Here is a 72,089-nt window from a genome sequence, read left to right on the forward strand (position 1 = left end):
GCTGACTGGCTCCCTTCAGCATCCTTGGTACAGGAGGGTTAAAGCTGGATCACCCTGGGGGCGTGTCTGGGACTCAGGAATTCCCGATGCCTAGAAATGCTCAGACCACTAGCTGACAGTACCTCCCCTTTGTCAACAGAATTGGTTTTAGTGAGCTTTAGTTCTGGAAAGCCTCGATTTTCTATTTATAAACACAGCCTCAAGCTGGAATTCTGGCTTGTTAAGAGGACTGATTCAGCCCTTTATTCCAAACTAGGTAAATCTAAGGAAAAATAACTAACCACCAAACAAAACCCAAAGTGGCCTTACGGCTCTTAAGAGAACTTAAAGCTCAAACACACTTTCCCATAAAATCAACTTGTGTCCCACTGTGTCTGCCCACATTTGAGCCTGGGCTTGGGAGCGGGGGGAACACCGAGAGCACGACGCCCCCTGTCCCGGGAGAGCACGGCTGGCCGTCGCCTTGCTTGTCTTCACAAAACAGCGTGTGGGCTGCGGCTGTACCCATTTAACAGGTCGGCCCACTGGGACGTCACAGCAAAGCCAGAACTAAGTTCAAAGCTGCGACTCTACTGGGCTACCGGCCTTCTCAAGAACTACCTCAACTCATTTAGGTCAGCTTCATGCCGAATGCTTAGTAGCTGCTTCATGCATATCCTGGACCAAGGCGTATCGATGTGCTTGTTACAGCCCATCATATTCCCAAAATCTGTGACAATGACTGTAGAGATGCTGTAACAGGATAGGATGGAGACTTAGGGGGCTGAGGGCAAAGGGAAATGAGGAACTAATACAAACACAGGGTTTTATTCCCAGAAAGCAACTCCCCGTTGGTTTGGCCGTGGGATGCGACAGCCTGTGAGGAGGACGAGGCCTTCGTGATGCTCACAGCTCTGTCCTCAGCACCTGGAAGAGTGCCGCCCACAGACGGCACCCACAAATCTTTCAGTGAACAGGTGACCCGTAGGCCTGCTGCAAATCTGGCTCTGAGTTGCCGAGTATTCAAAGCAAAAAGGGGAAAAAAGATCAGTGTCCATTCAAACCAGATCTTCAGGAAAAGCACAGGCTCTTCCAGACATTTCTCGACTGGGTTTTCAGCTCTGCATGAACCAACTGTGTCCGATGGACCAGAAGACCCACTCTTCACCCCAGACTATGACACAATAGTCAGGAGGACCCAGGTCCCGTTCCCCTCGGTGAAGACATTGTGCAAAGTGGGGATTCTCCCCCAGTCTCTGCCGCCTCCACCCTCAACCCTCTCCTGACCCTGCCCTTCCTCCGTCTCCTGAAGAATCATTAACACCTGCAGATAGAGGTCACATGGCACTGGGCTGAGATCAGCACATACTGAGGTTCTCCTGTGGTCCAGGGGCATCTGGGACCCAGAACACACGGTGGTGGTTAGGACACGGTCCTTTCATTCCAGAGGCTCGCAGACATGTGGAGAGGTGGGGCAGTGGTGTGAGATGTGCTGTGAGAAGGGTAGGGGGCTGTGGTGGGGACCTGGGCTGAGGGTGGGCTGGGTATGGGAAGATGTCCCAGGGGGCCAAGGGCCCGGCTCTGTCTGCAAGGAAGGGTCGCACTGGATGAATAAAAAAGGTGGGGAGAGAGCCAGGAGAGCTTTAGGCAGAGTCAACAGCACATTGAAAGGCCTCCCTGAAAGCTGCAGACTTGGGATGATAGGGCAGACAACATCCACTGTCCTGAGATGGCGAAGGCACAGCCCTCAGCAGGAGGCAAAGGTCCTGAACTGTGTCCTGCTCTAGGACTGTCAGGGACCAACCCCTGCACAAGCAAAACTCGTTTTAAAAGAAAACACATCCAACAGGAGCATGACTTCGTGACTGCCAATTGCAAGTCACATGTAGCCTGAAGTGTGTCCTGCTCTAGGACTGTCAGGGACCAACCCCTGCACAAGCAAAACTCGTTTTAACAGAAAACACATCCAACAGGAGCATGACTTCGTGACTGCCAACTGCAAGTCATGTGTAGCCGGGACAACAGGACTTGGACTCACCTATGCCTGGGGAGCCAAAGTGACACAGTGAATAAACCCTTCGGGTCCCTTCCAGTTCATCAGCCGCAAGGGCTGCTTGTCACCTTCATGTGTGACCTTGGGCCCACTGGCTGACCGACCACAGGCTGCTGGGTTCGTGGGCACTGTCAGAGACATGGCTCACCAAATGCCCGCGTGCTTGGCAGGGCATGTCTTCAAGTGTGTTGCTCAGGATGCTGGTACCTAAGATCTACTGTGAAGGTGTCTGTGGTCTAATAAGTTTGGGAAATGCAGCCCTCTCTCAGGCCCAAGGCACTTCAGCATAATAAAGGACCTGAGAAGCCCTGCAAAGAATCCTGTTCAACTATGTTTAACCCATAAATGCCCAAACTTAGCGAGAACCATGGAACTTGTTTTTGCCATATCACATCTATGAGCATCCCTGGAATCTACTCAAGTCTCCATCTCAAAGGCAGATTCAGGCTCTGATAGGAAAGTGGGGGTGGGTAGGAAGTGTTACGAATGAGAGGCAAGGTTCAGAACAAAAACCCAGGAACACTCAGCACTGGTAAGAGGCTCATCAAAAATTACTCTCTAAAAATGTTAGAAAAAAATTTCAAGACACCAATAGCACTCTGGTGCTGCTTCATCCCCTGATAACTTCCTAGTTATAGATTCGAGGCTGTGCATACACCAACCACCACACCCGGTCCCCCAACCACGGAAAACTGGGAGGAGGTCACCAAGATCAGGGAACATCCCCTTCACCTTGCACGGCATAAACGCCATCATGGGCCACACTTCTGTTGCAAGGCTGTGTGTGTGTGTGCACGTGTGTGTACGCGTGCACGCAAAGCACACACACTTCGGACTGCAGCCCAACTTCACTCACTCATTTTGGTTCTGTTCTAATGGCACCTTACAGCGTAACGGGAGTGGCTTTACTGAGGTAAAAGGGCTTTCCTTTCTTTTCAAAATACAGTGAATGCAAAAGCAGAAGGGAAAAAAGCAGAGAGGTTAAAATAAACGCTTATTTCTTGTTGGACCAGGAAGAGTGTTATTTAAAACGGGGAACCAACGGCTTCTCTTACCAAGACCACTGGCCTCATGCACAGCCCTTAAACAGCCGCTGGGCACATCCCTAGTTTTTCAGACTAATGTGAGTTGGGTAACAGAGTAATGGTAGGTTTTAGCTCAGGCTCTCTAACAAAGACCATGAATCTTCTCCTCAGGAGCTACTAGGGTTACATACAAAACAAAGAAACAAATCCCACAACTGCCGCCCATGTTCCTTATGAGTCACCATCTGGTTTTCTTCTCAACGTGAAAAATCTATGACACACATAACACATACATTGACATGTTTTAATTTCACCTTTATCTTAAAGGAGCCACATAAATTAGGGAATTGCTGAGTGACGGTTAAACGCTCATTTTGATTTAGGTAGATGGGTGTTCAAGGGCCAGCCCTGACTTGCTGTGACCTCAGACAAGTTACTTCCCTTCTCTATGCCTCGTTTTTCCCATCTGTAAAATGGGGATTATAGTAACAATGAGTGTTCATTATGGGCTTAGGATGTGTGGGGCCCTGAGCCCAGCGTTTTACATGAACCCTCACTGAAGCCAAATGACTCTCCCTCGTTGTAAAGGCAAGGACGTGGGGCTAAGGGTGGCTTAACAACTTGCCTGAAGTTGCACAGTGAGTGCCGGAAGCCGGACATCGTGGCCCCAGTTCTCAGTGTGAGGCACTAATGCTGTACTTCCCTCCAAAGGCTGCCATTTCTGTAATCGTGGTGAGGAGTAAATGGCATAAAATGTGTAAAACATTTAGGACAGACCAGGCACCTCGTACGTGTTCAATGAATCTTAGTTATTATAGGTCCGGGAGCCCTTATCTGAAATCCTTGAAGCCAACGTGTCTTGCAATTCAGAATTTTTCAAGACAGAATTTTCAAGGGAGTAAAAAGGCAACCCACAGAATGGAAAAATGTATTTGTAAATCACGAACTTGATAAAGGTTTAATATCCAAAATACATAAAGAACTCCTTAAAACCCAACAACAAAAAACAACCCAATTCAAAAATGGGCAAAGGACTTGAAGAGATATTTTTACAAAGATGTACACATGGCCAACAAGCACAAAACTACAATAAGATACCAGCTCACACCCACTGGGATAGCTATTATTAAAAATAAAAATAAAGAGCTGGTGAGGATGTGAAGAAATTGGGAGCCTTGTGCACTGGTGGCGAGAATGTAAAATGGTGCAACGCTGTGAAAACAGTACGGAAGCTTCTCAAAAAATCAAACAGAGAATTTACCGTGTGATCTAGCAATTCCATTCCTGGATACATACGCCGAAGAACTGAAAGCAGGGATTCAAACAGGTAAATGTACACCAATGTTCACGGCAGCCATATTCACAACAGCCAAAAAGTGGAAGCGTGAAAGCAACCCAACGCCCATCAGCAAATGAATGGATAAACAAAATGTGGTCTATATATTATATATACAACGAAATGTTACTCAGCCCTAAAGAGGAAGGAAATTCTGACACATGCTACAACACGGCTGGACCCTAACAAACAAGCCAGACGCCAAAGGACAAATACTGTCTGATTCCACTTATCTGTAAGTACCTAAAATAGTCAAATTCAGAGACAGAAAGCAGAATGGTGGATACCAGGACTGGGGGACGGAGCAGATGGGAGTTAGTGTTTAACGGGCACAGGGTTTCAGTTTGGGATGAAGAAAAGTTCTGGAACTAGATGGTGGTGATGGTTGCAGAACAATGTGCATGTACTTAAATGCCATTAAGCTCTACAATTAAAAATGGCTCTGTGGTTGAGTTTTATGTATAATTTACCACAAAAAGAAAAAAGAGAAATAAAAAAGATCTACGAGTTGTTCCCACGTTGCCTTGCACACAGGTCTGGAATGCTCCTGGCCGCGCGTCTACCGTGAGGGCACTACCTTGCTCCTGGTGTCTCTGCGGGGATCACAACTCAGTCCACGCCTAAGCGGGCTGCAACCAGCACCCACCATTCCATCCAATACCTACATTATACACTTACGGATCCACAAAAAGAAAAAAGCTCACTTCCATCTGGATTCTTTTCATGCACATCACAACCTGCAAGCTGATCTGCCTGGCCTGGCCTGGCTGTGTTCCCTGTTCCAGCCACAGGAACGGAGGGCGAGGTGGCGGGAAAGGGCTGTGGCTCTCAGGCTTGGCCTGAACCACGCAGTGAATTCTGGGCAGTAACACTAACGAACGCAAGTACGTAGAACTCAACCAAATTCCTCAGGATTAAAATACGTATACTTTTCTCTCCTTCAGTTTAGAGAAGTCAGAGTGAGGGGAAAGGAAGAGATTAATTTAAACTCTTATAAAGGAAAACTGAATTTTTTTTTCTCATTCTAAGAAACTTATACTTACCTTCTTGTTCCTACGGCAAAGGCATTCCTTTTAGTGCTTGGTTTACTGAGTTACAGAAAGGTTAGGTCAAAGCTTGAAATAATGGAATTCTTTCTTAACCAATACTGTATTGGAAGTGTGTCCTAAAACCCTGGAAGCTGAACATTCTGTCCACTTGACTTCAGAATAACCAAATTCACTTAAGGAATGTGTCAAATGTGTCACAGATAATCCAGGACCTGGAAAACATCAGTCAGTGTGGCAGAATTTCAGGCAAACACACTGGTATTATTTACATCAGAAAAGAACAAGGCAATTGTTAGTAGATAACTCCACCAGTAGATGGGAAGCATAACTTGGTAAACAACATTTTATCATATTAAAGTATGCATTTTCAGATGACCATGGAATTAAAACATTTTAAAGACATTTCTGCTACAACTATTTAAACTTGACCTGAATCAAAACAAGAAAAGAAAAAGGCAAAAGGACACAAAGTGAACTGACCATAACTTTATTGGAGATTTACTTGGCTACAATTATTACAAAAAAAAAACAACTAAAGGTAATTGTGACCCATAAGGTGCAGACTGCAAATTTCTGCAGCATGATTACTGTATGAATGAATTACATCATGTTCCTTAAAAACAGCTGCAGCATGTGATGGTAAATATTTTTCTGTCAATCAAATTATACATGTGTTAGTTTTACTTGATTTTAGTCATTTTCCTTCACTCTATTTACAGCAGAAAAGCCAGAAATTTCACTTCCTGTTCACCTTTGCATTTTTGCTATGTAACCTGCTGCTGCAGTGAATTCTGAGTGCATCTATAAAATTTAAATTGTGGGTGATGTCCAAATAAAAATGGACTAGAGAAAAAAACAATTAACGATTAAAATATATTTACAAGTTAGCTTCAAAAGATCATTTTCACTGCTAGTGGAAAATACAATAGTCTCAATGCAAATTCCCTAGATATTGCTACTGGCGAATCCAACAACTTTTAAAATCATTTCAATATTCTTGGTCTTAAACATATCTTAAAAACTTCTCATGTACAATATAAAATAAAGAAATTTATTTGGAAATAATTAAGTTCCTGAAAAGTAATCAGTGGTTGAAAAAATATACCTATTTAAATGTAATTAAAATAACCATATAGGTAATAAACAAGACATGAGTTTCAATTCCGCAGCTAACACAAACTGGTTTGGGGCACTAAAAGAACTTCAGATGCAGTTGAAATGAAGACATCAAGGTCTCCGTTTGGTGGCTTAAATTTTGTGTAAAAGGATTAGACACCCTAACAGAAGAAGACAGAAAGTTTTAAATCAACTGGGCCTTAAGACTGAACTGTGGTAGGTCTGGGTCTCGATTAGTCTCTGCACTCTGCAGTTACACAGGCTGATGTCAGGTAATGACTAAAAGAGCCGACCGCTGGGTGAATAATTGTATTTATGAACTGAACCAACAGAACCAAAGTAGCCTCCAGTCTCTTGCTATTTAGGCACGGCAATTTGAATCTTTCTGAGGGCAAGCTATTATTAAGAGAGGAACAATATTAGTATTTTAAAAGATAATTACAGGAGTGTTAGAGGTCAATCTAAATTTAATCACTTCACATAATGTAAAAGAGAAAAGAAAAAAAAAGTAACAAACATCTTTAAAACATAATTAAGAGTTCAGTTAACAAATCTTCATCATACTTTCACAAACAGTAAAAATGCCACAGACAAAAATGACCTATTTAAGTTGTGCAAGTATATGACACATTGCAGGCATTATAATTATCTTTTTCAAATTCGGTAAATCGAAACAGCAGCGAGGCCAAACCACATTTTTTCCTCTCAGTTAAGCATATTTTCCTTGAAATGAGGTAAAGCATGGTACCAAGTGCAATGCTCATCTGTGCTACATGAACAGAACAGAGGGGGAAAAAGCTATTACAAAACGCAGCATAGTCAGGACTGCTGAAAGTGTATTATAAAAAAAAAAAAAAAACATTTACAGTGAAGGTTCATGCCAACTCACTTCCACACAATCATCGTACGGAATTTCTGCAGCTGCTTTTCAAAACGCGCCTGCCCAGGCCTTCCCGCGTGTGCTGGCCGCACAACCACATCAGGGGGGTTTCCAAATCACACTCAGTCTCACGTGGCAATCACAGGAACAAAAGGATGACAGACAAGGTGGTAACGTGGAGCAACAAGAGTGATATTTTTTCCTTAATTAACGGATGGGAAACATTTCAATAAACGAAACTAGGGGAAAGTTTACAGCATTAAAAATCAGCAGCACAAAAGCGTTCATAACCATTTCATATGTCTAACTCATAGCTTTTATTTTTTAACTTAGTAACCAGGGGATCACAGATTGCTTCAAAGCGTGAGTCACAATTAAAATCAGCTATTGTCCTCCAACCAAAAAAAATTTAAAAAGCAATAGCTAAAGTTTGCTGTTGATAAAACATTTTGAATGGTAGCAGGAAATCTGAACCCCTGAGACTGTGTGACCTAATCTCATCCAAGTCTGAACTTTTTAGTATTAACAAAAAATACTCGTCCTAAGGTTACAAAATATATTGAGGCATTTTTCTCCCCACGGGAATTGTAACTGTGAAACAATCTGATTTTGGTGCCAGGAGGCCAGTGAATCCCTTAACACTGGGATTAGTGCATTAGACACAATGCAAGGCCCTAAGCTCCTGGCATCAGGTAGTTTATAAATTATCAAGAGATCTGTGATACAACTTTATCACAAATCACCCTCACAAGTGAAATTCTTATCCAGCCTTACTTGTTAATTGTATACATTTACAGTTACATAATCCAACAAATGCTTGGTTTTAAATTGCCAGGAGATCTTACATGGAGGTTTCCTAAAAAAACCAAATAGAAATCTAAGGTTCCAAATCAGAATTAAATATTTTAAAAACATGTCCACCCAAACTGATTTGCTCTCAAGCTCATTTAATAATTTAGATCTCAACTGAAGTTTAAGACTGGAGACAACAAATCACACTGGAGAAGCTTAATGTCCCCTTCACTCAGGTCTCCTTAGAAAGCAGAGCTGACAGTTTTCTGTGTGCACGTGCACAGAGGTGTTTCTCTGGGGGTAGGTGGTGCAGATAAAGCAAGAAGTACAGTATTCAACTGCAATTTAAAACATAAATGCAGCATTACATGAGGCATCACGTTCCGAATGATGTGCTGGAAATTATTTAGACACCTCCGCTCAGCTTCTTGGACTTCAAGCATAATTAATGGGGCAAATTGCAGCAAAACTCTACTGGTATGTTGGTGGGAGTGCAAGACTGACCCACAGCTTTTAAAAAGGTAAATTAAGAGGTATTACAGTTACAGTGCAAAAAAAAAAAAATTAAAATTTCAAGCATAATACATAAACATAGCACCAAACAGGGGAAAAAATGCATGCAAAAGAACTGAGGTATTTAAATGAAGAGTGCCTACAAGTCTAATTAAAGAAACTTAGGCAAATGCCTAAAAATGCCTTTTTTCTTCCTTTTCCAAAGATGGAAACAATGAGCTAGTTTATCTAAATTAATGGCCTAAATCACAGATGTATCAAAATTACGGCAGTTTATCGCAAACGTTAAACTTTCATGGCATTGACAGCACAGCTTTGGTAGGTGAAATACGCATGCAACACTCTGAAAAGTACAGTAAGAAATGTATGTGAGAAGACTAAGGGTAAGGTGCTCTGTTTTGCTTCTTTAAATAAGTAACCAATCCATTATAAAATCTGCAGCATATTTTAGGTGTGATATGTCTAAAGTTTATTTTGTTAGAGCAACAGCCTACAGGGCAAAATTATTTGCCACAAACAACTTCCATCAGCGGAACTACCTAGCAGGAGGTTTTCAGTAAAATTGGGTATTTAGCCAACGATTATTTTTATGATGGTATTTTAAAAACTCCATAGACTACCTATTCTGGTTTTGAAAATGTCTTCAGTACACATATGACAGAAATTCTCATATAATCCCGTCATAAGTTAGGTTACAACTATACTAGTGAGTTGTAAGTATCACGCTGTCTCAAGGTCTAATGCGTAAATAACACAATGAAGGGAATGTAAAACGGTTTGTTCCAAAAAGATCAGAAATGAAAGAATATCCATGAGGGTTTTATTCTTAAGGCAAGAACCTCTTTTATGCAAGACAACATGGCATGAGAAAACTAAAATGTGATTTGCCAACATGTCAGCCAATGTTAATTAAAAATCTGTCCCTTGCTATTAAGTGCAACAGCGACCAGGAAACATCATCTTACACGCTATAATGTGGAAAGGAAAGACAACACTGGCACACTTCTCTCGCAAACTGCATCGCTCTACTCAGCTTATCAACTATGCAGGACTGGCACTGCCACACACACCGTCGGGTGTCAAGAGCTCTCAACAGAACCCTGGGGGCTATTCCAGGTTTAAGCTCCTTGGCCTCCGAACACTAAGCAAAGCTGACAGAATTAAACTAAAATGAAACAAAACAAAACAAAAACTCTCAATAATTTCTTTGAACACTTGCTAAATGTCATCAGTAAAGCACTCTTGTGATTTAAACAAAGCAGAAGTGAGGAAAGAAGACAAGATTGTGTTTGCGCAAAAAACTAAAACTACAGTTAGTTCCAAAATTTTTATACATATGTTAAATGTTTTATTCTGTAACCTATCCTGTTATCAAACAAACTTTAAAGTCTGCCTTCAACTCATTCCACTCACTATCAGTTTTAAATCATCCTTTTCAACTTAAATATTTTCCACCTTATTCTGCTTTTTTTGTTGTTTTTTTGTTTTTTTTTTTTTAATTTTAAAAAGGGGTTTCAGCTGTTGGGAACCTGAGGTTGATTAGCTTTGAGGCTTCGTAGGGCTCTTCTGGCCGCTGCAGATTTGGCAATCCTGTAACTTCGGCCAACACCTTTGAATTTCCCCTTTCCTACTACTTCCACGGTGACTCTGACCTTGCCATCATAAGTTCTCTCAGCCGGGCTGTAACAAAGCCAAACAGCTTGAATTAGAAGTCAGAAGTATTTATTATTATAGTCAGTCAGCGCCGAGTATGTACTCTCAGGCTGAGAGTCCCCGATACAAGCTGACACCACGCGAAGGAAACATGCGTCATGACTGCTGCATACTACCAACAGACAGGGCTGCCGCTCCTTCTCTAACTCAGCGTTACTTTCCACAACAAAAAGAAGTCAATCAGGCTACAAACAGCAACTGCATAAGAGCATGTCCCAGGGTAAATAGTTTTCAAAATCATTAGTTTATGGCATCTTCGAGAACTCTTCCCCCTTGTTTTTCAGTAAGTTAATTGTTTTCCATGCATATTTTTGCTTACCTAAATTTGGCGGTTTCTGGTTCCATTTCAAGCAATTCTCGCACAGGGGAACGGGGCACATTTGCAGAAAATTTTTCTGTAATCAAAATGAAAGACTAATGTGATTAATACCCTTGAAGTTGTGTTTAATTGTGATTCTGCCTCTCTCGAAGGGGAGCCAACTGTACCTATCAGCGGCCGCATCATAGGATAGTACACCTGCCAAACCATCTCCAGCGACATCCCGCTATCCATGTAAATGGCACCAGCAAGCGACTCGAAAATATCCCCCATGGCCTTTGGAACTTCAATATCCTCTTCCTTCTCTTCATCCTCCTCAGATCTCCTAAGCTATTATAGGGAGAAAAGTGACTTGTAAGCAAAAAGGCCGCTTTGAAAGGCAGTCTACAGAGATGTGTTTCTTTTCTTGGATATGACTCTTACTATATCTTTAACAAGGGTAACAACATCAAACACTTATGACATGCCAATTACACTGTTAATAGGTTCTTCACAAACATTACCTTACCTTAAAAAAAAAAAAAAAAGCCCTTCCCTATTTAGTATTCTATAGTCAACAAAGGAAAAGATTACTTCCAAATAAAAACAAAAACAACCCTATCACAAACTGGAAATAGTCAATAAATTGATGAAAAAAATTTTCAAATTTCACTCATAATCATAGAACTGCACACTGAAACAGGTCTACCCCCTGGCGGCTTGGCAAGGAGCAAGCAGAATACTCATCGGTGCAGGGCAAGCAAGGGTGTACACTGCTTTGGGGAGTGTAAACTGCCACTTTTTTGACAGGGAAATTCTATTTGGAAGATATTTTCCTCCAAGCTCCCCTTTTATTAAACCACTTAATAAATGTCCACTATGACATAGAACCGGACACATAGTAGGTATTCAGATTAACAGAATAAAAACTCACATATGTATCAAACGCCTTTTAAAAGTTCATAATTCTTTGATGTGGCAATTCCGTCTCTAGGAATTCATCTTAAGGAGGTAACTGGATATTTAAGTATATTTACCGCATCCATGTTGATTACAAACCCTAACAAAAAATACCTTAACCATCCAGTTGCGAAGGATTGTTTAAACACGTTACATTATAGCCATATACTCATTAGAGTGCAGCCACTGAAAGTTGTAATCCCAATTATTAACGATCGGGGAAAGTCATCCACAATATATTAAGTGAAAAGAATAGGGTATGGTACACTATGCATGCTATAATTTCATTTTATATTGTACATAACTTCATGTCTAAGTGCATTAGCAATAAAACATCACAAAATGTTAATTTCGGTTATCTGTATTTTCTAAAATACACACACATTACTTGTGAAAGAGAAATAAAAAGAAGAGGCAATAGTAATTTCTAAATGGATGGTTTAGCCACACCAAGTTCTATATAATAGATGCTGACTACTGGAAAAAATAAGATACTTACTGTTGTGGATGGGAATTTTTAAACTTATCAAGTTTAATTCTCTCCTTTTACAAATGAGGAAACTGGGGCCCAGAGAGGTGGAGAGACTTTCTTAAGATCAGACAGTAAGTTAGAGAAGCCAGACCATGACATTCCCTATCAGTTTTTGTAACTTCTATACATATGTTTATATAAATGAAGGGAAGGAAAAGAATGAACAAAAACTAACAAAGCCAGTATGTCCAACTGTCATCAAAAGAGAACTTTAGGTTTAGCTAATTCCTCAACTTCTAAGCTTAAGTATTTCTACAGAATGAGACTAGAAATAATATTGAATATATCTGAGATGGTTCTAATTCCTGGTCTCACTGCTAGCTGTGCTCCAACTCAGACCACTGATCTTGGAAGAGTGTGCAAGGCTGAAAGGCGAGAGGAAGGGCACTGCCTACTGGTCCCCCTTCAGCACGTCCTCCATCCCGTTCAACGGGCTTGACCCTTATGCCCTGTGGCTACACCTCAAAACCCAGGCTCTTCATTTCTCTCACAGGAAGCCAAGGAAATGCACTACTCCCTAACGACGGTTTGTGCGATTAAAAAACAGGAACGGGGCTTCCCTGGTGGCGCAGTGGTTGAGAGTCCGCCTGCCGATGCAGGGGACACGGGTTCGGGTTCGTGCCCCAGTCCGGGAAGATCCCACATGCCGCGGAGCGGCTGGGCCCGTGAGCCATGGCCGCTGGGCCTGCGCATCTGGAGCCTGTGCTCCGCAACGAGAGAGGCCACAGCAGGGAGAGGCCCGCGTACCGCAAAAAAACAAACAAACAAACAAAAAAAACCAGGAAGGTACAAATTAAAGAAAGAGTAATTAAAATGGCTACCAGAGTTATGAATGAATTCCATGACTTATAAGAGATCTACAGAAAGAAGAACAAAGGAATCAGAATGAGGAGAAGAAGAAATGAAAGTGCTCTCCTGGGTACCCAGGTATGTGGATGGATGTTAGTGAAGGATTAGAGGAGACTGGAAAGATCTCAGCAAAATCCTTTCCTACAAAATTTCAAAATAGCTCACAAACACATTAGAATTAGCTCCATCACCAAAGAACCTTTGGCTGAACTTACAGTAGAAACCTCTCAAATTCCAGTCCTTAAAAATTTAGAAGTTTGGTTTTTAAATGAGCTTTTCCCATTTCAAGTAGAAGCAGAATATACATTTGTGATGCTTACCTGAGATATCAGCAAATACTTCTGACCAATTTAAACAGAAAGACAGAACCAACCACGCCGAGCTTTCACTGAGGTTAAAGCTCTCTGGGGGCAGGGGGAGGGCTGCAGCTCTCTGGCGAGCCTAGATGCCAGGAGCCCGAATCAAGGACTGGGGGTGGTGAAGCAGCGAAAGCCCCTTGGCTTTCTCTCCTCGCCAGAATGACCACAGTATGGGTGGTCAAGTTGAAAAGGCCTCCCTGAAGACTGCAACCCATTCAGTTTTCCCTGGAAAACGCAGAGCGTGCTGGGGACCACAACCCTGGCCTCCGGCTGGCTCTCTAGACAGCTATGTCGAGAACCCTAGTCGGAAGGCTTATTTTAAACACTGACTTCAACATATCTTAAAATGGCACTAACCTCAGAATCCATCCCTTGCATTTCATTCTTCTCGAGCTGAAACTGCACAAAATCATCGATGACGTGGAAGAGCTCAGGAGAAACTGCTTTAAAGTACTTGTGGTAGTCATACTTCACAGCCAACGATGCAAAGATGGTGTTGTTGACCAGAGCCGAGCGCAGGTCAGTCAGGACCCCTGGGGAGTGCTGTCGTGGGTCTTCATAAAGGTGCTTGGTTATGAGGTAGTCCAAAATTGCATCTCCCAGGAATTCTAAGCGCTGGTAACAATCTGAGGGAAGATCCAAAGTGAAGCCCTGAGCTCCGGCACAAACATTTACACAATCTTCAAATAATAACTCAGATAAAGAACTGATCCCCCAGACACACTGAAAAGACTTTTATTGCGATTCATTTTCATATATATTCTTCAGTGACAAAATTATTTGACATCATACGGAAGCCTCTGGAAACCAAATTCTAATGACAAATTAAGCATATTTCTTACATAGAAATTGGGGCCATAAAATCTTTACGTGGCCAAAAGACTAATGCTCGTTAAGAAAAAAGCATTTCCCAAGTGACATCATCATCACTGAACCCTTTCCCTTCGGCACTGTGCTGGCCAGGCAGGTGCTGGGGCACCATTCTAAAGGCTCCACCACACATCGTCACCTAGCAACGAACGCCAGACCCTGCACGTAGCCCTTCCCCACGCTCTGCTGTCACCCCTGCACCCTGTCCACTCACACTCTGGGAAGTGTGGGAGTGATACCATGCCTCGCCACTCCTGGGTTACATTTGCTACACAAGATGCCAGTTAGTACAAGACAGTTTTCCTCTCAACTTGAATGAAAAATGTTGAATTTGACACAAACCAAGAGGCTGAGAAAGGAGAGTCGTGGAGGCGAGCAAAGACCTTAAGCAAAAACGATCGATGTCAAAACGTGAGAAGTTATGGACGCTGATCAACACCTCTTATCTTCTCACAGTGATTAAAAAGAAGCTGTTCAGGTGAGATGAACTGGGAGATTGGGACTGACACATCTACACTATTGATACTGCTATAAATATAGACAACTAGTGAGAACACACTGCATAGCACAGCACAGGGAACTCCACTTAATGCACTGTGGTGACCTAAACGGGAAGGAAATCCAAAAAGGAGGGGAGATACATACATATGTGTGTGTGTGTGTGTGTGTGTGTGTGTGTGTGTATACCTGATTCATTTTGCTGTACAGTAGAAAGGAAAACAGCATCGTAAAGCAATAAAAATTAAAAAAAAAAAAAGCCGTTCAACTGTGGAAACTGAGGCGGGAACAGAGATAGTGAGCTGCCGCCGCACAGCCAATGAGCTCAGAAGCAGGGGCCGAGGCAGACTAGAACCCAGGGCTCCTGCCAGTAGAGCGTGGTAGAAAAGGAGGCCTCGTTTCTTCTCCACAAAGAAAAACAGGTTTTAGTTTCACCAGTCTTTCTAGTCCAGAGTCAGATAATTTTTCACTTTTGGTTTTACATTTTTCTGATCATCTTAACCTACACTGTTTTTCTTATACAAACTTTATACTCGGCTTTGGTTTTCTGAATTCAAGCGCTTATTACTCTGACACAGAAAAAAAAAAAAATACAGACTTTAGCTGTTTCGAAACCTGAAGCCGATTTTGGTCTTAGGCGCCTATTCTCCCTTCTAATCGAATGGACTGGGAGCCTATTAAATAAAGGAGGGAAAAAAACACGGAGCACAGCGCAAAGCAGAAGGTGACAGCAGAGTCAGAGCAACGAAACCTTCCTGTGAAAGAGTTTCTTTTAATCGGTTCATCTTTAGATTTTAAAAGACCTTAAAGGGAGGGGCCTTTTTGTTCAGGAAGAACAATAAAAAGATGTGGAAAGACATCCAGAATATACAAATAAATTATTCAAGAACCAACAGCAGCAGTGACCGGGTATCAGAAGGACAAGGGGGTAGCACAAAATGGCAAAAACACACCAAAATACTAAGGCCCGAACCTGTCTAATTATGCTATATATCAAATGACAGAGACACGAGGAGCTGAGACAGCTCCGCTCCCAGCTGTCAAAAGTAAGGAACAGTGCATGCTCCCGAAAAGAAAGGCTTCTTTCCCTTTCCTGTGCTTCCTCCCCCCACCGTGGACACTAAGCTCTAAGGCTGTCCATGCACAGATTATTCTTTTCACATGATTCTACAGAACAACTCCACGAACACGAGGCCTCCTTTTCAGAGCAGTGAGCTCTGGTCCGGGGCTCATCTTACCAGTGATAGTGTTGTAGTGGTAGGAGGCGTGTGTAAAAGCCTGCAGTAGGTAAGCCTTATTCTTGAATCTGTAGTTGATTTTCTTTTCGAAATTTTCAAACCCCGAGATGAGGTGACTCAGGGTCCTATCTGCATCTGGGTGATCAAACATGCACCTCGGTGGAATCTCCAAACACCCATACTCCACGTCCTTCAACACAGAGGGGCGGGGGCCGGCCCCACAGGCGGCAGCGCGGCTCCCTGAAAGGCTCTTTTGTTGGCTGGTGAAATTCTCCCTGGCCGGGCACATGGCCTTTTCCCGATCAGTCCTCTTAATTACTGGGAGCACCTTCAGCCCCAGCGAACAGAGGAAAAGCTGAGCAGCCCTCTCGCCACAGCTGGTTAAATAGCAGCCCAGCAGGGCTTCCACACAGTCGGCTATGCTTTTGTCAGCAATGCACTGCTCGGTGTGCAGGTCGTAAGAAATGGACTGTTTCCCTGTGTCAACACCACAGTTCTCTTCTGATGGATTCCAGAACCCCACCACAAAGTCATCCTCTTCAACAGCTTTGCTAGGATCCAGATAGCACATTGCATCCCAAGAGCTATAGTCAAAATCCTCAAAATCTGATGAAAATGGTATACTACCTAAGGAGGATTTTTTGGGCATTTTCCATTCATAGGCAGAATCAGTGGCTGAAAAAGCAGAAAGCGAGATTTTCTTGACAAAAGCTCCAGATCCCATCAACATGCTATCTATGAACTTGATGTGCTCCTGGTCGTACTCCAGGAAGTCCTCCTCGTCATCGGCGTCCTCCTTGGGAGCCCCCCACGTCAGGCCCCCCTCCTCCTCCTCCTCTTCGAAGTCATCGTCCAGCTTGCCATTAGCCAACATGCAGTCTTTTGTCTGAAAGAGGGAGAATGGGGAAGGCGGGGAGACATAGCTGCTGTTTTTAAAAGGGCTTGAGACTCAATAAAAGCAAGGGTTATGGATAATTTCAAATGACAACCACAAATACTAAAAGGCAACTTTCAAATCATGGCCATTTGTTTTCAATTAACATAAAATAAGTTATTTAATCATATAAACAAAGTAAAACACGTTCTTTGAATGTTCATTTTCTAAGTTATAAAATGACCTTTATCCAGTATGAAGCTTTAAGTCAAGGATTTTATACATGGATATAAAGTTTAAAATTAAGCTCCACAAGGCAAAACTTCAGCTAAGAATTCTAACTGAAGCAGGAGACACAAGGAAAGCTCTCATATGCTGATCACTGAGAGCTTCAAGTTGGCTGACAAAGTTTTAAAATGTTTTGTAAAAGATTTTCAAATTAATAAAATTAAATTCCAGATGTAGAAAAAGCATTATCTTTGCAATTAAATAAGAGAATGATATGTAAACAGATAAAATTATTTTCTTTATAACATTAAAAATGTACAGTGAGGTTTCATAATAAAGTTTTGGTCCCTATTTCCACTTCAAAGCTCATTCGCTACAATGTAAAACTAAACTACTTTGTTTGGAAACTAAAAGTGATCACTGTGAACTGAGCTATGAATTTGAGAAATTATGCTTTTCCCTTTCGGTGAGCTAGAGTAATCAGGATAACAGATTATAGCATAACTGACAAAAAATAGAAGACAATTTAGACTAACATGAAACACAACAATCCAATTTCTGTCAGAAGATCTTTGCTAATTCCAATTTCTTTGGCAAAAGCTTATTTGTGAATGACAACCTTAATAATGGGCCAGGATTCAGTAATGACGTAACTTTTTTGCAATGCTAGAAAGATACCAAATTTCTGTTGTTCAATAAAAAAATAAATAAACAAGACTTGACTTGGGGGGAAAGGCGGGAGGGAGTGCTTCAATGAGGGTGTGCTTCAATTTCGATAGTGACAACTTTGCAGAGTATTCTGATAAAAAGGTTTTCAAACTTTGTCAACCGTTTTTTTAAATACTGCAAATATTCTCATTTTAAGCCAGACTCAAAAGAGATACAAACAGTGCATTTGTTTGAAAAGAAATAAGTGCAATGAGCCACGCCATCCATATATCTACAACTATCTGTCTGTATATTTTAATTAAAAGGTTTACAAATTTTTTTCAAGAATAAGGAAGAAAACCAAAAAAAAAAAAAAAACCTAGAACGGTGGACACCTGTAAGGACTATTACCTAATAAAAATTACACTTTCCCAAGGTAACATGAGATGTTTTTGACTATTTGGTCCTTAGGAAAAAAAGGCCAAATTGCAACTAAAAAAAAAATAATAAAAACTAAATATTTTTAATTTTAAAAAATCCTTATATATCTTTAGTAAGATGTTATCATAACCAGACACTGGCAAAACACACAACAAGGGCTGGGTTTTATCAACAAATAAGCTGTGTGATCTTGGGCAAAGTTCATTAACGCCTTTGGGTTTCAGGGTTTTTTTATCTGCAAAATAGTGGGAGTCTACCTCACTAAATGGTTTCCAAGAGCACTTCAAGCTCTCAAAAAAAAAAAAAAAAACCCAAAAAAGACAAACACAAACAAAGAAAAAAAAAAAACCACCAGCATGAAACTCCTCTTACGGTTCAAGTTCACTTTCCACCTGCGTTATTCCCACCTTCGGTGTTTGTGTGTAAAGCTTTCACTTAAACCTATTTGCTGAGGAGCGAGGCAAAACCTATTTGCTGAGGAGCAAGGCAGGTAAACAGGAATGGATCCAGCATATGCTTTCCAATATCATATAATGGTCCATTTCAAGAAGTAGAAATTATTAAATGAAAATATAAACAGTATTTAATGTATTCTAAGAACCAAAGTGCCAGGTCATTTGAAATGTTAAGGAAAATAAGAACTTTATATTGTATCTTAAAATAAAAAAAAATTTTTTAATTAAAAGGACACGCTAACATCACCTCTATGCTAAATTTTTTTTTTTAAAGAACCAATGATACTATGAAACAGGATTTATAAGGCAGGATATGTGTTACTGGAATGTTTTCCAAAGAAATGCAGTATTTTCTCTAAAGTTCTCAAAATCTTACACATCTTCCTCTAAGGTTCTATTTCTAAATTAATAACATATAATTTTTCTAACCCAACTTGCATTAAAATATTCTCTTTATGCTTTTCCAGATAAGTTCAATTTCTGTAGTAAGTCGAATACTGCACGAGTTAAAAATATACTCAATGAATAAGTAAAAATCAAAACAGAGTCACAGAGCATGCTACCTGGAAATGAAGTAACAACGAGCCAGTTTATCATTAATGCAAAATAAATGCCTGAAAAATGAAACTGCCTGCGAGATGGCCTCCCAGCCAACCACACTGGACAGACTGCTTCCACAGCTCTCTGGCTCGCAAGGCCCTCCGAGGTGCCCTCTGGTGGCCTTCGAGACAGGACAAAATGAAGCAGCTGCAGCTAACGTTTGGAGACTTAAAGTCATTGAAAAGATTTTAAACTATTTCCAGAAAACTACCTTTATGTATTTTTTTTTAAGGTCACAAGAGGAGAAATAGTCCTGAGAAAGCCCTGAGCTGCAAAAGCAAGATTTTACTGAAATTATTTCACATACAGATTGGAGATCATAGGTCACTGAAAAGTCATTTCACTGAACAGAGCTAAGGATCTACAATAAATCGTAATATGTAATATTAAAGTGAAATGTTACAGAGCTTTGCTTTTTTTTTTTTTTTTTTTTTGAGTCACAGCATCAGATACTCTTTTGCCTTTGGAAAAGGAAGATCACAGAAATTGTTCTCTATCAAAATTACAACACTGTTCTAACTTCAATGAAAAGACGTCTGTTGAAAGGAATTAATTCAATATATTGAATTTCTACTCTACTATAAACACACCAGGGAAAAGAAACAAAAAATTAATAGAACAAGACTCTGCCCCTCACCAAAAAATAAATCCATCCAGTTACCAAAAACTTACTATTTCATCTTTTTCCCATTTCTCTGTGTTACTTTTGTCTTGATTTACTACATAACCAGGAGGAAGCCAATTCACAGGGGGATCAAATATTGACACCACCATGCGGCTGGGCAGCCCCTTCTTTTTTCCAAGTCGATACAGATTACAGTTGCTGACCTTTAGCAGAAAAAATTTATAAGATACTTATCCATAGACAGTCATTGCTGAAATTCATATAAGGCATTAACATAATTTTTAGCTAAATATTCTTCATATTCCATAACTGGTCATCAATTATTCAGACTATATAGTTTCTCTACCTCTTCATGATAGGAAATATTAAATTCTCATTTAATCTGATGATATAAAATTCAAACTGTTAATTGGGACTATCAAAATAGAAAAGAATGCAATTCCACATAAGTCCAAGATGTCACAATATTCTCAATGAAATAAAAGGAGGAAATACCATGAACTCTAGCTATAAAGTGAAAATTGGCACTGAACGGAGCTACAATAATTTTCTGTTCCTGGAACCTAAGCTATAAATACCATTTCGACTGCAATGCTTTCTCAAATATTATTCCTTAGTTTTGGATGGCATTTCAAGATATTTTGTTCAACCATTTTAAAATAGAGCAAAAGGCAATAAAGAAAAGCTCCATGTTTACTGTCATCAATAAAACAGCTTTACTGTCTAACCTCTAGTCTGTTTCTCCTAAGGCCTCCATCTCCTCCTTAATTTACTCAAATCCATATTTCTATCTCGTTTTTACTTGGAAACCAAGGTCTAGAACGGTCAATCTCATTTTCATTTTCTAAAAACTGGGTTCCTTTTTATTTAAGTACTTCATGAGCCCCTTTTCCACGTAACTCAATACCCCTGAACAAGCACCCACGTCGGAGAGGTGCTGGTGGGCAGCGAGGCAGAGGAGCGGTCCCTGGAGCCTGCAGGCTGGGCCGGGAGCCCCCCATGATGCTCACTCTGGGCCGAAGCCCTTTCCCACGCCGCCTGCACGGCTTAAGCACACGCTGGCTTCCCTTTCCACACCATGGGAACACAGCATCACAGATGCCAACAAGAGGGTAAAGTGCGACAGGGGCGTGAAAGGGACAGAAATCACATTCAAAGTCAGCAGAAGTGGTCCACCGGGTGGAAAGGGAAGAAGAGCTCAGTAAGGGCCCACGTGAGGCACTAGGTGGGGCAGGCAGAGCTCAGCCCGCAGAAACGGGGCGAGCGGCGGGGAAGGAGCGACAGCGGGTGTGTGCGCGGGTCCCGCGAAGGACAGCGGGGGCGGCAGCCCGGCCGGGACCCTTGGGGGCGGGGGCGCCCTGAAAGGGCCTTCACCACCATGTTGCGGGAGGGACGGTGATTTCTGCAGCATGTAAGGGGTCAGAGCTTTCTGAGCAGACGATGGATGAACTTTCAAAAAGGAAAATAATTTCTTTCTTACCTAAGAGTGTGCTGTTGCTTTACGCTCATTCTCAGCCTCTGATACTTTCTTCCTGCAACAACCCCTGGGAAAGCTCATTTGTTCTCAATTATCACTCTTACGAAGACTGTTTCCCCAGACTGCATCTAAGTCCTAAATTCTTAATGACCCGAACATTCCACTTCCTAGTCCATGAGGTCTAAAAACTCTAAGCCCAACTCTGACTCCTACACTTCTGTCTTCCTCGGCACCAGCCCCGTCATCGCCCCAGCTGCTATGGTCGTTAGTACCGCGTCACCCTCTCTACCGGGGGGCGGCAGAGGAGAGTGGGCAAGGCTATGGGCTCCGGCCTCAGTCACGCTCCTGACCATCCCAGACTAGCCGGATGACCTGCACGAGCCAACGAAACTCCCTAGGCAAGAGTTTTCTCAACTGCAAAACGGGGGCACGTCATCTACCGCTGAGGGGCACGCTGGGAAGACTGGAACACCCAGTGCAGTGCCTAGTGCTACAGGGAACTTCAGAGGGAGGTCAGTGTAAGGGTCAAGAGTGAGGTCTCTAGAGCCAGACTGTCCAGGCCACGCCACGCACTTGCCACATTAACTTGAACAAGGTAATCTCTCCTACCTCAGTATCCTCGGCTATAAAATGGGGATGATTAAAGTATACACAATTACAAAAAAAAATACAACAAATAGAAGTATACAGAATTAAATCAGGTAATTAATATATGTAAGGTGACGAGGGTAGTGTCTGGCTAGAGTAAGCACTTGTAAGCGTCGGCTAAAATTCTTATTGCCTCTGAAATCTCACTCCCCTCAGTGCTTTCCTTGCTGCCAGACTCCACATCTGTCTCATTTTCTGCTCAAGCTTAGGCTTCTTCAAAGGCCCAAATGATCACTCAGCTTGGTTAGGTTTTGCTTCTCAACTCATGCTGCATTCTGCTTTCAGCCTGACCACTTAAAACTACCGCTTTATTAATATTAATAGTCCCTTCCACAAGAAGTACCCTCAACATGCACCTCATTCAAAACAGTGCCGACTCTTTAGCCTGGCACTGAAGATCCTCCATAATACAGCTTCAGCCCACCCGCCTTTTTAAGTCTTTTCTCGGATCTTTCCACACTTTTTCCACAGTTTATTCACCGAGTCCTGACACGCTCTGCCATATGTTCCCTGTTTACACACTACAAACGCACCTCTTCTGTTAACGCCCCCCCTGATCACAAGTGATACTCCTTCCTTCTGAGCGCTTAGCAGTTTTGTGTGTTACTTGTCAAGCAGGTGCATGGCGCCTTGTGACACCTCTTTTATCATCATTTAAATATTTATCTTAGTTACTTTTCTTCCCTCAATCTTAATTCCACACTAAATTTAGTGTCACTCCCACGCGGGTACAGAGGAGGCTCCAGCTGCCCTGTCGGGTGTGGCGATCCCTGCAGCGACACTTTCCTCATCCTCTGAAATCTATCCGATGCTTGGAACCACTTTTATACACGCTGAATAGTATAACTGCTCAAAATCAAAGGACGCTTTCTTACCTTTTTGCTTCTCATATAGGAAAGGCGGCCCTCGTGAGCATCAGGATAAGTGCAAAAGAGATACGTGGTGATGGCATGCTTTAGAAAGGAGTCGCCAAGCATTTCGAGCCGCTCCAGGTTAAATCCATCACTAGCATTTGACAGGGTCAAAGCCTGAAGAATAAGTCCAGGGTTTGGGCCAAGCGTTCTCGAGGAGTACCCGGGAGAAGGGCTCTGCTCAGAAGCCGTCCTGTCCGTGAGCGCCTTACCAGTCTCTATAGTACCAGGCACGGCGGCCATCGCGGGACTTCCATCTGAGGTAGATTTGTTAGCATTTCCATCAAGGTATTTATTACTCAGTAGAGTACATTCATCGCTGGGCTTGGGCTGGTTCTCATAATTGTATAAATTCTGAATGGGATATGAGGTAGTTGGTTGTACAGGTATTTCCTGCTTGTAGTAATTCAGATGGTTTCCTTGGCAAAAGTCTCTGTTAGCTAAATCGTAACTGCCGTTGGCAAGATTTTTATTGTAAGAAAGACCATTAACTGCTGTAAGATCTGTTGAAACTTCAATTTGGAGCTTAGCAGGTGACTCGAACAACGTTCTGCAGTTCACAGACATTTGGTCATGATTTTCTAGACAGGAGGTTCTAGTAGCACCTAGATGTGCAGCTTTTTCAGGGACGACAATTGTGCTGTGCTTACAGTGATTCTCATTTTCAGCCGAAGAGGAGTTAGTAACTGAGATGAAAGACTTGCTGTCAATAGATTTTTTCCACCCGAAGTCTAAGTTGGGGTATCTGCAAAGACATTTTTATAACTTTTCATCAGATCCTTCAAAAAGGCTAGGCTGAGAGCAAGAGCAATTTGAGTAAAAGTTAAATAAATGAAGATCCCTATAAATATATTCCTACCTTAGAAGATAAACAAGTTTCCAAGGCAGAAACCAACACACCTGGAACTCTGCACAGTGTAAACCATCAAGTGGGACATGGGTCTCTGCACAGTGTGGGGCTTAGCTCATGAAGCCTGGGGCCAGCCTACAGGACCTAGCGCCACCGACTGCGAGGGCTGGGACCCGAGGCCAGCCAGGTAACTAGCTGGGTAACCTGGGACAACTTACTTCACGTCTCTGTACCTCAGCTGCCACACCTGGAAGAGGAACTAACACCTCTTACGCCACAGGATCCTAACAATAAAATCATCTGACATGAGCTACAGCATTTAAGCCAGTGTCTGACGCTGTAGTAAGTACTCAATAAATGTAGGCGTGATCATTGCTATTATAAAGTTCCCCATTTCCTGAACCATCTTGGTCTTGCCAACTGGCTAATTTCTTTAGAATGCAGAGACTGACGGGTGAGAAGAAAATAACGAAGACAAAGGTCACACAGAGGCAATTGCTCTTTCATGTACATTTGATTTTGTAAAAAAGGAAGCGTCTTAGGGCCTCCCTGGTGGCGCAGTGGTTGAGAGTCCGCCTGCCGATGCAGGGGATACGGGTTCGTGCCCCGGTCTGGGAGGATCCCATATGCCGCGGAGCGGCTGGGCCCGTGAGCCATGGCCGCTGAGCCTGCGCATCCGGAGCCTGTGCTCCGCAACGGGAGAGACCACAACAGTGAGAGGCCCGCGTACCGCAAAAAAAAAAAAAAAAAAAAAAAAAAAAAAAAAAAAGGAAGCGTCTTAAAATGTCAGCAGTGGCAAACAATGGTTTTCATTTTCACTTTAACTGCCATCTCTGAAGGGGGAATGACTGTTTTTGACCTCAGGCTCTCCTCTCTGGCTGTAACTTCCCAAGAACTTTAGACTCATAGACCCAATGTATAGATTTTCACTTATGAGTCAAACGATGCATTTATTTCACGTATCAGATAGGCATCCATGTTTTCTTTCTAATCTTTTAAAAATTATTCTACATACAATTAAAATGTGAACTCAATTCCGCTCCTCTGCCAGCAGGACCTCATGAGCCGAGCTCTTCCTGGCCCACAGCACAGGCGTACCTAAAATCCACGGGCAGTGACCTCACTCCCACACCAGCGTCGCCGGCTGTCTGCGCTCTTAGCTCCTCTGCGGTCAAAAGGCAGTGAAGGCGATAAAGTATGCTGGGGAGACAAACCGCTTTTCTCCACAGTGATGCTGGAATTGGATGTATAGCACAGAGTTCTGGAACCAGTATCTTTGAGTAAGCAAAAATGGGATAAATATAAATTGTGGATAGACAAATAGAAAGCAAGCACACAAGAGAAGAAAAAATAAAACTTAAGACCAATTTCACTAATGAAGAAAGACAAAAATCATAAACACTAGCAAAAAATCTTAAAAATATTTTTTAAAATAATCCTTTAAGGAAAATGGGATTTAGCCTAGGATTTACATGGATGATTTCATGATATAATTGCTATCAGTGGATCAAGTATGAAAGCCAAACCTCTGACACTTACCAAAAAGACATTCAAATAGAAGTCAATACATCATATTAATTAAAGCCAAACAAAACCTAAGGGTTGGGCAACTTCCAAAAACCTCACAAATCACTCAATTCACTTGATAAAATAAAATTCAAACTTATCTTTCAAAACATTAAGTTATGCTAGTAACAATTAACTCACTACCTGTTTATTCTGCAGACTTTCCCATTTGGCTTTCCTCTTTTCAGCACTGCTTAGAGGAAGAGCTTTCCCCTTCTGATTCAAATGGCGAGGTGTCAAAAGATTCAGTCTATAAAAATTTCAAAATAATTTTATCAAACAGACAAAAACAAGTACACCCTCAAAGTGGTTCTAAAACTTCAGTGTGCGTACAAGTCACCTGAAGAGCTCATTTAAACTGCATACCGCTGTGCCACACTCTAGGCAACTCTGTGTGCAAAGGACCTCCTGAGTTCAGAGCCCACATACAGGTGGGCTGTGTGGACTGTGAACCTCCACATCTGCCTACTGACCTCTGGAAATAATGCCACAAGTAAAATCAAAATGTCACTTCTAGAGCTCCTTTACCTTGAAGATGTGTGGTCCACATCCAGCAGCGGCTGGTTGAGATTGGTCAGGTCAAGGTTATACTTTGTTTTATAATATTCTGCAAAAGTTTCATATTCAGGGGAAGGAAATTTACTCAGGGGGGTAAGATCAGTGTACACATCAGCTACATAAAATCGATGAGGCTGATCAAAATTGCGATATCTAAAAAGGAAAAACAATCAGTGACTTTCTGATTTAAATCAACTATTCTCAAAACACAACTGCTTTTAATACGGAAATGCAAATTATTTGATTTTAAAGAGTTCAAAAAGGTTAAAAATAAATAACATTAATGAAACTTCAATTCTAAATAATACATTTCAAGTGGATTTAAGACAAGAAGAACTATATTTAGATCAAGTAAAAACTGACTCCCCCTTTTCCCCTATCTTACTACTGTCCTTGTTCTAAATATCTATACTTTGATAACACATGAAAGCTAAATGGCACCTTTAAATATCTCTTAATTTCATCAGTATAAATAGTATAGAAAACTTTCAATATCTAAACAACCAAGTAAATACTTTGTATATTACTAACGCTAAACATGAAAGACACTTGCCACATAAAATGTATTACTGTGCCATTTATGATATTGATAGGTTGGTGTTAGCTAACATTTAAAATATGGCTTTGAAGTACACAAAGAAAAAAGAAAACAAAAACAAAAACAAAAACCAAAGACTGAATTGCAGCCAGTACTTTAATTCTTTAAAAAGTGCAATGTTTAATTTTATTGCTTAAAAACTCCATCCCCTAAATTTTTACAAAATAAGAAACAAAGCATAGTAATTTACTGTTTTCACTGAACTTAATAACACTATGCCTTTTAACAATTCTAATAAACTATTACTTACACCCAAATTCTTCAAGACTTTGGGGATTAAAAGGATGGACATTTTAAGAAGAAAGCCTATCAACATCATCCAGATGCTCTGACCTTCACAAAGGAAAATCCCTTCATCAACAGTGTTTTGGGTTTTGTTTTTTAAGTAAGTAAACTGGAGAGAACAGGTCCACCATGAAGAGATACCTGTATTTTCTGTTAGTAACATCAATGCCAAAGTCACAGGTCACTTACATTCCCCATATGAACAAGGGAATCTTCTGAAATGAAGTATCACCACCACTTAGGCTTCCACTTAAAATCTTACCTTGGAATGATAACTGCATCTTGGTAATCTTCTAATTTAAAAACAAAGGGAGTTTCTTTTGAATACTTTGTACTGGGAATGCCTATGCGAGCTTCAGATTTCTCAATATCTTCCATGAATTTAAAGTCAATGTCCAAAGTGCTGGAGTCATTAACTTAGGAAAGAAAAAGACCCTTTAGCTTGTTAAAAGACAATAATACAGGTAAGATCTTTACTCAAGCTATACATTCATTACATGTGTCTAATGCAGAGCTACCAAAGATATTTCTGTAGTATATACAATGAGCTCATTGTTAAGCAACAGTTTCACTTTTGAGCTAGTTTACAGAAACACTTTAGAGTCTGGGTCCTTCTTACCAACGTTAAGAGGTAGAACACAGTATGCTGAGTCAGCGTCTGTGGGTTTAAATTCTAGTGCAGGTTTTTCAAGCCGAAGAATATGTGAGAATATATACTGGTGAAGTCTTGTAATCAACTCAAGCATTTGTAGAGATAACGTGAAACCGGACTTCTTCAACTCAATAGATATGGTAACCTCTCCAGAGCGTGTGTACACAGGAAAGTGCGGAATCTTAACAAAAAGAAAAAGAACGCAGCCCCAAGGTTAGCAGATGTTTCAGTCCATTACAAACATTTAACTTCAGAAAAGGAATGGTGTTTTGTATCAGGGGAACAGAAGAGGTACCTTAATTTTAAAATATTAAACATTCTGAGGTCACAGAAGATAGTTACTTAAAGTAGCTTTTCCTTTTTAAAAAAAGAACAAGACAGTTCAACATAAACAGTTATTATGAAATGTCTACCTGAGGTATGGGTTTGGCTGTCAGTATTCCAAAGCATCTTGTGGTATCCTCAGGGGGATAAAGCTTCCGCCTTCTAAAGTTGAGTTCATCAGGTAAAGGTGTCGTTAGAACCATTCCTATCACATACAAGTAACAAGGCTGATCGGGCTTGGGGTAGCTATCCCTCAAACATTCTGGAATCTGGGATTGGAAAGAAAAATTAAGCATCAAGTTCAAGTGTATTAACCTCTTTTCCAGATGTTGGCAAGGTAACAAATTTATTCCTGGCTTTACTAAAAGCTGATGAGAGAAAACTGAGAAAATATCCAAGGCAGGAGACCTAATTTCTTAACCTCACTGGAGAGTGGGCACTTCTGGGTCTGCAAAAGTATATAAAACCATCAAACACTGCAGGGTCTTTCAACACAATACTGTGCATTTGATCTATTTCTTTTGACTGGAGAACAAACTCTTTTCTTTCTTGGGTTTCTTAGTCTTTACTCACTTGTAGAATACCAGAAAATAAAGGTAGCCAAATTTTTAAAATCCCATGTAATCCTGAAACTCAAAGATAACCTTTATTAACACTGTGATATACTGTATCGTCTTCCAGACTTTTTCTGGAATAAATGTATACATTCCAGAATAAATGTATATAAATATATACACATACATATTTTTCATTACAAATGGAATCACAAAACAAAGACTGTATCATAACCTGATTTTTATGTCCAGTTCCTACAATGAGAACATCTTTCAGGGTCAATACAAATCAGCATCATTTTTTAATGGCCATCTCATTGAAGGAGTAAACCATGACTTAAACTAAGATTGCTTCTAAACTTTCAATAATCATACAACCTCACCCAATAGTCTTGCAGTTTCTGAGGCTCAATAACATAAATAATTATGTCCACAGTTAAAAGGTACAGAAATGCTGGCTATGGGATAGTTATAGTTAATAGAATATCAGATAATACAGAATGCACCTATTAATTAAACAGGATGCAAAGCAGTACTATGCTTCTCAAAACACTTATTGGTGATAACATATGATGTCATATGAAACTAGTCCAGTAATCTAGGATAAATGTTAGAGCAGGAAAATGGGATATGAGGAAATAAGCATTTCAGAAAATCGGATAACTTAATTCATGATTTTTGAAAAACTGACATGATTTTGAATCTTGAAAATGCTTAGCTGGGCGCAAACTTTTTTAAAAAAGTAAAAACTCAATAAAACTGCAAAAATGAAACAAAAAAAATCATACATTTAGGCCAAGATTAAAGTACACAGCAAATTTTTGCTTCTGTTTGGGGTTTTTATAAGGTGAAAATATTGACAAATGTTTTTTAAGTAAGTACTTCAGCCCAGTATGGTTACAGCTAGAACTACGCCACAGATCCAGCTAGACACAATACATTGAAAAAACTAATTTTAACTCCAGTCAAGCCACATCCTAACTGTGCTTGCACCTGCTGGTGTGCCCCTCATCTGGATGGGCACTTGCCTGTTTTATCATACACACCCTCTATGTTTTAGCTCCAAACATAAGGTAAAGCAAGAACACTGACACTAAAGTGAATGAAACAAAGAACGTCTCTTTAAATGAAATTAACGCACTCTGGATAGAATCTGATAGATGAGCCCAGGAATCGTTTTAAGAAGAAAAACAAAAGCAATGTCTGAAATGAGAAAGAGTACACAGTGTACACATGACAGCAAAGGGGCTGATCTGAGAGAAGCTGTGAACGAGGGAGGGAAATGAGCTGAGATCCAGAGGGGGCAAAATTACAAGGGTTTTGGGAAGCCAAGCAAAGGAACCTGGACTTGATACAGCAAGAAATAAAGTCAGAAAGGCTAGATTTTTGCTCAGTTCTAACCAATACTAACTGCTTTTGGGTAGCACTGTCTTCGTTTTGTGGAGCCTGGTCTTCCTGGAACACTGGTCTCTTCTTCATCATGTAAATCAAGCTCTTCTTCGTATTTAACAGTCTCTTTCCCAACTGGCATCAAATGGTCATCCAGTTCGCCTAAGAAATTTAAGGAGAATTAACAAACAATCCTGATTTTGCCTCTCTAACTCATCAGTGAATAATCCAGAACAGCACTATGTTAGGAAGCAATTGGAAAAGTCATGAAAACTAAAGCATCTGTGCTTTTAAAAATACGAAAGTTATCAGATGTGATACTTAAAGCAAAGTCTATTTTGACATTTGTATATTCAGTACGATCAGGATTATAAATTCTGTTCTAAGATTAAAAAATAAAAACATGAACAGAAAAATAGCACACGTCATCCCTTTACAAATGCCACTGGAAAACGAGTCTTCCCATTTAAAAAAAAGTTTTAATTTGTACACTAACAGAGACTAATTTGAGACCGATACATTAAAACACAAAACACAAATGTTCATGATTCAACAGTTACTAGAAGACCTTTTTATGTACTTCTATACTGAAAAGAGGTCAGAAAATGGGAGCAAATAAATTGTAGCGGTTAAGCTGTGGAAAACAGAGCTCCTCCATCTTACACAGGATCTTCAGTTACATCACACTTACATCTATCTTCACCAAAGCACACCAAGAGCAACAAGTTCACAGCCCGCAAAATCCTTAGGCACCTATAAAGCCCTTGATGTGCTTTTGTTTTACAGTGTTTTTAACTTTATTTTTATTTACATGTGCCTTTCCAACACTCTTACCAATTTTGTGCAGTTTTTCACAGCAAATGAGAGCTACGACTCTTTCAGCCAATCGTATGCAGCTCATTGGGGGACCCTGAAAGTAACAAAAAAGGTGCCCATTATACATGCAAGAAGCTGTATTATCATTAGTGCATAAAACATGTATGAAACCTCTACCCCGAAATCTTTAAAGTTGAAATTTACCAGAACAAAGTTTCATTCTGAAAAACGTCAGCAAGTTTTAAAAAATCCTAATCTCCATAATTTGTAGAGCCATCTTTAAAAATCCTGCCCAGGGCTTCCCACGTGGCGCAGCGGTTCAGAATCCGCCTGCCAATGCAGGGGACACGGGTTCGAGCCCTGGGCCGGGAAGATCCCGCATGCTGCGGAGCAACTAAGCCCGTGCACCACAACTACTGAGCCTGTGCTCTACAGCCTGCGAGCCACAACTTCCGAGCCCGTGTGCCACAACTACTGAAGCCCATGCGCCTAGAGCCCGTGCTCTGCAACAAGAGAAGCCCCCACTCGCAGCAACTAGAGAAAGTCTGTGCGCAGCGACGAAGACCCAACGCAGCCAAAAATAAATTAATTAATTAATTATTTTAAAAAAAGCCTGCCCAGTAAAACCTACATAGTTATAACTAAGATTTTACAATTTTGATGAATTTAAATTTTAGTAAGAATTTAATATATCAGTATTGAGACTAAGGATAGCAGTTACACAAAGGCTGATTTTCAAGTCAACAACAAAATAACTAGAGCAACCCAGCTGCATTTAATGAATTCTGTGTCACTATAAGTATCTAAGCCACAGCTCAATGATTCTGCCAGAAATGTTTATAGTAGTAAGATCTTAAAGGAAACTTCAGAGGTCATCTAATCTAATTCTGGGAGTCTACAAATTATATAGTCTATTGAAGATTTGAACATATAGTTGACTACAAAAGAGATTTACAAATTTACTTTTTAAAGTAGATTTAAAGCCAAATTTACCTGTAACTTGAATAGCCTTAGAGAAGCTGAAAACAAATCCATTAATGACATATTTTAAGGCACAATCATTTCTTTTTCTAAACTTACAACAATGGAGGCTCGAAGAGGTGAGTTAATTGGCAGATAAAGAGTTGAATAAAATGTACCATCAGGCAACTCTCGGGTTCTACATTTAGGAGCCAGGTGAGTAAACGGATCACTTGGTAATCTAGCACAGTATCTGTGAAGAAAAAGAAATTCTGATGCTGAGTCTACAACTGAGAAACAGAGGAAAAAATTTTTACTGATATTCACATTCTAAAGTTTGGTTTTTTTATGCCCCTCTTCCCCTCTACTGGATTGGTATTTATATGTGGAGTCTGAGCTTCACTGCTTCAAACTTTCAATAAGATGGAACAGTACATTTATATACATAATGGAACGTTCTGCAATGATGTTCTTTCTGTATCTGTGCTGTCTGACAGGGAGGCCACTGAGCACGTGCAATGTGGCAAGGGCAGCTAAGGAACTAAATTTTTTACTTTATTTAATTTTCACTAAAATTGAAATTTGAATATAAATAGCCATATACGTCTAGTGCTATGTCTGGACTGTGCAGAAAGTATTGTTCAGAATCCGTTAAGGGAATAAACTGCCAGTGTTTGTTCCTTAATGATCTTACATTTGCCCCCAACTACTGGGGTCTACGCAAGGAAGGCATCAGAAGCGGGCCCAGTGTTCACACAAAGGAGGGCAGCAGAACAAGACGACCACCCAGCGGCAGCACAAGGAGAGCACTGCAAGCAGGGCAAGAAGCCAGCCTCGAGGGAGCTGGGGCCCAAGTCAGGAGGGTGCTGGGACAGGAAGCCAACCCAGTAGGGGCCAGGACGCATGCAAGGAGGGCAGCGGAATGGGCAGCAACCCTGCAAGGTCCGGACCTGTGCAATGAGGGCACCTAAACATGGCGGCAGCCCTGCAGACTGCTACATATAGGGAGACTGAACAGTCAAGTAATTATTTTGAGGACAATGGGAATTTGATTCCTCACTATTAAAAAAGCCAGGAACAAAGATGGAAAAAAGGGAAGCTAGAATAAACCCTCTGGTGTCATACTAAAAAATGGAGTTAACAGCAGACAGGTAGTCAGGTACAGAAATAACTACAAACGTGTATTTATACAAATGTTTATATAAACGTGTATGTGAATAGGTATAAACATTTTCTAGCTCCATCTACTAAACAGCCTGGTAGCAGTAATACTCCGGAGGCAGTGAACACACCGAGTGCGCAGATCTTGGTTTCTAAACACGACTCATTCTCCACTAAAAGGAACTAGGACCTTTTGGAGAAATAGCCAATATCTAGGCTGGGGCAGGGAAATTATGAGTCTAGAACATCTTAGTGTGCCATAAAATACAGAAATGTTCAAAGAATAATGGTGACATGTTAAAAAGACATAGAAGCTAGAATGAAGGGGCCCCCACCAGCCAAATTTTACACAATTTTAACAACAAAATAAATGATAGTAAAATGACTATAAATGACTGAATAAAACAGGAGCCCATTAATTCACATTGGATAAAAAAATAAAAGGGGGCTTCCCCGGTGGCGCAGTGGTTGAGAGTCCGCCTGCCAATGCAGGGGACGCGGGTTCGTGCCCCGGTCCGGGAGGATCCCACATGCCGCGGAGCGGGTGGGCCCGTGAGCCATGGCCGCTGAGCCTGCGCGTCTGGAGCCTTGCTCCGCAACGGGAGAGGCCACAACAGTGAGAGGCCCACGTACCGCAAAAAAAAAAAAAAAAAAAAAAATATATATATATATATATATATATAAAATAAAAGGAACAAATAAACGGAGAGAAGAGAAAGCTCTTCCTCACAGTAAAATGACAATAAATACAGAAAAAATAATGCAATCGGAAAACCACCATTTTGCAGACATCACAGAAATAATCAATTCAGGCAAGAAATATCAATTGAGTACTGACACTGATGGGTGAAACTGGGAAGAGGAATAAATTTCATATAATCTCAAAATATCTCCCCATGAAATAGTCACTAATTATAAAGGGGAAAAAGGCAACTTTACAGTAGAGAAAGCGGGCAGACCTTACGTAAGTGATCAAAGTCACCACCATAGTAAGAGGACAAATAAACACTGAGTGACCCCGTTAGAGAGAATGAAAGGAACGCAGCATCACTTCCATGATATGCTGGCCGAAAACACATAACCTGGGTCTAATCATGAGAAAATATCAAATAAACCCAAATTGAGAAATGACTGGCCTGTCATCTTCCGAAGTTTCAAGGTCATTAAAGTCAAGGAAAGACTGAAGAATGGTTCCAGGTTGAAGGAGACCAGAGAGATGAGGAAAATGGGTACAACCCACGATCCTGGACTGGACCCTTTCACTCCAAGAACATTCTTGTGAAACTTGAATGGGTCTCTCTGGGTAAAGGGTATATGTGAGTTCTCTGTAGTACTCTTGCAATATTTTAAAGTCTAAAATTGTTTCAAAATAAAAAGTTAAAAAGAAAATCTTATGTTTTCTGCTCCTTTATTTTGCCTCTGCACAAAATTTATCCTGCTACATAATCCAGCTAGGTATCTGCTTTTCTTAGTTCTTGGAAATGTTATCACCAACTCAGGACAATGTAAAACAGAACATACTCAAAAAAAAAAAAAAAAAAGTTAATTTATCATAATCTTCCGTTACTGCTAATGGAAAATTCAATATCCACCAACATTCATGACACAAAACAAGTTTCAAGATTTATAAAAGAAGAGTGAGTGTTGCAAAATTAATTTCAATCTAATTAAAATACAGATGCCTTCATTATGTCAGCCTTGCCAATGAGAACTAAACATTTATTACTATGCAACACTGGTTTTGCCTTCTGACAAAAAAGAACAATGAACAAAAAAAAGCAACTTCTTTTCCTTCTCTCATCAAAGTATCACAGGCCCTAAGTAGAAAGATTGGTGATTGTTTGCAAAAAGTAAACGACACAATATTTATAGGTTTAGACTTAAATCTAGCAATTCTCACAGGCTTTCCATGCAAATGATTTGATGCCATACCTATTGATGTGTCCAATGGCCGTGTTGATTGTGACTCGTGGACCACCATCATCGGGCCTCAACACATATGGTGGGAAAACATCATCATCATCCACAACAGGCTCAATGTCAGTCTCACCGGTATCAACTGACTTGGAACATTTGTTTCTCAAGATCTGAACATTTTAAAAACAGAATTTATGAGAACAGATGCTTTTTCTGCCATTAGTTGTCTGCTTCTGTACCTACAGAAAAAGCTCTCTTGACATGAAACATTTCTCCTAAATACACTTCAATACTCCACAGTTGCCTGCTGCTGAAAATTTCTCCTAATTAATCCTTTCCAGCTCCAATCACGTGGAGAAGTTCCCCATACAGGTAACAAGGCTTAAAAGGTACTGTACTTACCTACCTACACACACACACACACACACACACACACACACACACACACACAAGTGATCCCCAGTCTTTCATGAGTATAGGGGCTATGTCATCACTCTCAAATCACTGTGCATCTCAAACAATCAACTGTTACTACACTGTCCACATAAACAGTACACTTTCCAGGTCTTCTTCCCCAATAATCCATATGACCATTTTCACTGCTATTTGACTGTAAAATACTGCTGGCTCTGTGTAATTACCCTCAACTTTCTAATAGTGTACACACTGCACAGCTCTGTTGAGACTATTCTCTGAAGATAAAACTATTTCTAAACACATAAAAACAACTTAAAGGTAACACATGACTCTTACCTTTTCAATAGCTTTGTATGTTTTCAGGTCCTCTTCAAAACTTTTTATTTTGTCTGTATCTGCTAACATTACATAGTTAGAGATCGGTGCCCTTGCTCTTCCCTTAGATTGAACATAGGATCGATACTCTGTGGGCAGATCAAAACGAACCACCAAGTTGCATTTCGGTATGTCAACACCCTCCTCCACAATACTTGTTGCAATAAGCAGGTTGGTTTCATGTGCTCGAAACTTCCTAAGTACCTGAAAAAAATCCACCAAGGATAGCAATTCTAAGAAATTTTCCAAAGAAAACAATGTAGTAAAATTAAGGGACAACTGTCATTTCTGACAATACTCTGAGCACGCTTAGTCCAGGCCAGGCTAAAGAGGATGACAACATCACACAAAAGTCGAGACGCATGAACACATGACATTTTCAACTGAACATGACTTGAAAAACAAAGTGCCTTTCTATTTCACAGAAGCACCCACGGACAAATCACAGCCTTCAAGAGGAAGGCGCTGGTTTCTTTAATAACCAAAGTGACCAAACGAATCCACTTCTGGAGTCCTGTTGCTATTCTGAGCCTCCGTAATGGGATCTTATGGCTGTGAGTTTGTGCCAACATCCCTCCAAAGATGTCAAAACTCTTTCACTAAAATCCCTAAATCACTTGGAATTAAAAATTACAAGCAAAGCATTACTTATTTTCTGGCATCTTGGGACACATTTAAGGGATCAGAAATGATTTTTTTTTTAAGTGAAAAATTTTTTCATCCTAGATTTAAGGTAACATCATTTCCCAATCCAGAATAAGTTAAATACGAAAGTAAGTTGGGTTTTAGACTGATCTGTCAGACTCTGGCTATTAGACTCCCCAAACTTGGAATATTATCAGAGCTATCACATAGAAATGACTTCAACGTGAATTATTCTGCTACTTTTAAGTTAAATAACAAATTTTAAATAAAAAGTTTTTATTTGCAAGCTGGAACACTATATTAAGTTTTAGCATCTTTACAATGCTATTTCCTATATCAAAATCTTAAAAAGCATGAAAAAAATTAGGCCAAAATCTTTAAAATATATTGTTATTTTTAAAGGATTCAACCAAGGCAGGACTTTAAGTAGAAAACAAAACACTTTCTAGGAAAAAATTTCAGTTTGTTGCTTCAGAGTCGTATGGAGTCAACAGGAGTTAAGTTTACACAAGCTTTCTTTTTCTATAAAATGCAGTTGTGTGCCATCAGCCCAATAAAGGAAAACAAAATGGGTGATGGCAATTAAGACACAGAACTGATTTTCCAGATAGATTCTCAACGTATGAATCACTATACAGCTACCGCAAAGGAGACGGCTAGTTTCTATATGAATGAGTACTCTATATTACAAAAAAACTGCAGAGGAACTATAAAGAAAGGAAGTTTCTATGGGCAAAGTTTGTATATGTTCTGAAAATTGTTATTGTACAATTATTTGAACTTAGGTTACCTCTTCCTGTTTTCTGAATTCTGCTTCCATCTGTTTGTTACGAGGCTGATTCTTTCCAATGCCATGTCCAGTTATAAAATTGCTGCTGATGTAAGCCAGCTCTGGATCTTGTTTGCCAGCTTCCTTTATCAATCTAAGAAAATTATATACATTTGGAAGTTAAGCACTGCTGAGGGAAAAAAATTTAAACTTTTGTTTGTAAGGTCTCCCTTAAAATGGAAATACATATCCTTTTGCCAACATACCTAACAAAACAGTCTTGGTATTTTTTTTTTCAACTAGCTTAAAAAGAAATCACTGCCGCTCTTCTCTGCGTCCATCTGTGGACCAAATACTTATAACACCAAATACAGGGCTGATTTACACTGATGAATGAAATGGTCACAGTCCCTCAAACTTTCTAATTTGGCAGTGATGACCTTCATAGGAATGTGGCCCAGGAGGGGACAGCACTAGGCAAAGAGAAACATGGATTCCTCATGTATTTTGGCTTTAGTCCAAGTCTTATAATGAAAAAACCACACATACTCTTTCTCAACACACTTCCCTAAGCACCCACACAACTTGCAGCAATGGTCATGCCCTTGTCTCCACGGCCAAACTTACGCAAAGTACCAAATACCCCAAAGGAATACTTCATTCTCCTCTGCATGTAGTAAGAGAGTTCCAGCTGTGCATGAAAAGAAGTGCATTATTTCTTTTAGTTTTTCCCCAGCACCCTGTACCACTGGAAGCACAGCTCTAGGGAAAGGGATGCCTCCATCCACCGCTAAGCACCTCCACTCCCAACGCTCATGTCCCTGGGCAGGCCGCTGACCACAGTTCTGCATAAAAGGCCACTGAGCTTCGGCACTGCAAGGCCAAGAGAGCTCCCACCCCATCCTGTCAGGAGAGAGCACATGCTCCAGAGCTCATCCCCCTTTCTGCCTGCACCTCTGTATTAACCCAGAAAGCTTGTCCCCTCAGACGGGCCCTCCACTAAGAAACGGAAAAGAGCTACAGGACGGGCTCACATTACATGGGTGCAGAAGGTTAACAGTTAGTGTTGCCATTACAGCTATTTTGGAAACATTCACATTCAAAAACTCAGCACACAGGATAAATGGTTCCACACCTGACCTAAGCGATTCCATATGGTTCTTCTGAAGTCATACAACATAGTATAAATTCCTAATAGAAAATTGCATTTTTAAGTCAAACCATTCTTTTTTTTTTTTTCCCCCAATAAGTACATGAAACAGGCTAATATCAAAGCCCTGGAAGAAACCTTGAAGGGCCATCTAGAATATCTTCCTGCCTCCAAATCAGTAAAACACTTATGTGTCTAGGTTAGTTTTAGAGTCTGCTCTATAGTTTAAGTACTTAAAAAGTTCAAAATCAGAAACTTCTTTAATATGTTCCAAGATTCATTTAGTTATTATAAACTTATGATATCAGTAACAGAAAACAGTGCTTCATGCAAACAGCATGCCCCAAAATCTAAAATATGAAATTAATTATCTTAGAAATAATATATACTTCCAAATTTTAGTTTACGTAAATTAGCATCAATTTCAACATAAAAGAGGTTTAAAAAAATGCATTTCAAGTTACTCCTAATTAGGTAAACAATGTATTTTAATTTGACTAAAAAAATAAATCTGGTAGACTTCACTAGCTGAGAAACAGAAGCACTACAAGTAAATTTATTTCTCCTTAATGAGACTCTCACCAGTACTGCCAGGAAGAGAAGAAACAATGTGCACATTAATAAAAAAAAAAAAATCTCTTGTAAGCAATAGTTGAATTCTATATACCTACGCTGATAATGTTTAAAGAGAAAAATTTCTCTATCAGATAAATTTAAGGAATCCCTGCAAAGTTATGGGCTTCCAGAGAAACAAAACAAGGTCTACTGTTGTCAGGGAGCTTGTTACTGAGTAACACACACTGCCTAGAGATTTCACAGCACCACAGAATTGCTGGGACAGAGTCTTATTTGTTTCTTTTAATTTTATACTGAGTTTATGTGAGTTGTTCCACAAGCAAGCTGTTTGATAAAGAATGCTGTTCTCTAGTGCACAGAGCTTCTCAAACAATCTATAGCAAAGAACTGGTTATTTTTTTCCTAATTTCAAACTCATCTGAAACCAAAATTTTTGTAAAATTCCACAAAAATTAACTACTAAGAAAATGTAACTTTAAAAGCATCAAAATTCAATGGCCAATTGTATAACATTCAGCAGACATAAAAAACTAAGAGTTTATGAATATAACTGTATTAGATTCAGCAGACATAACTTACTCTTAAAACTAAGAGTTTATGCTTACCCTCAATCTCTGTATCTTACTCAACGCAGCTGGCACAGACCCACAAGTCACAGTGCATGTGTGTGCATACAGCCTCCCCAAGTACAATGTCAGGTGGTAAGACTGCCATTTTTATATACAGTGTCTCTTATTAACAACCCAGTAAGAGAGGGAGGTATTATTACTATTTTATAGATGAAGATGCTGAGACTTTAAAAAGTTAAATAACTTGCACAAAACATACACCTATAAAGTGAGTAGAAATAAAAGGAACCAGGGCTCCTTGGAGAAATGGCTGATCCTATGCAAGAAAAATACAAGATGAGCCTGGAACATCTTGTAGTGCCAGAAAGTTTGGAAGTGTTCAAAAAACAAAAGGATGAGGGCATGTCAAAGGGACACAGGAGCGAACCTCAAACAGCCCCCAATGGCCCAGGGTGGAACAACTTGTACAAAAAAAAAAAAAAAAAAACTAGCATCAGATTATAACCGAAGTATAAAATAAACAAACACGAGTTCATAATGATAAAAGAACATGATTCGACAAAGATAAACAGATAAATAGGATAAAAGAGACACACTTTCCTACAGAAGAATTTCTGTAACATACATATATTAGCCCCTCTCCAGGAATGAAGTTGAATCTCTCCCTCCCCAGGATAAACTAGATTTGGTGACTTGCTTCCAAAGAATTAAGTAAGAAAAGAGAAAAACAATAACTTTGCAGTGGAGAAAACTGGCAAACGCAATCATAATCACATGATGAAGTTTAACATCACCAGTGATGTTCCGTGTTAATACCATGAATCCCTCTGAGACGAAGTGACCAGAAGGGCACTTCCCATCTGTAGTATTCTTCCAAATCCTAAAACCCAGTGTAATCCTGAGAAAAACATCAGACAAATTCAAACTGAGAGGCTTTCTACAAACCACCTGACCAGTACTCCTCAAGAGTATCAAAGTCATCAAAAACAAGGAACGAAGAAGACGCTGTAACAGACCAAAGGAAATTAGGGAAATATAACAACTAAATGAACTCTGGTACACCTTGGATTAAAAAGAGGACATTAACAGGGATTTCCCTGGTGGTCCAGTGGGTAAGACTCTGCGCTCCCAATGCAGGGGCCTGGGTTCAATCCCTGGTCAGGGAACTAGATCCCACATGCATGCCGCAGCTAAAGATCCTGCATGCTGCAACAAAGATACCATGTACTGCAGCTAAGACCCAGTGCAGCCTAAATAAATAAATATATATATATATATATATATATATATATATATATATATATATATATATATATATATATATATATATATATATATATATTTTAAAAGAGGACATGGAAAAACTGGTGAAAGTCACACAATACTAGTAAATTACACAGTGAAAAGAGCTCTAGACTTGGAGAGTGGAAACCACCTTCTGCCACTTGATACTTCATCATTTTAGGAGGTCACAAACTGAGTGTTATTTTCCTCATCTATGATATAGTAAAAACATCTACCTTCTTCCCTCATGGACTGTTCTGAAATTTTAAAAAATATATAAAGGTAAATCATAAATGATAAAGCCCTAAACACAAAAGGCAAAAGAAAAACTATAAACAGAAGACTGTACACATACTACATTATATATATAGAAGTAGCTGTGATTTATTTTTTTAATTAGGAGAGTAGAAAACTGCCTGTGTATTACAATAGCTTGTACTCCCATGAAACTGTTCACTGAAGATGGGTTTTTCCTCCCATTAAACTGATGGAAGGAAAGAATCTGGATTTCAGGAAGTTTTTCTAAGCTTATTAAAAAGCTTACCGGGACAAGACCTCTATTGTATATTTAATTAGCTGCCCATAAAGCCAAGCCTCAAACCGCTCCTGATTCATCATCCAACACTGAATTCCAGCCACATTTTATGAAAGTTGATCACAACTAATCTGATCCTCAAAGTCAACAGGAAGTAACATTGACTTCTGATAAACCTTTTCAGGCTAATATTCTTGCAGTGAAAGCGGGTACATCTCTACACTTAAAAATGCATGCAGAAAAGCGGGGAGAGGAAGAAAATGAACCCCGACTTCTCCCCAAGCCCCAGAAAATTTATTTAATTCTTAAACCATCCTGTATGGGTGCAGGGAGTATGTCTATAACTCGGCTTACAACTGTGCCAACACTAAACTTTTCTGACCCCCAAAATGCCTTTCCCCCATTCTAAGAAACAACCCGAACAGATACGCACTCCCTGGACTGTCTCCTGGCAGCCTTCCCACTGGAAAGCACTGGTTTTTAGTGTTCTGTCATACCCAAGGGCATTATGATTATACAAAGAACTGAAAACTAGGAGGTAGAATATCAGGATTCTAGAGTTGTCTCTGCCACTGACTGGCAATTTAACTCAGAGCAAATCACTTTTCCTCCTGAGGCCTTTCTCTTTTTTATAAAAGTAAGTGGGTTGGATTAGATAGTCAGTGAAGTCCCTTTCCAACCTTAAACTTCTGATTCCAATGTAATTCACTACCTAAAGTTATTTTACTTCATATTCATCATAAGGATCAGGCCCAATGACTATGAAAATCACCAGACTGAAAACCACCAGATGACTACCCCAGAGTCCAATTTCTCGTTACTCAAGTAAGTTCTCAAGGCCCCCAAACAGTCAGAAGCAGTTTGAAAAAAAAAAATCCCAAATTACCTCAGGAAACAAAGCTTAATTTCTCCTCAGAGCTCAATACTTGCAGAAAAGGCTCTCAGGGATCAACTCGGGCCAATTAATGGATCTTGGAGAAAAGGAGATTGAAGTGCAAAATAAGGACCCTTTTTGGCCCTTATAAATAGGAGAGCACCCATCCACAAGTCAAAAGAACCATACATTAAGTGACCATTTGACACAAATCTGAAGTGTAGCTCCTTGGCTGGCTGGGTCTATATTCAGGAAAAATACACTCCTATCGAAGAAGGGGGTAGGGTGGGAATTCACAACCTAATTGGCATTCGCTGTCACCTTTGCCAATATCCTCTGAATTCCTCCCTAACATTTTTATTTTCTTCTGATTCAGAAAATTTTAATATGTAGTCTATGAACCAATCCAAATTTCAAATCCAGTTGTTAAAAACTTTTCACTGCAAACGTGCCAACTTGAATCGACATCTGGTAAGGAAAAAAGCTAACACAGAAAAATTAGCCACAGTAACACCCTGATAAAATTTATCTTTAAGGTTACCTGAAGGAGAAGGCTCGGTGTGAAATGCTCAACACAATGCCTAACACGTCATAGTCACAGGTGAATAAATATCTAACTGAATCTAACAATTAATATAAAACAAGGAATGTTTTACTGTAATGTAACAATTTTTCTACACTTGCACTCTGTTTTAATGGATTAGAAAAGATTATTAGCATCCTTTAGGGGAAACATCCTCAGTCATATCAAATCTAGCCTTTGGGGAAAGCTATTGTATATATAAACATCCTGTCAATCCCAGTAGAGCATAACACATGAGTTACGATGATGGTGCCAAGTACAGGACACTTACATAAGCCTTCTGGTAGCTCTTACAGCTATTACAACATATCACTTCACAAAACAAAAAGCTGCCTGTTCTACTATGGAAAAAATGTTAATCTTAGAGATTTACCTGTTTAAGACAACTGCTGTGTATCTTCTTTCCACAAAAATAATTCCACACAAAATATTGGTGAAGGGAGAAGGAAAATTTGTCTCTGGCTTCTCTTTCTCTTCAATTTCTTCATCCTCCTCCTCCTCCTCAGAATCACTCCAGGAAACATAGTTATCCTGATTCCTGTTATTATACCACTCAACGCTTTCAAACTGCTGTCGCTCATACGGTTTATATTTGCGTAAGATTTCGAGCAGTTTTATTACTTTAGGAGTTACAAATTTCAGGTCAAGTGAGGCAGGTGAGAAGTGCTCTTCACATAGTGCATGGATTTTCCTTAGGAAAGTGTCTGTAAACAATAGAAATTTCCTGTGCAGCTCCTCTTGTTCGTGTTTGATGTATTTCTGTAGTTCTCTTACCATCATTCCAGCTACTTTATCTGCACACCAGGGTCCCAGAACTACCAATACCGCACGACAGTCTGAGAGTATCTACAAAACAATGTAAAGGCCCAAATGCTAAACAATAATCATGCAGTTATTTTCATATGGAGTTTAACTGGGATTTAAGTTATCTTTAGTCTGCCCTTCAAAATAAACTTACCCCTCTAATATAAACACTGAGGTTAATTCCCCAAGGTTAGGGGGAAGGGCCAATGGTCTTTTCAAGCTCTACTTTTTCATATATATGCCCAGAACCATCCTTTTGTTTTCCCCAGCGAAAATAATCCAATAAGAGAAATTAAAAGGTGCAATTGTATACGGTTAATAAAGCAATTTTAGAACTGTCATTAGTTAGAAGAACAACTGAGTCATTTACTTCCAGGTAAATATGCAAAGAACTATGTAGCAGAATATATGCAAATGCAACAGAGTATGTAATTTTATTTTAGGTATCAAAGAAAAGCAAAACAATTTTCCTTGAACTTTATCTATGCCCAGAGTGCCACATCTTACAAGCCTAGCTCAGAGCAGAATGTAAATCCATATTAAAGCTAGCAGGCAAGTAAAAGACACACTGGGTTGAACATGGACTTAATGAGAAGACAAGTGTTGAGCAGAGGCTGGGCACTGCTGCTCCAGAAAAAAATCAGCAGGAGAGAATTAAGACTTAGATTCAATACAGTGCTAACATTCACAACTGGCTGCAAAGTCCTGGGACAACGGTTCTCAAGTTTTAATGGCATCGGGATAACTGAAGGGCTTGTCAAATCTCAGACAGCTGGACCCCACCCACAGAGCTTCAAACTCAGCAGGTCAAGGGTGGGACCTGTCATCTGCATGTCTAAAAAGTTCCAGAGGGAAGCTGCTCATCTAGGGCCCACGCTTTGAAGAGCACTGTCCTAAGGAATTACTTCTCAAAGCTGCACTATTCAGGGATGCCGAGCTCATATCCAGTTACATACAAAGAAAGAGCAGAAGAATTCATTCAGCCCAGGGGTTTGATCAGGAACTAATTCATCTGACCAAGGAAAAAAAAAAAAAAAAAAAAAAAAAACTGGACTCACTTCTTATACTTAAATAATCATGACATCTCCTTAAACCAGGGAGGTCTATATTTAATAATATAAATGTCTGTCGGGTAATAGTAAACTCAACCCAATGCGATACATTCAATGAAAAATGTCCAGAGATAATAAGGTAAGGCCTTAAACTAAAATGTATATAAAACAGCCTCATTAGAAGAATATTCATTTCAACATTAAAAATAAATAGAAGCCTTTTATTATACTCCCCATACTTACTTTGTATATGCTTACCTGTTTAGAAATTAAAGTAGAATCTCTTTCTTTTGAATGTACAGATATGTTACAGTCATTAATAAAATTAAGTGCTTCTTCTAATTCCATCAGCAGTCTTTCATAAAGCCCACTTCTGTCAGTAAATGGTCCACAGTCTACCACAATCTCACATGGCTGAGAAGTATATCTTTAATATCAGAAACAAAAGTTGTCAATACACAATACACAATAAATTCACTACAGCATTACGATCCATTATATATCTAAACCAAAAAAGAAACTTCCTCTTTTCATTTGGAATAACAAGCAGGCTCACAACAAGCGTTCCTAAAGTGGTACTCCTTCTATCCGTACTATGTTTGCCTGTTAGGTCTCAATATGAATTTTGTTACTGCATTGTTATCCCAGGTTTTTCATTTTGTTTTTTAGGTTTAGCCTTTCATCTTTTGCCCCCTTAGGCATCATCCAGAATGAGAAACAATGTTAGTCAAAATACTCAAGAAACTCAATAATGATTATTTCTCAGAAGCAGAAATAGGGAAGGGGGAGGGGAGAAGATCATAGGGAGGAAGTGTTATCATTAAATTTATCCATTTCCATCCTATTTGAAAACGTTTAGCATCTGCAAATGTCAATTTTACTTTTAATGTGTTTTTAACGTATCTTCATAAGGAAAGCTCCCCCAAATTTCAGTCAATTACAATATCATTCCTTGGATCTTTCATGACTTTCATAATACGACAACCAGAACAACACACAAAATCCTAAAAGCACATGTAATAATTAATTAAGGAAAAGAAATACAATAAAGACATATTTAAATACTACAGTTTTCATCATTCCCAAAGAGAATTTTTAAGAGTCACATTTTGAGAATTAGGTAATGCCAGACTCAATAGATTACTTACCAGTTTTACCCAAACACTCTAATACCACTGCTTCTCCTGAAGACTTCAAGTAGTACAGGCCTACCAATCTAATTCAGGTCAGATAAAAACAAAAGTACAGCCTTTCACTTCTACATCATAGACTGTCTTAGCTCAGGAAAATCAGAAACAGCATGTCCTTAAGGCCATGAGATTTGTATTTCACCTTACATTTGGATTCGTAAGTTTCATGAATCTACAAGTCACCTTTTCACCTCACTCCACAAAGAGAACTCTCTCCAAAATCCTACTAAATGACAGGTACACCGCAAGGTGTTTTCCATGTCAATGTAACTGATCATCAAAGAATCCCTTGAAACCACTAATGCCATTTTACAGGCTCAGGAACAATAAATGACTCACTTGAAGTCACATGGCTTACAATTAGTGGAGCCAGTACTCAAAACCCATGTGTGATTTAACTTCATAACCTGAGAGATAAGTCATCTCTATTCTAACTGTTCTAAGACCCACCACTTGGTAATCTTTAACCTTGTTAAAGGCTATATCTAATAAGGGTATTTTAATATGAATTAAATTAGTTATATTTATTTTAAAACCTCATTTATATACACTCACTTCCACCATCTTAGATCAAAAAGGCTGTTTGTGTCTGCACGTTTTAATGAAACTCGAAATAGCAACCCCTTCGAAAAGAGACAAACCTCAAAGTCATAAACATCTTCTCAGAAATTCACACCCACTTTCAAAACTAGAGGGTGGGGCTTCCCTGGTGGCGCAGTGGTTGAGAGTCCGCTTGCGGATGCAGGGGACATGGGTTCGTGCCCCGGTCCGGGAAGAACCCACACGCCACGGAGCAGCTGGGCCCGTGAGCCATGGCCGCTGGGCCTGAGCATCCAGAGCCTGTGCTCCGCAACGGGAGAGGCCACAACACTGAGAGACCTGAGTACCGGAAAAAAAAAAAAAAAAAAAAAAAAAAAAAAACTAGAGGGTGTTTCCTATTATTTTAAAGCAGGTTGTAAAATATTGAATCCTGTAAATAAATAAATGCTCTTTTCAAAGCATCATGTGGGACACGTGGGTCAAAACAACAAAGTGTCCACGCTGACAGAAAAGGACGCCGATTTCCTGAGTTCCCAGTCCTCATCAACACCAGCAGATAGGATGGGCCCGCGCTTCTGCGACATTTCCTCTTAAGGCAGAAACTCCTCCGTTACTCTCTGTGGAAATGATGTCAGATTCCTGCATTCGAAGATGACCGTCCTGATGAGGAATTCTTAGTCTTGCTCTTTCCTTTTAAGAGCCATTTGTTCTCTTAGAGACTATCTGCAAGGCACTGAGACTGAGGGCCTAACACTGTCAGAGCAGGTCTCATTAAAGCCAAGTCAATACTAAGTGCATACCTGTCTAAGACCACCAAGTCAGTTGCAGTTTCAGCATTACTCTTAAGAATTTTCTCCAGTTTCTGAATCTTTTCTTCCAATTCCTCTGGATCACATTTCCCATTTAAAATGGAAGCAGTTAGTCCCAAAATACGAGGACATGATGGACAATTTTCACAGAGCTAACATAACAAAAGATACTGACAGTAAGGAATTCATTTTGCAAGGCCCTAACCAAAGAGACAGCATCCTAACAAAACATGTCAAGAAGACCTAACAAATACTAAGAGTATCACTTATAGAATTACTGTAGCTTGTTTAAAAGATCAGTTTATCAAAAAGGAACATTTAAATATGCTATGATGGATTATGTAATTCACTTATGATAGATCATATAATTTATTGATTTGTTTAAATTTTTATTATAGATTTAGAACTTGTTATACATTTATTACAGTTTAATATTATAGGTTATGGATTTAAATGAACATTAATTTAATATTCATTCATTCATTCCTACACTGGAACCAAGTTCCCAAAACTGGTAACTAATACTGCTTTTGATCTATAAAAACATTGTTTATACTCAGTAATTTGACCTGCATTATTAAGACTGATAAAATCTAAAAACTTACCTTCATAATTTCTCGGTAGGGGTGGTCTAGGATTGCAAGATGACACTCATCGAACACCAAAAGGTTAATGTCTGATAGTGATAAGTAACCATTTTTCAAAACATTCAAGGCGACATAGCAAGTCATAACAAGAACCTAAAATAAAACTGCTATCAGTATACAACACATGCCATTCACCTGCCTGGACACACTTCTATGAAATCAGATTACGGAACCACTGTATTTTATGTGAAGATTAAGAAACTCATCAGTAAAAATTAAAACCCAAATCCTCAACGTATGGAAGCTCGTACTTGAGAACCAAGGTGTAAAATTAGGAAAACATGGAAAGAGACAAGAAAAAAAACTTTGATAATGGAGACCATGTTTTTATGATAAATCTACTAAATCTACTTCAGGTTTTTAGGTTCCTACAGCCATAATTTTGACTGATAAGACCTATCAGTTTTATCAGGTCACAAAACAATTCGCACAGTTTTTCCCCATCAAACTGACAAGGTTTTCTGGAAGAAGATAGGGACTTATCATTCTGTGGATTTTAAGTGCTTTATTAATGAGGGCTTAACCCAATATGTAAGACATACTAGCAAACTGGGGACTGCTTGAGGTTAGTTAGGAAGCATCTCTTAACCACTTCAGATCCAACACACGAAAGGCCCTCAACACAAGCTGGCTACATAGAAACGTCTAAGAGGAAGTCTTCCATCAAAGACGCTAAGATCTCAACCAAGAAATGTCTCCAGTTTCAAGACATTTAACTCAAGAGTAAACTTTCTGAAAGCAAGTTATCTGCAAGACGGAAATAGGTCATAGGAATTTGTGTTTTTCAAGCAAGTAAATCATACTGTAAAAGCTGTTTCTTTTCTATCAAATAAGAGCAATACATGTCAGTAATTTATTTGGCTTTAGGATGAGATTATATAGTAAGAAAATGCATGAGGGCTAGCTTCTAGGCTGACAAAGTACAGAAAAGTAGAGTTTTCAAACCTAATTCAGACAACCAAAACATATATACAGATCATCTTATAAACCAAGGACCTGTACAGATTTATTAAGTGAAAATTCTCTACAAGTCTTACCTGGTGCTTAGTAAACTCTTGGTTCCATTTCTCTTTTGTCCAAGATGCACTTACTTCCAGGTTTGAGTACTCCCCAACCTTGAGATCTGAGTGAGTTCTGACAGCTGACACTTGTTGAGCAACCTGGTTTGCTGATTACAAATATAATATGCCGTGTGAATATGAGAACTCTTCCCTAAATGGCTCTCTGGACTACTAACAGTTAAACAGTTAAGGAAATCCTTATTATTATATATTACACCGAACCACCAATTTTTTAGATAGCCAATTTAAAATCATATTTTCACAGTTATCTCCAAAACAGACTTATTAGACTCACCACCCCACCCTCTGTCATTCACTTCAGAGAGCCTTATACCACCTTCCTTCTTTAAAGGTGTTTTTCCCCAATCTAAGAATGTAATTGCTAGGTTGGAATGGCAACTACTCCAGATCCACCCTTCCTGTTTTCTTCAATAAAATCAGATTGTATCACCAAGAAATAAGACAGACTAATATGTATTTAAAGCACATGAGAACATCACATGCTGAGACAATCTAAATAAAAAAAAAAAAAAAAAAAAAAGAAGAGGAGTGACATGGTTATATTAGTACCCGAGCAGTTTATGTTCACATTTTATACTTTTTAGTTTAATATCTAATCCCAAACACACAAAAACCACTACTTTAAACTCTTACTGAATATCTAACTTTTAAGTTAAGTATCTAACTTTCTTTCTACAACTGGTATAGCAAGATCATAAATCAAAGTTACCTATTTCATAATCAAGCACCTTTTGATACACTTTGTGAAGTTAAAACATCAAAAACAAAAATAACTACTTAGATCAGATTATATTCTGAAAGTAATCCTTCAAAAGAAATGCAGAATCAGAATTAAATGCAATTACGTTTTAGAAAAAAAACTGAAGTTTAACACCTATGAAGTAAGATGACTAACATTTAAGAGAAATACTATAAAGTTAAGAAATAAGACAGAATGATATTTCTGCTTCAACAAACACATTATTCATCAACCTCTTTATACTTTCAAGAGTTTAACTTAATACCCACAGAAAAAATCTGCTTAACCATAAAATCTCATCCAGTTTTCCTCCACACAATTTGATAAAATAATTTTTTATTACCAGAGTTGACCAAGAACACCGTCCTTTTGCCATTTCTGTTGAAGTCTCCCCTGATCTGATAGGACAGCTCTTTAGTGAGTAGTACTGCAATAAACGTCTTCCCTGAGCCAGTGTTTAAACAGACTATGGTATTATGATCCAGAGCTGCTTCAAGCAGTTCAACCTAGAAATACAGTGGGAAAAAAAGATTATACACTTCTTATCTAAGTACAGAATTTAGAAAATTGGATTTGTTTTAATTCAGAAAATTTCACTGTTTTCTAAAATCTTCCTCCAACAAATCTGCCCCTTCAAAAAGCATACGTTCTACATCTTTATATAAGAATAATCATCAGAGGCATTACAGTACCGGTTACACATAGCTGTGCTGTGTAAATGTGTTGAAATGGCATTTACAATTTCTTTAAGAATTATTTTCACAGGGACAGAAAACTTCTCTAGAATAATATGAACTGAAATGACTATAACCATGGTTCTTCTGCCAGTCCAAGGTTGTTCAAACCAATCTCAATTCCTACCCAGATCATGAGGACAGACACACCCAAATAGATACTAAGGAACAGTGAGGTTTTCACAGGGAAAAAAAAAAAAAGAAAAAGAAATTTCACCAATAAAACTATCAAATCAATTACCCAGCAGATGTTAGAAAAGAAAAGGACTATTAAGAAAAAAAAGTATCTGGAATGAGAAAATTAATCAGAAGAGGAAAGCTTGAAAAGGTAAAGGAGTTTTATATAAGTTGTGTCAACTATATGCTAATTTATTCCATTTTAGTGAAAATGCTCCAGTATTAGTGTTCTCATTAGTACCTGATATTTTCTTGGCGTATAAATGTTATCATGAATTGCTTCTTGTTGCCATGGCAGTCCAAAGAAAGGACCCATTGGTGAGGAAGCAGGGGTCATGAGCTGCAGGCCTGCCATGCTGAGGGGTTGCAAAGCAGGGCTTTTCATTCATCCAGTGTTTCTTTCATTGCATTTTTGTTCTAGCACAGCTTACTACAAAAGGGAAAAAGAATACCATTACACAACCATGCAGGGTTAAAAACAAAAGAAAGCACAGAAACAAGAGGAACATCAGAATATCATTCCTAGGGGCCTTTTCAAACTCTTCATAATTGTTTTAGCTTTTTCGTGATCTAAGAGGATCGTTTTAAAAGTCAAGCATTCTGTACTCGCCAACCCAGCAATTCTACACCTAGAAACCTGTCTAAAAGAATTAGGCAGCTGCACAAAGAGGTAAACACATGAATATTTATTGCTGCATTATTACTTAAGAACAAGAAATAACCTTAAAATGAATTAATCAAAAATTAGCTAAGTAAATTATGGTCTAGTCTTAAAATAGAATACTATAAATCCATAAGATAAGACAGACCTGTATTTACTGACACAGAACTGTGTCCATAATATACCTTTAAGAGAAAATATGTACAGTATTGATGTCCTTTAAAATACATGTGTATATATACAAAACATGTAAATACATACGTAAATATATTTCAAACATTCTTTGTAAATTCTATGATGCTACTATTGATAAAATAATGAGAAAACTGTATGGAAGGCACTTCGCCCTGTGCCTGCACACAGGAAGGATTCAAATGCCTGCCAACATTTGGTCATTTTGTCAAGGACCATAAACACAGAAGGTCATTCTTCTCAATTGACAACCTATCACAACTGCACAGCTGCTCAACCATTTACATATGTATCTTTAAAATTATTCATATCCTAGATAAATTAAAACAAGGCAACACCATTCTGTGAAATAAAAGTTATTTCATGGTATCTAAGGACTCTTCTATATCGCATATATTCTTCCCCAAAGATAAAAATGATTATGTAAAATGAGAAAATAATAATTCAGCCTTTTTAAAATTCCTAACCTGCAGAGAGAGGGTTAGGGTTTCAAATCTCTACGTGAAAGTCCATCATCAGCAGAATTTACCTGCCTTGGAGAAGGGAATTTTCTCCCTTGTACTGCTTTGCAGTGTTCATTGTTATTACTCTATGACACTGGAAAGAAAGAATCCCCACTCTTTGTTCCTTGACAACAAAAACTCTGAATCTCTTGACATGTTAAATTTATAGTCATTGTACAACACAGTGACTTAAATTGTTGCAGCTAATCCAACAAGAAGTCTCAAGAGTAGAGTCTCTTTTATGCATAGGTATAATACCAAATTCTGATTTCAGAGCTCAATTCAGTTGACAAGAATTCAACATCCTGGTAATACAAGTAGGATCTCAAGTAAATGGTAAAGGGGCAAATGGCTGCAGGGAGAAGGACCTCAGCAAGGCAGGCGTGCCCGTGGACCAGACAGCACAACCATTCTCATTATCTCTCTCAGAGGAAGATGGCAAGCGCAGCATTCCAGAGTACATTATGAAAAACGATCAGGTCATTGTTTTGCCTGGGTGAGGCAGAACTATGTCTTTCATGAGAACTAATGTGCTCACTCTCTACTGAATCAAAGTCCCAACAGCCTTTCCTTTTACCCCTTTTACACTCAGCATTCACTTCTCTCAATTCTACAGGCCCACCGGATAAACACCCTCAGGTTGATCATTCAAGCTTCTTCACACCGCTGCAGAGAACCTGAAGCGGAAGGCTATTTTACCTAAATTCCTAAGATCCAGCAGGTCACGCTGAAGGCCCAAGAGATTTGCAGGCACTTCCCACCTGCCTACCATTCTTGGGATATCTCTACGGTCCTCCTCATCCGTGGGTTCCACACCCGCAGGTCGAATCTACCCTTGGTTGGATGAATCCAAAGATACGGAGGGCCAACTGTACTATGCAAGGGACGCGAGCATCCATGGATTCTGGCACCTGCAGGGGACCTGGCACCAACTCCCGTGGGTACTGAAGGACAACTGTACTTCTCCTTCATTACTCCAGGCTGCTTACTGGGAGGATGATTTATCACTGTTAAGCCTGACACCTCACTTTTCACCCAATCCAAATGTTAACCCAAGACCAAACAAAGACATGGTGCAAGGGATCAGGAAAGAAGCATAAATCCTGGTGGTGGATGGAAATTTTAAAAGGAGAAAAGAGGGCAGCAGTGTAAATCCCCAAACACACTTCTTCCACCTCCAGAAACCATGTACAGCAGGAACCCTCCTCCTTATCACGGTCATCATTTCTTTTCACGTAGACAACATTAATAATAATGACAGTGCCAGAAAATAGTCTAAAAAATAAATGAATGTTCTATTTTTAGAACAGTCTAAAAAATAGTCTAAAAAAGTCTATTTATAAATATTTAAAAATTTATTATAGACTATATAAAGTAGTTTAAAAATAAAGTCTGTTTTTAGAATAGTCTAAAAAATAGAAGAATGTTCCTTTTTTGTTGTTGTTGTTCCATTTTCTTAAGGGGGAACTATATTCTTCAAAATTATCAGTATCAGTACAAAGAAAAACTATGAAAATGTTCCCGATGAAAGAAGACTCTAGAGACATGATAACTAAACGCAGTAACTGACCTCAGACTGGATCCTTTCCTGAGAGCAATGCCATAAAGACCATTACAGAGTCCACTGATAGGGCTGTAGATACAGCAGTGCTACATTCACTGAGTTGATGACCGCACCATGACTATGCAGGGGAGCATCCTTATTCTTGACAAATATACAGTGAAATATTTAGGAGTAAAAGGGTCAAGACGTACGCAACTTATTCTCAAATGGTTCAGAAGAAGAAACTACACGTAGATATACAGAGAGAGAATGGGTGCAACTGATAAAGCAAATGGGGCAAAAGAGGTAAAGCACATATTCTTTGTCCTAATCTTATTTTCTGTCAGTTTGAAATTACTTCCAAATAAAGAGTTTTAAAAAGTAAATAAATAAATATGACCCATTAGACTAGGATCTCCTTGACTATAAGAGCTGTATGTCTCACACATATTTCTACCGCCTACCGAACCAAATCACACCCCAGACATGGCAAACAAAAAATACAGGTTTGTAAAATGCAAATATTGTCCATGTGCATGACATAAAAACCTTCAAGCAGTTTCTATTTGCCTTTTATAACTTATATCACATTGCAAATATTCACAGAGACAAATACATAACACGACTTATTCTTTTACTGGCACACTGGCAAACATGCTCCACGAGAACAAGATGTGTGTCTCATTCTTTGCAGCTCTTAAATTACCTGGTATAATGTACCATATGTACATTTAAAAAAATATCTGATGAACTGAATCAGAGATTCATGAATGTCCACACAATACCATACAGAACAGAATCATAGTTCAAAAGTTATTTCTACAGTATTTGGTTTGGAAATCCATACCCACTCCACTCCTACTCACCCTGAAGGGTGGATACAAGAGAGAGAATTTGCAGGGAAATGGAGGACGACAATTGAACCCTCCCCGTTACATTTCCAGAAGGTCACAATATTTAAATTAATTTTTATTCATTTAGTACACAGTGACTGGCCAGAGTGATACACTATGTATTTGAAGAAAGCAAATCCAACATTAAAAAACTCAACAAGTAATCCAATAATGTGAAAACTGAAAAACCTATAATTTTGCCAATTTTTACTTTCTTTGGCATGTTTAAATAGATTTTTTTTTTCCTTAACTTGGTCTTAATGAAAAGCTCTGAATCCCTGCTGGTAAGTGAAAGTTCTATAGTTTCACAGATTAACTGACTACGGTCAACTGCTTCAGCAGAGCCAACAGAGTAATCCACATGACTATTTTCCAATCTCAGATTTCAAATTTCTGGTCAATTAACACTCATGAAAGCTGTGAGGTTGTTTCATAGCTTTCGTATGATTCATTTAGAAATAACTTAGTAATAAAACACATGAATAAAAACTCTCTTCCTCTTTCCACATACGATAAAGCCCAGATTTACCGTCTTAATGTTTGAGATCTCTGTGTTGCTGTTGTCTGAACTGCATTTTGACATTGTGATAGCAGTTTATTGGAAAATCACAGCATACCCAAGCTTCTGCTCTAAAAATAAATGCAAAAATAGCCAAGTTTAAGACTCCTGTACTTAAACTAAATATAAATGCATCTACAAGAAAGCCTTATGGATATGAAAAGCTGAATAAAAGGCCATTACTTTGTATTAAAATTTAAACAAAAGACATCTGGGTTATTTTAGGATACTAAGTCTTATTCTAAAACAAAGAACAAGAGAATGAGCTATAACAATAGCATGCCTAATTCCCAGAGACTGGGGTGGGACGTGGGCTGTCTTGAGAAAAGTTAGAGGAAAGATTTAAAAATGAATACAAGGAAATCAAACAAAGTACATAAATTCTAAAGATAGTGATGAGGGAAATGGAAAAAATAAATAAATAAGAGGATAGAGATGTGTTATTTCCTAAATTCATATATACAAAAGAAGTAAAGAAGATCACCAGAAGAGGTACTTGGCTGAGTAATCCAAATCACCTGGCAGTAAGTTTTCACTACAAGTATGAAATCTATCAGCAATTTCAATTTCTCAAAGGAAATTAAAAATACAAACTCAAAGAACAATTTAATCTAATGATAAACTCTTTTATAAAATTCATTTATGAATAAAAATTTAAGAACACAGTTCAACAATGTCAATACTGTGGAGAAATTTAAATTTAGGGGTGGTCCTAAATAATCCTAAGAGATTATAAATCAAAATCAAAATTATAAGTCAAAAAATAAGGAAGCGTAGGGCTTCCCTGGTGGCGCAGTGGTTGAGAATCTGCCTGCTAATGCAGGGGACACGGGTTCGAGCCCTGGTCTGGGAAGATCCCACATGCCGCGGAGCAACTAGGCCTGTGAGCCACAGCTACTGAGCCTGCGCGTCTGGAGCCTGTGCTCCACAACAAGAGAGGCCATGACAGTGAGAGGCCCGCGCACCGTGATGAAGAGTGGCCCCCGCTTGCCACAACTAGAGAAAGCCCTCGCACAGAAATGAAGACCCAACACAGCCAAAAATAAATTAATTAATTAATTTAAAAGAAAGTAAGGAAGCGTAAAGTACTGACATGAAAAGCTTGATTTAATCAACAAATGTTGCTTTTTTTAGATTTGATACCGGATATCATTTATGCTCCTTAACCACAATGCCTCTACTACCACAAGCTCAGGAAAAACAAACTGGCAGTGGTTTCTTTTCACTTATTTGTGTCTAGTCTAGTCTATAGTGCGTGCGTGGAGGTTAAACGTTCTCATTTCATACACAAATTGGTTTTGCTAATAAGTTAACAAAGCAGAATGGGGAAACCCTTAACACTACTTTAGTATGTACATATTTACCTCAAAATGCTGATTCTAAGTTCTTTCAGTTTCCAAGTCTGTATTAATTCATAACCTAGGTAACCTAAAAGCAATCAGAGAGAATATTTTAGAACATACAACTCATTTTTTAAAAACAACTTTAAGAAATTTCCTACTTGACAAACTTTTCTGATATTTATCTTATCAGAATAAGATCTCTGATAAAAACAATTTTTGTATTTATCTATTGGGAATCAAGAAAACAGTGTATGTATGAAAGGGCTGCCCTTTAAAAATCAGTATTTATTATGTTCTATTACAATTGGGAATTTTTAAGAGTTGTTAGTACAATCCAATTAGATATAAGGAGAATTCCCGGAAGTAAATTACATTTTCCCCCCAGTAAAATCTGGCTTTAAAAATACTAAAAGAGGGCTTCCCTGGTGGCACAGTGGTTGAGAGTCCGCCTGCCGATGCAGGGGACACGGGTTCGTGCCCCGGTCCGGGAAGATCCCACATGCCGCGGAGCGGCTGGGCCCGTGAGCCATGGCCGCTGAGCCTGCGTGTCCGGAGCCTGCGCTCCGCAACAGGCCACAACGGTGAGAGGCCCGCGTAACACACACACACACACACAAAAATACTAAAAGACTACAGTAAGTCAGTATCATGCTTTACATGAACTTATAACCCCTTACTCTCCTAATGAGTAAGTTCGTGTTTTCAAAAACTATCTCATGCTTTGACTTTTAATTCCGTTCTGTACTGCCACCTAGTATGATGCAAATGCAATACACCAACTTGGCCTGATGTGTCACGCTCGACATCTTTCCATTTCATATTCACCTCTTTTCTAGAAACACCGTAGCCAAAATAATAAGCTGATAATGCTTTAAAATTTAATGCAACTCCACTGTTACAAAATTATTGTTGAGTTATCCAACTTACTTCCCTAGACAATTCTGTATAGAGATAAATTAGAAAGTTAACATGCCAAGGACAATGACAACTTATGTTCATACTACGGAGCCAATAGGTCAAGCTTTCGAATTTTAATTGATGACTACGATTTAAATTACATACATGAAAACTCATGTTTGATAGGTCCCTTTAAGATAACTCTGAAAAAGACATGCCACATACCAGATGCTCAGTCAAGTTCTAGTATAAGCCAACAAACTTAACCTAATTAGCATCTAGATCCCATATATGGCTGTACTCTTTCAGACAAAGGCTTGTAACAACAGACAGCTAACCCTCCTAGGAAGTCTGAAGTCTAAAGGCATCTAGAGCTTCCTGGTGCATATTTTCAAAATTGGTAACAGAAAACTTCCAACTCATTCATTTTATTATGTGTCACAGATTCTGATACTACTAACTTTACAAATATTACTGTCCAGATTTCATTCCTACTCTCATGAGGCCCAAAATGCGCAACTACCATGAAGTTCCATAGTGAACAAAAGAACACACTCACACAACGTCAATATTGTGACATTAAAACAGTGTCAAAAATACTCCTGGAAGCTAACAGATAAAACTAAAAAACGTCTGAAGAGCTTCTAGTCTCTAATACAGAAACAAATACGCTATGGAGATCCAAGACGTTAATTTTAACTCCAACCAAAGCCTAAATGCTAAGAGCATCCTTGGCTATGGATATAAATTTATAACAGGTTTATAATGCAGGTTGCTGACGTAAGGGCAAATTAAAAATAAGCGGTTCAATTCTCCCACTTGAAAATAAAGGAAAGGGACTCCTTTCCCTTCTTTTTTTTTCCAGAACTTCTTTTTCAGTCCTTTTGTGCTGTACTTGAATCTTTGTAAAAGCCAAAAAAGCCTTTAGCCAGTCTCACTTCTCAGGAATGTTTCCTTAAGATATGTCATCACCAAGAAAGATAATGCCCAATCTCCCAGTTTCCTAGGACGGCCTAATTTGGCAACTGACTCCAAATTGCAAAACCTACCACCAGTCATAAAGATACGAGAAAATTGGCAATTTTATCTTGAAAACATGGGTGTAAAGTGTTGTAACCACTTAGCTATACAAAAGAATAAGATTTCTGTCTTTGCAATCTCTTTAGTGGATAGCCTGAGATACACATCACATTCTAGTTTAATGCTTACTCAATAAAAATTCTTCCTTCCCTTCTACTTTTTTGGAGAGATTTTCTGGGTTGGGAGGAGATTTTGTTTTTAATTATATTTCCCCAACATTAGCTTAAAAAAAAAGTCCAATTCTCAAAAAGTATTCGCGCCAAATAACAAAATCCACTTCTTGAAACTTAAAACAGTAAAGAAATCCTAAAATATACGGCTCAACTGCACTGGAGAGAGCGGTTTTAAAAATGTAGAACTTAAGTGCGCAACACCTCCTCTTGTTCCTAAAAAGGAATCTGCACACTAGAAGGATCCAAGGTATTTACAAATAACTCCCAACAACCTCCCTTTTCTAAATTAAAGTTAGAGGAGAAAGAGAGGCGGCTGTTTTAAGTTAATTCCTAAGTCAGGCCGATGCTCTCACCTCTGAATACTTTGGAATATAGTTAGTCATTCCCTCCTCACCGAGGCCCTCTGATGTGGGAGGGACACTGGGTAAGGCCACTGGGGATGTAGAAAGCCGTCTTTTCTTTCTCTTTCTTGCTTTTTAAGTAGCTCTCATTTAAAATAATCTGAATGCTAGCAGAGTCCAGTGTCAGGAAGACCAAGGTTTATCAGACTCTACTACTTCTCTCTAAGGTTGTTTCCTTGCCTATCAAATAGAGCACCTATTATGAGGATTAAGTAATTAAACGCATATTATCCTTGGTAGAGCAAAAGTGCTTGCACAGAAAATGTTCAGTAAAAGATAGTTTTAAAGAAACCACACTACCATCTCTATCTACAACCACTGTTGTCATACAATTCTTAAGACTTTAAGGAACTCCTTAAAGAACCTAAAATGTTGTATCAGTCCTAAGATTCAATATAAAAAAATTATTCTCATACAAAGTTAAAGTACTATACAAGATTTTATACAGTATTTTTAATCAGATGAACCTGAAAAACCACAAACTCCAAACTACCTAGTCATTATGAATTTATAGTACAATGAAAATCAAACAAATTTAAATCACAAAACATGGTATATAATGTAAAATAAAATTAAACACCTTTGTGTCCACTAGTCCTCTTTAAAAGCAAAAACCAAAAAATACTACGTGCTACTTCTGTTTGGCTCCCCAGACATCACTGCAAACATGACTGAACTATTTCTTAGGCAATGAAATGGTACACAGCTGGGCAAGTAACCGTCGTCGTCGTCATCATCATCATCATCATCATCAGACAAGTTTCGAAAATATAAAGTGTAAGAAAAGAGAAAACAAAAAGCTGGGAAATATCCAAAATACCCATTGTACATAAAATAGATATTTCAAGGATTTATCAACTATTATTTGGTGAATATAGATTATGAAAAGACTAAGGTCAAACCAAAGAGTGACAGACCAAAGAGAAAAGGGATAATAATTCCAAGAATTTAAACACTGGAATTTTTAGTCTTAGGTAGTTAAATACACAGCACAAGAGAAATATTTCCATTTTCACTTTTGTCATATCTGTCATTATTAATTAGAAATCCTTGCATATAAATCTAGCTTACAACATTAACACAAACTACATTCAGACATGCACCCTTCAGCATTACCCCTTATAATAGCAAAAAATGTCCCTCCCACCTCCCCAAAAAACTCTAAATGTCTAACAATGAGTGAGGGAATGGTTTGGTAAACCACGGATGGCTCACTTTATATGAACTACAGTTCAACTGAGCTATTAAAATGATGACAGTTTATAATAAGCAAAAATGTTTATGTTATGGGATTCAATGAAAAAACTTTTATTTACAGGAAGATCTGATTGTGTCCTCAAGTTAAAAACTAAAGAAAAGAAGAAAGGGAGGAAGGGAGGAATGGAGGGAAAGAAAATTCCACCCAAAATTGAGGCTGGGATTACTACCATAAGTAATTTCTTTCTCCTTAAAACTTTTCTTCTGCATTTTAAAATCCCCTACAATTTGAACACTTTATTACTTTCAGAATTAAACACACTCTTAAACTGAGGATGAAGACAATAAAGATATATGACTCTGTCTTAATTAAGTATTGGAGGAAAAAACTCCCTTCTTAAGCCACTGAATGTGGTAAAATTTACGCCAGTTTCTATAACTTAAACCACAAATTCACCAGCCTTTTCCTGCACTACTCTATGAACCAAACAAATTTCTGCATTTCCCTAAAATCTGTAACATAAACATATTTACATTTCAATGTAATTATGCCTAAAATGAGATTTGTCCAAAATTGAAGTTGAATACAGGTCAAATACCATTTTAACAAATTCCATCCACCAAAGTCTCCATATAGAAAGTAACTCTAGGCTGCCCAGCCAATGGCCCACTTACTTGGAATACTTCTTAAAAAGACAACATTCCAACACATCAAAATGGCACAGATACCCGCCCCTGCCCTTCAAGTTACCTATAATGACCCTTACTTTGCAATTTTGTTTTCAGAAAGGTAAATATTTAATACATCACTAGCTTTCAAGGTGAGTTTTAAGGTTAATGTTTGATTCCAAGTTTCTGTACTTCACTCAAAAATATTGTTCAACAAGAATGTTACTCAATTCTACCTTTTACAACACATAAGAACATCCATGAGGGAAAAGGGCCCACAATTCTCTATGTCAAGCTGCTTTAAGATGCTACAATGTGAACATTTCACTACTAAAGAGAGGTCAGTTCTGAGACAAAATGAGCCTAAGAAACGTATGATTATGGATGGACGCTTAGTCAGTGTTGAGTCAGGAAGCAAACGTATCAAAGTTCCAGGTCAGAGGCAGAGCCTACACCACAGCCACGTGCAACCACTCACGCTCTCTGCTTTCCCTGGAACTCCACGAGTGTACCACAGCCTCCACGGATGAGAGGTACAAAAAGTGATATTTGAAGTGGCTTTCCCCACTTAAAAATCTCTCATTGCACCTCCTGCCCCTTAAATTATTTGCTCATTCATTCAACACGTATTTATTAAGCAAGACATCCCTCGTGCAAACTTGTATTCTGGAGAATGTGAGAACTTGAGTTCAGTTTTGAAGAATGTGTGGTAATAGCACTAGTTAGGGAGAAGATAATAAAGGACATCATGGGGACGAGGAGACAGCATGTGAAGCAGCATTTAAACAGAAACCAGCCAAGTCGCGTTGAGGGAATTACAAGCTGTGTGCTGCAGCGCCGTGTCTCACAGGAGAACAGCAAGACCATGAAAGTGATAAGATGAGCAGGGGCGAGACCATAAAGGGCCTTATACACAGCTCTAAAGGGATTAGAATCTCGTCCTGTGGGCCTTTTTAGTCTCAGCATACACCAAGGGTTGTCACCTACTTAATCTCAGCCTAAGAATTACTCTCTATCAAGGCCCATAGACAAGAACATCTGAATACAACAAAGTAAGAGACTCCTGAACTTTACTCTTCCCTTTACAGGGGACATTCCTTTTCCTGGTTACAATCACTGCCTCTACGAATACAGGTTTGGCTGGAGCTGTCCCTGTTGGTGCACTGAAATCCCTTGTCCCAGGAACCACCCACCCACCTAGTCCAACCAGGGAAGAACCAAGATGGTTGGTCACCCCATCTCTAGCTCCAATTCACTATCCCTGACTGCCTACAGTAATTTCCACTTGGAGATCAAAGGAACTTCTCCAAAAATTCCAAAAATTCAATTAATCTAGAAAGAAAGATGAAGATCTGCTACTGCTAAATACAATTAAAAAAACACCCCCTCACACAACCGTTCTTACAGGAATTCCAGAGATGCTTCAAGAAAGAAAAGCAGCATCAAAATAAATGCAGTCTCATAAAGTAACAACTCTTATTTCACTCAATTATGTTACAATTAAACCCAATATACATATATTATAGAAAGAATCCATATAAGAGAGAAAAGGAAGTAGGCTCCAAAGTCAGAGTGGTGAATGAGCCCGTTAGCTCTAGGACTGCAGGCAAATGACCTCATTTCTACAATGGCACCTACACAGATGGCAGCCCTTTGGCTCCTCTTTCCCCCCTACGTAATCCACAACACACACATTTAACTCTAGCGTTAAGTCAACTACGCAAATCACTAAAAAAAAAAATAGGTAAGATGTTTGTTGTGGAAAAAGGAATTGCACATACTGGGGAGAAGAGGTGAGAGACTGCGGGAACCATGCTCAAAAAGACTCTCAGAGCCTCTCCTTGAGGGTCAACTAAGAGTATGCTACATGGTTCACAAATTTTGGGACTACTGAGAATGGGAAGAAGAGCAAGAACCAAAACTATAACTGGTCCCACCTTTCAGAATTTTTATAGCCCTCTTTAAAAAAACAGGCAAGTACCCACATTGGACCAAAGGACAAAACTGGCGGCCACCGTATCCTGCAAGGATACCGTATCCTAGTGCTTTTAATCCTACATTGTTTGAACATGAGCAAAGCCACGAGGATACCCCATACGTATCTGCTTACACATGATTGCAAAGATAAAGTCTGGCACCTCTAAGGGACCTACTCAGTAAGTAAACTGTCTGAATGGCAAACAGACAATGTGACTGAGACACAGTATCCAACAGTAAGAGCAGAAGAAGTAGCTGTCATTTGCCAAACTCAACCTCTTGCCAAGGACTACCAACAAGCATCAGTCCCAGAAAAAAAACAAAGGGATTAAAATCAAAAGTAGAGTACTCATGGAGCGTAAAGCTCCAGGTGACTCAGGGTACGAGAAATGTGATGCATCAAACCAGGAGAGCAAGACAGCTCAAAACCTTCAATGAATTCCCTTTGCACTTAGGATAAAATCTAAAATCCTTACTATGTGTGACCCTGCCTCTCCCTCTTCCTGACTGGGGCTGGGTAACTCCTCCGTCTCCCACGAGTCACAGGGCCTTAGGCCCTCCGCCAAGCTCTTTCCTACCTCAGAGACTTTGCACACACCATCCCCTGGCCATCCGCTCCTCAATCTTCAAGTCTCAGCTCCAGTGTCACACTTTCACAAAGTTAACAATATCAGTTAAAAGACAGTAATGTAATATATATAATCCATATGTCCAGAACCAATCCGAGTACCAGGCACAAGCAGGATCTATCTGAATACACGAAGAAAGGCAGACAAGTCTCACCACTAACAGGCAACTCTTAGGTAGAGCCCCCCACCTCCCGGAAAGTTTTTAAAATACTACGGTTTCATACCTCACCTACTTATTTTTATTTACTATCACTGAGAAACAATCCTTCCAAGAACAACAAAAAATATGTTAAATTATAATTCATTAGTCAAATTTATCCAGAGTGAACTCTGGCCAAAGATTAAAATTTTAGCTTCCAATCTAATTACAGATGTCACATACCGATAGCTTTTGAATATCATTTTCATGAAACTAACTCTGTTAGTTTTCAGGGAACTAAATTTGTCCATATAAATCATACTTGTGCCTAAATTCTAAGGACATAAAAAACCTAATTTCAGTGATATTAAACACTTCTATTCTTCCATACACCACAACAAAGAGTATTTTTTTATATTAAATCATTAAATGACTCTCTTAAAAAGTTGTAATTTTTTCCACATAGAGCAAAGTTTTATCTGGTTATGTTTTTTGTGTGTTTTTTTGCGGTACGCGGGCCTCTCACCTCTGTGGCCTCTCCCATTGCGGAGCACAGGCTCCAGACGCACAGGCTCAGCGGCCATGGCTCACGGGCCCAGCTGCTCCGCGGCATGTGGGATCTTCCCGGACCGGGGCACGAACCCGTGTCCCCTGCATCGGCAGGTGGACTCTCAACCACTGCGCCACCAGGGAAGCCCTGGTTATGTTTTAATATCAATTATATCTTATTCTGGAGAATATTTTGGATGATATGGACAAATTTCTTGAAAAATACAATTTACCAAAATTAACATCTAAGAAAGAGAAAATGTGAAGAAGCCTATAGCTTTTAAATAAATTGAATTGAAAACTGATTATGGGGCTTCCCTGGTGGCGCAGTGGTTGAGAGTCCACCTGCGATGCAGGGGACATGGGTTCGTACCCTGGTCCGGGAAGATCCCACATGCCGCAGAGTGGCTGGGCCCGTGAGCCATGGCCGCTGGGCCTGCACGTCGGGAGCCTGTGCTCCGCAACGGGAGAGGCCACAGCAGTGAGGCCCACGTACCACAAAAAAAAAAAAAAAAAAAAACTGATTATGAAATACTCCAAGCCCAGATGTCTTCACTAGTAAATTCTTCAAAACATTTAAAGAATAACCCCGATCTCAAAGACAAACTCTTCAGGAGGACAGAAATAAGAAGGAATACTTCCCAACTCTTTACATGAGACCAGCATAAACATGACACCAAAACCTGAGTACATTACAGGAAAGTAAAATTACAGACCTGTCTCTCAAACAAAAAATGTAAAAACACTAAATAAAATATTAACAAATTGAATTCAGAAATATATACAAAGGATAATGCATCGTGAACAGCTGTGGTTTATCACAGGAATGCAAGGATGGCCTAATATTCAAAAATCAATCCGTTTGTTAAAACAGCATGGGTACTGGCACAAGAACAGACAATGCAACAGAACAGAATGTAAAAACAGACCCACACCCATAAGGTTACTTAATTAATGGCAAAAACAATACTGTAGCACAGTAGGGAAAAAAGATGGTCTTTTCAAATAAAAGCTAGGCTAATTATGTATCTAGGTGGAAAAAGTGTATCTTGACTCCTGCCTCACATCATACACAAAATCAATGCCAGCTGGATATCTAAATGTATAAAGTAAAACAATAAAGTTATTAGAAAAAAATAGAAGAATACTTTCCTGTTCTTGGGGGAAGCAAAAATTTATTATAAGGAAAGAAATTAACAAGCTGGACTACATTAAAATTAAGAACTTCCGTTTACAAAGTGAACTGATTAAGAGAATGAAAAGCCAAGCCAGAACAGGAGGTATATAATCAACTGCTACAAAGCAATAAGAAAAAGGCAGACAAGCAAATAGAGAGCAGGCAAAGGTCTTTAAAGCACAGGATGCCAAAATGGTCAATAAACTTCATCAGCAATTAGAGTAATACAAATTAAACCACCAAGAGCTACTACCACACACCCATCAGAAGAGCTGAAATGAAGAGAGACAGCATTAAATGATGGGGAGAACGTGGAGCTTAGAGAACTTTCGCACACTACTGGCAGCACTGTGCACTGGAAGTATCTGCTATGGCTGAATATACACGTGCCCCCCAGTAACTCCATTCCTAAGTGTATGCCCAACTGAAATATGTACAAATATTCTCCAAAAGACATGCACGAGGATGTTCAGAACTGCACTATTCATAACAGCCAAAGCTGAAAACAGGCCAAATCTCCATCAACAATATAACAGATAAGTAAATGCTGACATATCACATAACTAAGTGCTATAACTCAATGATGCAACACAGAATGAATCTCACACACTTAAAATATTAAGTGAAAAAAACCACACAAAACGTTACCATATAATTTCACTATATAAAATTAAAAATAAGGAAAAATAATTAAGTCAGAATGGTGTTTACTCTTTTTGGTGGGGGCTGGAGGGGGGAGAGGGAAGTGCCTTGGAGGGGGCATTGAGAAGACCTTATAAAACACAGGTCATACCTGTTCCTTGATCTGGGCACTGGTTACCGGTATGTTCACTGTGTGCCCCTGCGATAAATGTACTTTCCTGTGTATCAATTGAAACTGATTTCATTTAAAGTTTATTTTAAAAGAGAAGTAAACAGGGGCTTCCCTGGTGGCGCAGTGGTTGAGAGTCCGCCTGCCGATGCAGGGGCACAGGTTCCTGCCCCGGTCCGGGAGGATCCCACATGCCGCGGAGCGTCTGGGCCCGTGAGCCATGGCCGCCGAGCCTGTGCGTCTGGAGCCTGTGCTCCGCAACGGGAGAGGCCACAGCGGTAAGAGGCCCACGTACCGCAAAAAAAAATTTTTTTTAATTAAAAAAATTAAAAATGAATAAAAAATAAAATAAAAGAGAAGTAAACAATCCTTAATACAATGTGTAAAAATTCTTCATATACCATGGCAAGTATGAAACATCAAAAGCTCCCAGAGTAAAGAAGGAAAGGGAGGAAATTTACCTTCATTGAGCACTTATATTCTATTATCTGGTTTAATCCACAAAGCAACACTAAGACAAGTTACATCTCCATTTTAAAGGGATTTGAAATAACTTGCCCAAGGCCATGTGGCTAATGAATGGGAGAGGTAGAATTCTGCTTAAAATTTTGTCTGATTCCTATTTTTATTTCCACAATATACAAAACACTATGGTCTCAGAGGAAGTGTCTATTTACACTGATCTGCCCGTCAAAATATGTATCTGGATATGTTCCTTTTGATCTCCTCAGCGGGGTGGAAAAGAATGTACCCATTTTAAGATGAACAGATGCCCACTGAATATTTTACTTTTAACTGAATCTGCATAAACACATATAAGTAAATACTGCTTTAATTATAAAGCCTTAGCAACTGAAATCAGCCCTGACTATGGATATTTCTCTTGGCCTTTCTAGTCTAGGTGCTCAATAAATACACAATAACAGACTATATATCTCACCATTTTTTCCGGCACCTTTATCACATTTAGCTGAAGACTAAACGTGATTTACTGCTTGACACAGAAACTACATAATGACTTCTTTCTCTAGTGAAATGAATTAAGTGCTACCTTAAGACAGGTTATTATAAAGGGGGCAGACATAGTGAAATAAACTAGATAAATTAATATTATAGAAACTACAATGTACCATGTAACTTTTTCTTCACTCAATATAGACAATACAGGTAAGCATTTTGCCAGAGCATTTGCTGCTGAGGCAAGACAGATTTCATACATGTATAAGTTTTGCATGTGTACATGCGTGGGTGCATGCGTGCATATGCACATGTATAAGCGTGTGCATGCTAAAGAAGCCTTAGGAAAATTATTTATTTCCCTACTCCTGGCCAAATATGGATCCAATTCATATGTAAAAAAACTTCCCGGAATTCTCCTAATGTTTCGCAACAGAAAAGCTAGAGATGTACAAAGACTGATTTTAAATAATAACAATAAATATTCTCCTTCAGAATTCTGTCATATGTCAACAAAAACTTTTTTTTATAAATTATCCCCAAAAGAAAGCACCCTTTGACAATGCTTCATTTCACATATTTTATTGAAGAAGGGTTGGAAACTAAAGTCCATGTATTATGTAAGCAATAAAGAATTACTCTTTTTAAGCACTAGTAGCATTTGGAAATTATAGCTTGCCTTAACTCCAGTAGAATTTACACACTACATTTAAATGCCTAATTTAGGTTGTTCTATTATTTGTTCGTATGTTTTTAATCAACAAAATTCTGCATTTTCCTCTGAACACCAAAATTATGTTTGGTCTAAGATAAATAAATTACTTGAGTTTATTATATGTAACAGGTACATATAAAGATTTTAAAATTAGGGGTTTTTTTCTTTTTAATGTTTAGCTATACAATATACAAGACCCTTGGAAAAGGTAGGTAATTCCGGTAGTGTTATATACAAAATATAACAAGCTCTTTTTTTTTTTAAGATTTTTTTTTTTAATGTGGACCACTTTTAAAGTCTTTATTGAATTTGTTACAATATTGCTTCTGTTTTATGTTTTGGCCTTTTGGACGCGGGGCATGTGGGATCTCAGCTCCCCGATCAGGGATGGAACTCGCACCCCCTGCACTGAAACGCATAATCTTAACCACTGAAACGCCAGGGAAGTCCCGTACAAAATATAATACGCTTTTAAAATTAAAATACAAAGGTGCCTATCAAACACTTTTTTCCTCTTTAATAGTACCAGAGGCCTCTCAGTGGGTTACTTGCTCTTCATCATATTGATCAGATCAAGAGTTTAAACAGCTCCTATCAGACTCTCATTCATTCACAATCATTCACTAAGCTGTTCTAGATGCAGAGATAAAAGATGAAAAGACTCAACTGTCTCTGAAAGATTTGGCCGTCCTTTCAAGGCACAATCCGACTTGACCTACTTTCCAAGCCTTACTTCCCATGGTTTTCACCTTACCTTTCCTGCTCAGAACAGCTCACAATTCCATCACCTACTTTCTTATCGTCACTACACACAAACCTCAATGCTCAGTAAATGCAGCCTCTCTTTTCCAAGTCTCACATGTAGTTTAGATTCAGCTTGAAATGGAGAAGTCCCTGAATTATACAGATGTTTCAAAGATTACCGACTACAAGATACCCTGGAGCCTTACAAATGTTCTCATTTTAAAAGTGAGAAAACCAAAACTAAGTCTAGAAAGGCCAGGGTGACCTGCCCTTAACATATCTAGTTATTTAGAAGCAAAGCCAAACTAGAACACAGGTTTCCTAACCACTCGTTATTTTACATTGTTCATTCATTCCACTAATCATGTCTGCCTCAATTATCTGAAATGTTTGTATCCTTGGTTAACCTATTACTTGTCTTTATTTGTGTTCACATAGCCTACATCAGCGTGTACGGATGAGTTCAGCAGGGGTCCCTGCACCTCCTATAACTGTATATAAAATTCTAAATAGGCACATGCACATTTTTCTGGGGATAAGATTCATATCTTTTGTCAAATCAGAAGTCTCCAAAGAATAAGAATCACTGGACTATATCAAGTACATATGATATATATATAAAAAGTTTATGCTGCTTCAAAATATAGATTCAAGGGCTTCCCTGGTGGCGCAGTGGTTGAGAGTCCGCCTGCCGATGCAGGGGACATGGGTTCGTGCCCCGGTCTAGGAAGATCCCACATGCCGCGGAGCGGCTAGGCCCGTGAGCCATGGCCGCTGAGCCTGCGCATCCGGAGCCTGTGCTCCGCAACGGGAGAGGCCACAACAGTGAGAGGCCCGCGTACCGCAAAAAAAAAAAAAAAAAAAATATATATATATATAGATAGATTCAAGGATGATGCATTTATTCATACATAATAGAAGAATGATAGTTATATAGGGAAATTTAGCAATACTTAAGGCACTATTATGCTTGGTCACTATTATAGAGACCCAACTAAGGTAGCTGAACTATTTGACCCAATACAGACAATCCTCATATAGAATACTTGTCTGTGAAATATTGCACTCAAACCCTCTTTTCTTTTTTATCTTCCATTATAAAGCTAAGCGTAACATCTCAATATTCATAATTCTGGGGGAAATCACAATATCATCAAATCATATTAAGAATAGAGCAAAATTTCCTCTAATGTACATATGTGAAGCAAAATAACATCAGCTAAATTTTATGAAATGGTGGTTATGTGATAGAACTGGGTTAAGAGTTTAAGAAACTCATTTTTTCCTCACAACCTCAAGAAGTAGGTACTATTATTATGAGTGGATTTCAGATGAGGGAGCTGACTCAGAAGGGCTGCCAGACACCCTGTGCTCCTCAGCTATAAACTGGAGGAATCAGAATTTGAACCCTGGTCTCTCTGACACCAAAGACTTGCTCTGAAACATCCTTAGAATGGTTTGATAAAATACGAATATTTAATTCTGCAAAATGGAAAAAGCTTAAAATACCACTAACCAGAGCTACCCACGAGTCATGGCAGTGTAGCAGGATGGGCGAGAGGAGAGGCCACACGAAGCTCTGGGCTCAGCATGTTAAATTCGCCCTCAAAAAAAAACTCAAAATATCTCAAAGTCTACGGCCTTTCTCTTTCCCTTCAAACAGGGTTACGGATCTAACTCCTTAATCAAAGATCATGTCAAAGATCAGTTCTTAAACTGAGATCCTTCTCTCATTATCTGAGTTCTTTAAGCACATTATTTTTAAAATTCTGAACTGGTTTGCTGACATATTCTAATCAAAAAAGAATTTCCAAATGTGTTTTCTAAATTCTTACTTTATTGCACACATTGAGCTGTCACCTGAAAAAGAACCACAACAGCTATCAGGGTTAGCCAGCTTCAGCAATGAGAAAGCCTACAATACCAGGAAAACTCCCAATTTCATAGCAATTTTCTTCTATGAAATTCTTCTCTCCATCCACAATGTCTCTGTGTACATAGTAAGTCCTCACTAATGAAGAATGAGGCAGCATGATTTGTCCAAAATCAGAATAGTAATGGTCTTTCTAAAAGCCTTAATATACAAGCAGTATTATTTTCCACAAAACTGTTAGCTTCTAAGTCCTTTAAAAACTAATATAAAAATAATGTATTCACTCAACAAATACGAGCACCCTCTTTATGCCAGCACTGTTCTATTCTACCCTTACTATCCTTACCATTCCATAAACCTTAACACAGCACATTTAGTGTCACTACGAGCTTCAAAAATCAGAACAGTAAGGCCAAAATTCAAGTCTTTCGTGACTTATTTCTAGTAAGTCTTATTGACAGCCTCAGACAATGTTTTCTTGTGGCATCTTCTTAGCCACCTACTTAAAATGTATAGCAAATTTGCATATTACAGGAGAACCAACAATTCACGGACAATTCTAGGAAAATAGGAAAGCCATTTTGTACTCAAAATTTATTTTAACAAAGGCCTTCTTACATGACTGAAAATTTCAGTTTCATCAGCTGGACCTCAAAAATAAGGCTATACCACTATATAAGCAATCCTACTTTTTAGGCCAACACACAATTCCTAAAGACTGGCAGAGAGAATCTGGAAAATCCTGACTGCCTATACTATCCAGAAAAGAGTACATTGGGAATGGATGATTCCTCAGCATCTGTCAAAAGCCTGACTGAGACAACTGATACATGATGGACATCGTGTGAAAGAGAAACTAACTACACTAATGCATCAAATCACCACAGCATGTATACCTACATTACTAAAGCTTTTCCATTATGCCGGAGGCCTTTATGCAGTTGCTCTAAAATGGCATGTGGAAAGTATTTCTCCATCATTTATAAAATGTAAAACGTTTTCTCCATATATTGTTAATGTCATCTTACATAAGAATTCAAATGCTTATTCATCATACAAGAGAAAAGTCTGCTTTTCCTGATTAACTGCTATACTTCCTTTCATTAATCAATACCAACTATAATTAGTCCTGTTTCCTCTTTTGCTTTGACTAATAATATGTTAAAAAAAAAACACTTTAGTGACATGCAGACGCTAATTATCCTTGCGCTGAGCTTCTCATCTAATTCTCTCCACCCTCTACCCCTCAACCCTCACCACTATTTTCACTGTCCTCTCAAACATCTGTCTATCATAAGAGCATCTCAAATCCTTTCTCCAAGGAGACAAATAATAAAACATATACATCCATCAGGCTTTGAGAATGAGCTGAGCTCTGGAATGTCCAAAATGCAGAGCACAAGGATAAATCACTGGGCTCCAACTTACTATTTACACAAGTTAAACAGGGACCTGACCAGTACCTTCCTCTGGCATCCAACAGAGCAGAACATGGCTCCATGATGGATCAACTGAACGAATTCAGTTACTTGCCCAACACTGGTAGGAACCGAGATCATAAAAGCAAGTAAATCCTGGGCCTCAAGAAGATTAAAGTCTTCTATTAACAAAAAGTTCCTATCTGTAGGGAAGTATAACCACCTGGAAAAACCCTGAGAAAACTCATACTGCAATAAGTTCTGAGTCTAGTGTTCTGATGATCTAGAAACAATCCGACCACTTCCGGGTAGACCCAAAAGCAGCAGAAGCTGGGGCTCAAGCAAGTATTTGTATACCTATGTTCATAGCAACATCACTCACAAGGCCAAAAAAGTACAAGCAACCCAAGTGTCCATCAAGGGATTAATGGACATACAGAATGAAATAGTATTCAGCCTTAAAAAGGAAGGATAGTCTGACACATGCTACAACATGAATGGATCTGGAAGATGCTATGCTAAGTGAAACAAGCCAGTCACAAAAGGACAAATGTTGTATGATTCTGCTTCAATTAGGTTCCAAGAGTAGCAGATTCAGAGACAGAAAACAGAATGGTGGCTGCCTGGGCCTGGGAGGAGGGTGGAATGGGGAGTTACTGTTTAATGGGTACAGAGTTTCAGTTGAGAAAGACGAAAAAGTTCCGGAGGTGGACGGTGGTGATGGTAGGCAAACAAGGTGAACGTAATTAGTGCCACAAAACTGTACACGCAAAAATGGTTAAAGTGGTACATTTTGTTATATTTTACCACAAAAAAGGTAAAAAATCTTAATTATTCAGAT

General features: G+C 39.0%; 1 protein-coding gene across 5 annotated transcripts; it reads right to left on the reverse strand.

Annotated features, from left to right (window-relative positions):
- Nucleotides 1-10,219: 10,219 nt before the first annotated feature.
- On the reverse strand, nucleotides 10,220-50,533 carry DICER1 (dicer 1, ribonuclease III; the record flags this gene model as incomplete). 5 transcript variants are annotated; one of them, XM_079700471.1, is made up of 26 exons in its annotated part: nucleotides 10,220-10,423; nucleotides 10,776-10,851; nucleotides 10,943-11,105; nucleotides 13,812-14,080; nucleotides 16,061-16,946; nucleotides 19,979-20,134; nucleotides 22,932-23,712; nucleotides 24,916-25,091; nucleotides 25,528-25,633; nucleotides 25,912-26,094; nucleotides 27,087-27,240; nucleotides 27,444-27,657; nucleotides 27,890-28,069; nucleotides 29,766-29,905; nucleotides 30,578-30,653; nucleotides 31,640-31,772; nucleotides 34,613-34,767; nucleotides 35,351-35,593; nucleotides 36,825-36,957; nucleotides 42,748-43,220; nucleotides 44,489-44,657; nucleotides 46,761-46,921; nucleotides 47,375-47,509; nucleotides 48,454-48,584; nucleotides 49,581-49,743; nucleotides 50,390-50,533. In XM_079700471.1, 26 exons carry the CDS (start codon nucleotides 50,531-50,533, stop codon nucleotides 10,258-10,260), a joined length of 5,766 nt encoding a protein of 1,921 aa, XP_079556597.1. In that variant the 3' UTR covers nucleotides 10,220-10,257. The 5 variants fall into 5 exon arrangements, with proteins under 5 accessions (XP_079556597.1, XP_079556596.1, XP_079556599.1 ...); XM_079700470.1 differs by having other exon boundaries at nucleotides 16,013-16,946; XM_079700473.1 differs by lacking the exon at nucleotides 10,943-11,105.
- Between the last annotated feature and the right edge of the window lie 21,556 nt (nucleotides 50,534-72,089).

The sequence above is a fragment of the Hyperoodon ampullatus genome (assembly GCF_949752795.1).
Source record: "Hyperoodon ampullatus genome assembly, chromosome: 3".
In the NCBI taxonomy this organism is placed as follows: Eukaryota; Metazoa; Chordata; class Mammalia; order Artiodactyla; family Ziphiidae; genus Hyperoodon; species Hyperoodon ampullatus.